The sequence below is a fragment of the Somniosus microcephalus genome, chromosome 4, assembly GCF_052327205.1.
Source record: "Somniosus microcephalus isolate GS21.2 chromosome 4, FLI_Smic_1.0, whole genome shotgun sequence".
NCBI lineage: Eukaryota > Metazoa > Chordata > Chondrichthyes > Squaliformes > Somniosidae > Somniosus > Somniosus microcephalus.
Window position 1 is genome coordinate 87638825 of NC_140990.1, and position 70435 is coordinate 87709259.

A 70435-nucleotide genomic window follows, 5' to 3' on the forward strand; every position below is an offset into this window, starting at 1 on the left:
TCGATGTTGAGTCTGGCAGGCTGTAAAGTGCCTAATCGAAAGATGAGGTGCTGTTCCTTGAGCTTCATTGGAACAATGTAATAGGCCGAGGACAGAGAGATCAGAGTGGGAGTGAAGCGGTGAATTAAAATGACAGGTGACCGGAAGCTCAGGGTCACCCTTACGGACTGAACGGAGGTGTTCCGCAAAGCGGTCGCCCAATCTGCATTTGGTCTCCCCAATGTAGAGGAGACCGCATCGTGAGCAGCGAATACAGTATACTAAATTGCAAGAAGTACAAGTAAATCGCTGTTTCACCTGGAAGGGGTGTTTGGGGCCCTGGACAGTGGGAAGGGAGGAGGTAAAAGGGCATGTGTTGCATCTCCTGCGCTTGCACGGGAACGTGCCAGGTGAAGGAGAGGGGCTGTTGGGGGTGATTGAGGAGTGGACCAGGGTGTCGCAGAGGGAGCGGTCCCTTTGGAATGCTGAAAGGGGAGGTGAGGGGAAGATGTGTTTGGTGGTGGGATCACGTTGGAGGTGGCGGAAATGGCGGAGGATGATCCGTTGAATGTGGAGGCTGGTGGGGTGAAAGGTGAGGACAAGGGGAACCCTATCGTGGTTCTGGGAGGGAGGGGAAGAGGTGAGAGCAGAAGTGTGGGAAATAGAACAGACACGGTCGAGGGCCGTGTCAACCACGGTAGAGGGGAATCCTTGGTTGAGGAAAAAGGAAGACATGTCGGAAGCACTGGTGTGGAAGGTGGCATCGTCAGAACAGACACGGTGGAGACGGAGAAACTGGGAGAATGGAATAGAGTCCTTACAGGAAGCGGGGTGGGAGGAAGTGTAGTCCAGGTAGCTGTGGGAGTCAGTGGGCTTGTAGTGGATGTTTGTCGAAAGCCGATCGCCAGAAATGGAGACGGAGAAGTCAAGGAAGGGAAGGGAAGAGTCGGAGATGGACCATGTGAAGGTGAGGGAAGGGTGGAAATTGGAAGTAAAGTGAATGAACTTATCTAGTTCAGGGCGAGAGCAGGAAACGGCACCAATACAGTCATCGATGTACCGGAAAAAGAGGTGAGGGAGGGGACCTGAGTAGGACTGGAACAAAGAATGTTCCACATATCCCATGAACAGGCAGGCATAGCTAGGGCCCATGCGGGTTCCCATAGCAACACCTTTAATTTGGAGGAAGTGAGTGGAGTCAAAGGAGAAGTTGTTCAATGTGAGAACAAGTTCAGCCAGGCGGAGGAGGGTGGTGGTGGATGGGGACTGGTTGGGCCTCTGTTCAAGGAAGAAACGGAGCGCCCGAAGACCATCCTGGTGGGGGATGGAGGTGTGGGTAAAGAAATTTATCCTGAATTCACTACTGGATTTATTAGTGACCATCTTATATTTATGGCCCCATAAAAATGATGAGATTCTGTTAAGCTGATCAGTACGCTGTTGTACATTGTCTTTTTCTGATGAATGAAACATTGCTGAGCCCCTGTACCCCTGTTATGGGATGAAGTGCCAGACAAGTAAAGGCACAATGTCTGGGTGTTAATCTAATAATAAGCTCACGGACCATATAGGTGTGATAACCAGACGTGTTTGTGGTTATAGTCTGGTCACAGATGAACTAAATTCCCCCAATTAGCAGGGGTTCAGGAGGTGGTCAACAGACAGCTCCAAACAATCCCATTTCCGGAGCGGTAACCAAGCTTGTGTATAAGAACAGGCCACTTGAGCCATTGTAGAAACATAGAAACATAGAAGATAGGAGCAGGAGTAGGCCATTCGGCCCCTCGAGCCTGCTCCGCCATTCAATGAGATCATGGCTGATCATCCAAATTCAGTACCCGGTCCCTGCCTTCTCCCCATATCCCTTGTCAGTTGGAACAGACTCGAGAAGATTGCGCGTGAATCCACTCTACTTCTATTCTCCAGACTGAGGGAATTATCACCCGATCTGTGTTATGCAGCGCTCTTAATAAAGCCTGCAGAGACAATTTGTGAGCTTGATTATCTGGTATCTGAAACCCTGTGACTCCCGATCATTGGAGTAAGCCTCAGTGTGTGGAAAGGGATTCCCTGGTGTATCCCACACGCTGACACACCAGAATGTCCACATTCTGACTGTGGTGGTTCGATTTGACTGATTCCGATGCCTTTAATCACATCCAGGACTGAACCATGTTAATTCAGGCAACTGAGGCTTGTTAATGTTAGGAGCCTCCAATAACTGGGCTGGATTGTAATATTCTTCGCTGTTCTCTCAGTACTAGTGAGCAGAGAGAAGCTGATGTTGCGGAATCATAGAGCACAGTAGGATGCCTTTCGGCCCATCGTGCTGGTGCCGGCTCTCTGAAAGAGCGATGCGATTAGTCCCACTGCCCTGCTCTTTCCCCACAGCCCTGCAAAATTCTGCTTTCAAGTATCTATCCAATTCCCTTTTGAAAGTCACTATTGAATCTGCTTCTACTACCCATTCAGGCAGAGCAATCCAGATCATAACAACTCGCTGCGTAAAAAAATGTCTCCTCATTCCCCCCCTGGATTCTTTTGCCAATTATGTGAAATCTGTGTCCTCTCGTTTCCGACCCTTCTGCCAGCGACAACAGTTTCTCCTTCTTTGCTCTTAAAAAACCCTCGTAATTTTAACATCCTTATCACATCTCCACTTAACCATCTCTGCTCCAAGTTATATTGCCATTGTTTTGTGAATTTTTGCTGTCATTGAGGTGCTGGATGTCCGTGCCCGAGGAATGGGACATTCTATCCTTGTGAGCACTGTTAGGATAAAATTTGGTTTAAGGGATGTAAAGGGGTCCTCAATATTCGACTGGTATAAAACTATCTGAAAGGTACCATTTAGTCTTGTTAGCTGGAAAACAAACGCAAAGCACCATGGGATACTTGGCTATATTACCCCTTTTAGACTAACATAAATAGAAATTAGCTGACCAAAGGCATCCTGAAATGTTGCTTGTAATTACAACCTGGTAACTGTTTAGAAAGAGCCTGTTCTTGGAAGAGATAAGAGTACAAAGGCACGATGAAGAAGCAGCAGCAAATAAGGTCTTGAAGAAGTAGTCAGCCGGCTGCATAATTCAATGTGGTTTTGTATCCAGCTAGCCATGTCTCTGCTGGAAAATACTTTCCCATACCGATATCAAGAGTAAGAGATAGCTCATGAATATGAAGCCTCCTACAGTCGACAAGCTTTTTACTGACGTATTCAGGGGGTACTCGAGTTCGAAGGACAGGCTTAGTAGTTGATTGATTAACCATGTAAACCAATGAAGTATCAATATTCCCATGTATACACCCCATTAGTAAGAAGTGGGTGTTGTCTAATAAACTTTATAAACTAAGCTGTATTGTCACTTTTCCTCTGAGAACGGTGCCTCCAGCTGGCTGAGGTGGTTCTCCCGTGTGCACTCGTAATAAACTATTGATCTGGGATTAACACCTGAGTCTGTTAGTTCTGTTTTACCATCCAGATTTTCCTCATTTACAGTTTGGTGTCAGACGTGGGATACCACCGGACTGCTGATCGATCCTCCACAACAACCTACACGGAGGGGGTGAGTAGCAATATTCACCCTTAACGTGGAAGTCCGCGAGGCGGATCGGGGTAGCGGTGGTACAAAGAACAGCGAGTGAAGGAGCAACAGGCTCCAGGTGTGGATCAATAGGACGCGTTTTAGGGTACAAACAGACCCGAGAAGTTTAGAAACTCTCGGGAGGGACAGGCGCCAGGTGGGAAAGCGCAGGGTTTAGAAACCCAAACCGGGCGGGGAAGCGCAGGGTTTAGAAACCCAAACCGGGCGGGGAAGCGCAGGGTTTAGAAATCCAAGGGGAGTGTGATGAAATATTCCATTCATCACTGCCTGTGACTGTGGTTGGTTTCAGGTTTCTCCTCACCATTGTATTGTATATCATCACTGCCTGTGACTGTGGTTGGTTTCAGGTTTCTCCTCACCATTGTATTGTATATTGGAATGTATGGAATGTGTTGTGTGTAGGGCTCCGCCCATACCTGGCCTCTATGTAAGCCAGCTCAGTCTGGCCTCATATCCAGTACTGCAGAGCTCCAGATGGAAGATACCTCTCTCCACTGCGTGTTATCTTCTAAGTTAATAAAAGCCTTGTTTTGTTCCGCTAACATCGAGTCTCGGGATTATTGAGGCACATCAATTTTATTAACTTATTTTTCAACACAATGGATCAACTCCTGAAACCCGAACGTTTGGATTTGGATCAGCATGCTCTGGATGCATCAGCACGCTTCGGACACTGGTTTATGTGTATGGAATTCTTCCTGGACAATTCCGCAGCCGTCAAAGACGCTACGGACGCTGCGAGTATGAAACTCGGAATTCTGCGGAATTGGGTAAGCCACCGGGTTTATCCCCTCATCCAAGACGCCGACACGTACCTGGCCGCCTGCGACATCTTAAAGGTGCATTACCAGCAGCCTACGAATGAGGTGTATGCTAGGCATCTGCTCGCCACTCGCGCACAGCGACCTGGGGAATCGGTGGAGGAGTTCCTAGGCACCCTGAAAATGCTTGGCAAAGACTGCAAGTGCCGAGATGTAAAAGCCGCAGTGTACACCGACGAGCTTGTCCGCGATGCCTTTATCACAGGCCTCAGCTCCATTTACATCCGGCAAAGACTGCTGGAAAAAACGGGATTGGACCTGAAACAGGCTGCGGACACCGCGCGATCCCTGGATGTGGCCCAGAGAAACTCGGACGCCTACTCTTCAGCCCGCGCCGTCCACGCCGCCACATGTGCACCAAGAATGCCGCCATCTTGGAAGGCATCTTCCCCGCCTGGCAGCCCGACACCGTCGGGGCCCCGCTCTCCCCCCAGAAGCCCTACGACAGCCGCGACGCGTCGGGGACCCAACTGCTACTTCTGCGGGCAGCCAAAGCACACCAGAAACCTGTGCCCGGCTAAAGGCACCACCTGCTTTAAGTGCGGTAAGAAGGGGCACTTCGGGAAGGTGTGCAGAGGGAACCCCGCCGGAAAACCAAAACCCGCCACCGCCGCGTGTGCGCCGTGGGAGCGGCCATCTTGGACGCCATCTTGCCCGACCTCGTGGGGTCCGCCATCTTGTGAGCAGACAGCGTGGACGCCATCTCGTCTCGATCAGGGCCCTACAGTGGCATCGGTCACAGTGGACCAGACCAGGCCCCACCCGCTATCCAAATCAATGGTGGACATCGAGGTAAACGGGTGCGGGGTTAAATGTTTAATTGACAGTGGAAGCACGGAGAGTTTTATCCACCCTGAACTGGCACAACAACTCTCCCTAAAGGTGGTCCCTACTCGGGGTACCATCTCTATGGCTGATAAAACCCAGACATCGACCATTCTGGGTTACTGCACGGTACAATTGTCCGTTAACGGGACTGTATACGATAATTTTAAAGTATTAATCATGAAGAATCTATGCGCGAGCGTGACCTTGGGCCTGGATTTCCAGTGCAACCACCAAAGCATCACGCTCAAGTACGGTGGGTCCCAGCCGCCCCTCACAGTGTGCGGCCTGGCTACCCTGAAGGTAAAGCTGCCTTCGCTATTCGCGAACCTTACCCCTAACTGCCGGCCAATAGCGACCAAAAGCAGGAGGTACAGCTGGGAGGACAGGCGGTTTATCGCGACCGAGGTAGACAGGCTCCTGAAAGAGCGCATTATTGAATGCAGCAATAGCCCGTGGCACGCCCAAGTGGTGGTGGTAAGGGGTAGCGAGAAGAAACGGATGGTGATCGACTATAGCCAAACGATCAACAGGTACACCCAACTAGACGCCTACCCGCTACCCCGCATATCAGAAATGGTGAACCAAATCGCCCAATACCGGGTGTTCTCCACCATCGACCTCAAGTCAGCGTACCACCAGCTCCCTATCAGACCAGAGGACCGCCCGTACACCGCCTTCGAGGCGAACGGACGCCTCTACCAATTCCTCAGAGTCCCCTTTGGGGTGACGAATGGGGTCTCGGTCTTCCAGAGGGAGATGGATCGCATGGTCGATGACCACCACTTGCAGGCAACCTTCCCCTACCTCGACAACGTCACCATCTGCGGTCACAACCAGCAGGATCACGACTCGAACCTCGAGAGGTTCCTGAAAACCGCACAAAAACTCAACCTCACCTACAACGAGGACAAGTGCGTTTTCAACACCACGCGCCTCTGCATACTAGGCAGCGTGGTGGAGAATGGGGAAATCGGACCAGACCCCGACCGATTGCGCCCCCTACGGGAGCTGCCCCTGCCCAACACTCCCAAAGCCCTGAAAAGGTGCCTGGGGTTATTTTCTTATTATTCCCAATGGGTCCCCAACTACTCCGACAAAGCCCGCCCCCTCTTGAAAGCATCCTCTTTTCCGCTCTCTGCTGAGGCCCACGCCGCCTTCAAAAGCATTAAGCAGGATATTGAGCGGGCCACGCTACAGGCATTGGACGAGAACACTCCATTTCAAGTGGAAAGTGATGCGTCTGACTTTGCCTTGGCGGCCACCCTCAACCAGGCGGGGCGGCCCGTAGCTTTCTTCTCGAGGACCCTCCTGTGGTAAACCACTTTTATCGTTACACTATAGTTATCACTGTTGTATTGTTATCACCGTTATCACTGTTGTATCACGATACGAGGTCGCCTCTTGTCGCGCTGTTATACCTGGGCTGACCACCTCCGACTCCGCCCATGGCTCCACCTACCTGCCCAGGTATAAAGGTAGTCGACTGGCTGGTATTCCTCCTTGTTGGACCCGATCACCCACGAGGGTGGGCTCTGTTATTTAGTCAATAAAAACCTTTAGTTACGTTCCTAACTCGTCGCCTTTTATTGGACGAATTGATAGGTATATCAATTTTATTGACTAAATTTTAAAGATGTCTACTACTGGCCAGCCAGAAGCCCTCCCAGAAGCACAGCCACAGCAGCTTTCAGACACCGGGCTACGCCAGCCACACCAGCCGGCTTGGCTGCAAGCCCTCAAACCACCGTACCTGGATCTAAACCCACAGGCAGCAAACTCAGCCCTCAACTTCAAACACTGGCTGGACTGCTTCGAATCCTACCTGGAAGAATCCGGCGTCCCGCAGAGATCCAAACTAAGACTTCTGAACGCCCAAGCGAGCCCGAGAGTATACGCACTCATCCAGGACACGACTACATACGAGGCCGCTATCAACCTACTGAAACAGCAGTACCGCAGCCCGGTAAATTACATGTACACCAGGCACCTCCTAAGATCCCGCCCGCAACAGCCAGGAGAGTCTGTAGCTGAATTTTTACGGGCGCTAAGAGCACTCGGCAGGAACTGTGACTTTAAAGCGGTGACGGCTGTTGAAAATACGGAAGATAATATCCGCGATGCCTTTGTGAAAGGCCTACGGTCCGACTACTCATGGCAAAGACTGCTTGAAGCTAAAGACCTCGACCTGGACAAAGCTGAAGCCCTTGCTCTCTCCCTGGAGGTGGCCCATCAGGACCAGGAGGCGTTTTCCAGGTACTGCTCGCGACCCTGGGACTCGGGCCCGACCCCTACCGCAATACCCTTCGCAGCGCCGCCCCCGGGACCTACCTCAGCGTCGGCGTCCCGGACCCGACCGGGCCCGCCACCCCCGGTACCGGCTCCGACATCGGGCACCTGCGATCGGGCCACCGGCTGCTTCTTTTGCGGCCAGGAGAAGCACCCGAGGTCGCGCTGCCCAGCCAGGAACTCTACCTGCGCAACCTGCAGGAAGAAAGGCCACTTCTCTAAGGCCTGCAGGAGCAGATCTTCAGAGGCCAGCAGTGCCTCATGCGAACTGTGGGGGCGGCCATCTTCTTTCACGGCAACTGAGGCCAGCATCCCCACACGTGAGTCATGGGGGTGGCCATCTTTGATCAAGGCAACCGACCCCAATAGTGCCTCATGTGAGTTATGGGGGCAGCCATCTTCTCCGCCATTTTGTCCTACCTCGTGGGAGACGCCATTTTACCCACCACGCCCGACTGCCACCGGGCCCCCGGACCCGACGACCGCCTCGCCCGCAGACGACAACGACTCGCTTACCTACACACTAGCCTCCGTCACTCTGGATCAAGCCCGCCCACACCACCTGTCCAAGTCGATGATGGACATCAAAGTAAACGGCCACGCAACGACCTGCCTGTTCGACAGCGGAAGCACGGAGAGCTTCATCCACCCAGACACGGTGAGCCACTACTCCCTCCCTGTCCTGCCAATGCGCAACCGAATCTCGATGGCATCGAGGTCCCACGCCACGGACATTAGCGGCTACTGTGCTGTGACCTTGTCGGTTAAGGGTACAGAGTATAAAAAATTTAAACTCCTCGTCCTCCCCCAGCTCTGCGCTGCCGTCCTACTAGGGCTGGACTTCCAATCCCACCTCCAAAGTGTAACCCTAGCATACGGTGGACCCCTCCCCCCACTCACAGTCGACAACCAGCGAAGGTTAAACCGCCCACCACGTAACACCTGCAGCCTATCCACCCTCAAGGTGCCGCCACCTTCCCTGTTCGCTAACCTCACCCCCGACTGCAAACCCGTCGCTACCAAGAGCAGGCGGTACAGCGCTGGGGACAGAGCTTTCATTAGCTCTGAGGTGCAGCGTCTCCTGAAGGAGGGCATCATCGAGGGGAGCAACAGCCCCTGGCGTGCCCAGGTCGTGGTCGTTAAGACCGGCGATAAAAATCGCCTGGTCATCGACTACAGCCAGACCATAAACAGATACACCCAGCTGGACGCATACCCCCTTCCCCGCATATCTGACATGGTCAATCAGATTGCACAATACCGCGTATTCTCGACCATTGACCTTAAGTCGGCCTACCACCAACTCCCTATCCACCCCGAGGACCGCCAGTACACCGCCTTCGAGGCGAATGGGCGCCTATACCACTTCCTTAGGGTCCCGTTCGGTGTCACCAACGGGGTCTCGGTCTTCCAAAGGGAGATGGACCGGATGGTTGACCAGAACGGACTGCAGGCCACATTCCCCTACCTAGATAACGTCACCATCTGCGGCCGCGACCGGCAGGACCACGACGTGAATCTGGAGAAATTCCTCCGTACAGCCCAACGGCTGAACCTCACCTACAATAAGGAGAAATGTGTGTTTAACACCTCGCGCCTTGCCATCCTTGGCTGTGTAGTAGAGAACGGACTCATCGGCCCCGACCCCGAAAGAATGCGCCCCCTCATGGAGCTAACCCTCCCCCACCCCCACTGCCCTAAGGCACTTAAGAGAACCCTGGGGCTCTTCGCCTACTATGCCCAATGGGTGCCCAATTATGCGGACAAAGCCAGACCCCTCATGAAGTCCACATCCTTCCCCCTTACGGAGGAAGCGTGCGCAGCCTTCTCCCTCATTAAGGGAGACATTGCCAAGGCCACTATGCACGCAGTGGATGAGTCCATCCCCTTCCAAGTCGAGAGCGATGCATCCGACTTCGCCCTAGCCGCCACCCTTAACCAGGAGGGGAGACCGGTGGCCTTCTTCTCAAGGACCCTACAGGGCCCTGAGATCCGACACTCGTCGGTCGAGAAGGAGGCCCAGGCGATTGTGGAGGCGGTACGACGCTGGAGGCACTACCTGGCAGGCAAACGATTTACCCTCCTTACCGACCAACGTTCGGTCGCTTTTATGTTTAATAACAAGCTGAGGGGCAAAATCAAGAATGACAAGATCTTGAGGTGGAGAATCGAGCTCTCCACCTACGATTATGATATCTTGTACCGGCCAGGTAAGCTGAACGAACCCCCCGATGCTCTGTCACGAATTACATGCGCCAGCGCGCAAAGTGATAGACTTCAGACCCTCCACAACGACCTCTGCCACCCCGGGGTCACCAGACTTTACCACTTCATTAAGGCCCGCAACCTGCCCTACTCCATCGAGGAGGTCAGGACCATAACCAGGAACTGCCAGACCTGTGCCGAGTGCAAACCGCACTTCTTTAGGCCAGACAGAGCAAGCCTGATCAAGGCCACCCGCCCCTTCGAGCGCCTGAGCATCGACTTTAAGGGGCCCCTCCCGTCCTCTGACCGTAATGTGTACTTCCTCAACATTGTTGATGAGTACTCCCGTTTCCCCTTTGCCTTCCCCTGCCCAGACATGACCAGTACCACGGTCATTAAATGCCTGAACGACCTCTTCGCCTTGTTCGGGTTCCCAAACTATATACATAGTGACCGGGGCTCCTCTTTCATGAGCGAGGAACTCCGTCAGTTCCTACTAGCGAGAGGTATTGCAGCAAGTAGGACCACCAGCTACAACCCCCGAGGGAACGGCCAGGTGGAAAGAGAGAACGCGACGGTATGGAAGGCCGTCCTCTTAGCCTTAAAGTCTAAGGGCCTCCCAACCTCCCGCTGGCAGGAAGTCCTCCCGACAGCACTGCACTCCATCCGGTCACTACTTTGCACTGCCGTTAACGCCACCCCCCATGAACGAATGTTTGTTTTCCCCAGGAAGTCGACTACGGGAACCACTCTACCAACCTGGCTAACCTCTCCGGGGCCCGTCTTGCTGCGAAAGCACGTGAGGGCCCATAAAACAGACCCCCTGGTCGAGAGGGTGAACCTCCTGCACGCCAACCCCCAGTATGCCTACGTGGCTTACCCAGACGGGCGGGAGGACACTGTCTCCTTACGAGACCTCGCACCCTCGGGCACTCCGGAGACACCACCTTTACCCCCCCCCCACCACCCCCCCAATTCCAGCCCAGGTAGACGGCATGCCGGAACCCCACGAGCCTTCGCCGACCACGCAGACACCAGCACTAACACCGGATAATGCAGCACCGCCGCTGCGACGATCGGAGAGGCTTACGAGGCCTCCGGACAGACTGACATACCAGAACTGGTAGTACACTTCACCCCGCCGGACTCAAATCTAAACAAGGGGTGAATGTGGTAAACCACTTTTATCGTTACACTATAGTTATCACTGTTGTATTGTTATCACCGTTATCACTGTTGTATCACGATACGAGGTCGCCTCTTGTCGCGCTGTTACACCTGGGCTGACCACCTCCGACTCCGCCCATGGCTCCACCTACCTGCCCAGGTATAAAGGTAGTCGACTGGCTGGTATTCCTCCTTGTTGGACCCGATCACCCACGAGGGTGGGCTCTGTTATTTAGTCAATAAAAACCTTTAGTTACGTTCCTAACTCATCGCCTTTTATTGGACGAATTGATAGGTATATCACCTCCAAGGGCCCGAGATCAGACACTCCTCCGTGGAAAAGGAGGCCCAAGCCATCGTGGAGGCAGTGCGCCACTGGCGCTACTACCTAGCCGGCAAATGCTTCACTCTACTTACCGACCAGCGGTCGGTAGCGTTTATGTTCAATAATAAACAGAGGGGGAAGATCAAAAATGATAAGATTCTTAGGTGGCGGATCGAGCTCTCCACCTTCGAGTATGACATCATCTACCGGCCAGGGGCCCTTAACGAATCCCCAGATGCCCTCTCACGAGGGATGTGTGCCAGCGCCACCGGGGATCGGCTACAGACCCTCCACAACGACCTCTGCCACCCAGGGGTCACGCGGCTGTTCCACTTCATAAAGTCCCGCAACTTACCCTACTCGATTGAGGAAGTTCGGTCCCTGACCAGGAACTGCCGCACTTGCGCTGAGTGCAAGCCTCGGTTCTACCACCCTGATAGAGCCCACTTAATCAAAGCTACACGGCCCTTTGAGCGGCTCAGCTTAGATTTCAAGGGCCCCCTCCCGTCCGTCGACCGCAATGTTTACTTCCTGAACATTGTGGACGAATACTCCCGGTTCCCATTCGCCTTCCCCTGCCCAGACATGACCAGCGCCACGGTCATTAAATGCCTCAACAGCCTGTTCTGCCTGTTCGGTATGCCGAGCTACATCCACACGGATAGGGGGGGCGTCCTTCATGAGTGAAGAGCTATGCCAGTACGTGCTGTCCAGGGGCATCGCCACGAGCCGTACCACCAGCTACAACCCCCGGGGTAACGGTCAAGTGGAGCGAGAGAACGGGACAGTATGGAAAGCAGTCACTCTAGCTCTAAGGACCAAGGGCCTCCCTATCTCCCGCTGGCAGGAAGTCCTCTCAGATGTGCTCCATTCGATACGGTCGCTATTGTGTACTGCCACTAATGCCACGCCTCATGAACGAATGTTTAGCTTTCCCCGGAAATCCACCTCAGGCGTATCCATGCCGTCATGGCTCTCCACCCCAGGTCCGGTATTCGTGCGAAGGCATGTGAGGGGCCATAAGACGGACCCTCTCGTGGAGCCAGTGCACCTACTCCACGCCAACCCCCAATACGCGTATGTCCGGCACGCCGACGGAAGGGAGGACACCGTGTCAATAAAAGACGTCGCCCCAGCCGGTAACGACAACAACCACGGCAATAGCAGCAACAACGACCACAGCAACTCTTACCCACCCACTACTCTTTCATCACCCCCGGAAGAACCTCGACCAACGGCACCCCCACCAACTACCCCTTCAACAACCCTGGCGGCACCCCCGGCAGAGACCCAGGAGGCCACCGGGGACACCCAGCCGACACCCGCGACACCACAACAGCCACGTCTGTCGCAGAGGACTACCAAACCCCCGAACAGACTAAATCTATAGAAGGGGTGAATGTGATGAAATATTCCATTCATCACTGCCTGTGACTGTGGTTGGTTTCAGGTTTTTCCTCACCATTGTATTGTATATTGGAATGTATGGAATGTGTTGTGTGTAGGGCTCCGCCCATACCTGGCCTCTATGTAAGCCAGCTCAGTCTGGCCTCATATCCAGTACTGCAGAGCTCCAGATGGAAGATACCTCTCTCCACTGCGTGTTATCTTCTAAGTTAATAAAAGCCTTGTTTTGTTCCGCTAACATCGAGTCTCGGGATTATTGAGGCACATCAGGGAGAGTGCTAAAATGGTTCAGAACCTCTCTGGAAAGGCGCTAGAGGATTTTGAGACCCTCAAGAGAATGGGTTAAGTGTCGCCGACAGTCAGGGGAAGGCCGGGGGAGAAGAGCTTAAAGGGTGTCTCTCTGGGGATAGGGGATCCCCGTGATACAAAACACCGGGTGACGATCCAGAGGGATTAAAGGGCAGTTAGAGTATAAGTGTTTGTCTGTCTAGAGCATAAGTGGTTGTCTGCTTAGAGCATGAGTGTTTGTCTGTCTAGAGCATGAGTGTTTGTCTGTCTAGAGCATAAGTGTTTGTCTGCTTAGAGCATAAGTGTTTGTCTGTTTAGAGTATAAGTTTTGTGTCGTCGTTCCGATAAAACATAAGATTGGATCCTTGAGAGTCACGGGGTGATTGACACGGACAAGGGTGGTGTACTATCTCAAACACCTAGCCTGAGCCTGAATTAAGAGGACGTAGTCCGACGTAACGGCCAGGATCATGTAGGTGTAGGGAACTAAACACCACAGGATCGTGATCCCGTGACGAGTGAGTGTGCGCAAAATAAGTGTGTGTGGGTGAATGATAGGGTAACATAAGAACTATTGAGAAGTAAGTCATAAGTTATATAGAATGCCTAAAAAGGATGCAGAGATAAAGAAGGAAAAAGATCTAATTTGCAGGCTAACCAATTTGAAAACTCAGCAAAGGAAGGGGAAAAAAACAGGGATTTGGAAAGCCAGGAAAAGCTGCTGAGTCACCGATTAAAAAAAAAACTTGAAGCTTTACTAACATGGAAGTTATTAACATCTGTGCTGAGGCAAATAAAATACAAGATTTGCTGAGTGAAAGGAACCTTGAGGATATGCTGGAATTTCAGTTTGTGTGAAAGTGTGTTAAAGTGTGAATATTTTCCTGACTGTGAATGTTTAAGAAGTTACAATATTCCTTTGTCTGAAAGTCTGTCCTTAAAAAAAAAAAAAATGTCTGTTATGTGTTTTAGCTCCACCCACTTCTCTGTGTTAAAAAAGCATTTATCCCTTTTGTCTTGTTTGGGATTTTGGAAGTTTTAAGAGTGTGCGAATAAGATTGTGCCCCCAGAATTGAAAAAACTTTGAACTAATTTAAGTTAAGCTGGTGTGTAAAAAAAAAACCGAGAAGAACAAAAACAATTTGTTTAACAAAAGATTAAGTTTCAGCCTAAGATTTAACCTTGGAGTTGCGGTTACTGTGGTGAAGTCTTCCAAAGCAGTTTGATTTGATTTGTTTAAATGTTGAAAAACTAATTTTTCTCCAGTTATATGCACTGTTTTTATAATATTTTGGAAAGACATCTGAAGAAAGGACAATAAGAAATATGACATAATTTACTGTTTTCTGCAAGAATGTGCTATTTTGTTTTGTTTTGTCGGTTCATTGTTGATGCAGAGAATGGGCTTCGGCCTTGACGTTACAGTTGCCGGTGTGCCTGGAAGAAAATGAATTTGAATGTGAATGTTTGCAGGGCATGAGTGGTTGTTTCTTTGTTGAAATGGCTTCCTTCTTTCTTTTCCAAGTGATACTGGTTGGTTGAAAGGGGGATTGGTTTGGATTGAATTAGGTTGATTGGCCATGATAAAAATTGGCCCTTAGTGTTAGGGGGGATTAAATACATGGGGTTATGGGGTTACAGGGATAGGGCTTGGGTGGGATGGCTGTCGGTGTAGGGACCGGGTGCTAGGGTTTGGATGATCAGCCATGATCTCGTTGAATGGCGGAGCAGGCTCGAAGGGCCGAATGGCCTACTCCTGCTCCTATCTTCTATGTTTCTATGTTTCTATGAATTGGAGTTGTGAGGTGGGTTAGCCTATTGAAGCCAGACTTTCATTGTGGCCATGGGGTGTGGATTGGTGTAGTCCGAATTGAATAAGATAACTCCGCTCCGTGAGAACAACCGATAGTGACAGGTCCCTCTATAATATTTGATTGACTATGGTACTGGGAGCCCTACAGAATGCGGGACTAAAGTTAAACCCTAGAAAGGTACAGGTAGGGAAGGACGAAGAAATCTACCTAGGATACATAATAACACAAGGGAAGAGACAAGTGCCCGAAGACAGATGGGAGGAGCACTAGGACCAAGAGGAGCAGCACGCAACCACTGGCTGCATGCTTTGATTTATCACAGTTCCGTACTTACAAGCAGCTAGAGATGGTAGCAGGAAGGGACCACTTTATCCCAGAATATGCAGAAATGGCCCAGCCTATACAGGATTTGATCAAAGGGGGGTACCCTTACAAATAGATTCTGACCAAGGAATGCACTTCACGGGCAAAATGCTGAAGGATATATGTAAACTAATGGGAATTAAACAAAAGTTCCACATACCCTATCGTCCGCAAAGTTCGGGCATAGTGGAACGCATGAACCGTACATTAAAGTAATCCAAGAAACAGGGCAATGCATGGGCAGACAAGGCAGCTAAGCGGGCAGCTGAGAAAGGGAATCTGGCCAATGAAGCCCAATGTTCGTGTTTAGTTAAAGTGTGAAAACACAACTGTCTTTTTCGATCGGGAATGTTTTTTTTTTATTTACGTGAAGTGACACAATTGTGTAAGGCTGATAATGTTTTCCTCCACCTTCAAAAGCCTGCAGAGGAGTTAACCCTTTCCACTGACAGCTGTTTAAGTTCACCAAGCAACAACTTTAGTATGAAATTTAAAGATATTGGACATTATTAAATTTAAGTTTCTTAATGTTAAGTTAATATTTCCCCACAGTGATAGAAGGAAAATTATGATTTGATAAATGGAAGTTATCTTGTAAACTAATTGCATGATAATGTGCAACATGAACTTGTACCGGTAGTGCTAGATTTGACAGATATGGCCTTACCTACGTGGTGTTCTAACAAAACTCAACAATTATATTAACACCTTCTAACTCAAGTATTAAAACAAGGTGCGACATGGAATGGAGGTGGGCACTGTAAAAAACACAAACAGATATGGAGACGTAAAAGGTCTGTGATAAATGACGCAGCAACTGCCGTTAATATGAGTACCTCAGTTGTTAACACTATTGATTTGGCGACACTAGATCAAAAGGTTAGAGACCTAGGGTCTCACATTAAAGATATATTAAATGAAAATACAGATAAAGAATTATCTGAGGATCAAACGCTGACCATACATTTGCAAAAGATAGTTAAAGTGCTAGAAACACACACCCAAACCATTAATAAGTTAATAAAAGAAGAGTACAATGCATCTCAGCAGGCGGCTGCTAATGACATATGTAGCACATATGGTAACTGGACTGTGGAACAAACCCGAGAAAACCTGGCCCAGATACAGGCAGGGGAAGTACCCTTATGGATAACGAATCAACAATTAAGGGCGAACCTGACCGGTGGGCACAAGGGGGAACGGTACCTCTAAACGGGCAGTAGCAGGCAGGAGCTTGACGGATTGCCAGTTGAGAGCAATGGTTCGGGTGCACCCCACACAAGCCGAGTGTAAACCTGACGGGGGAGGGCTCCTAGGGTTGGTATTGGTAATACCGGTAATGGCACCCGAGGCCCAAGGACAGAGGTGTACCGAATCCAGAATATTGGGGTAGTGAAGGACGGAATGCACATATCCCATCACAATATGTTACCATATGCTGTAAAGATTAAAGGGAATTTGGCTGGAACAAAATTGGAGGGATGTGTTACTAGGCACGCTATCACTGTATGTCCACATAGTATTGGACACAGTCCAGAGGCACAGTGTGGGTTTAACAATACTGGTACCAATCAGGATATTAACTGTACCATGGAGGCCCTAGAGGCGGATTTAAAACCCACTCAAGTGGCATATGCTGGAAAGGGTGAATATTGTGTTACAACTAATTTGAAAATGTTTAAATATGCCAATCTAACTTGTGATATTCCAAGTCCAGAGTTCTGCTTCATTCCTGAAATCCCGGTACGGATTGGACACGAGGAATTGGTGGAGATACACCAGCATAACCTCACCATCTTACAAGTTTCTGAAGATATCAAGAAAGACTTAAAAGACTATCAGAACACATTTGGGTATCCGATACCCCCGTTGCCTGAACACTTGAAAGTATTGCGAATGGAGATACGCCTCTCCCAGAAGGTTTATTATAACCTACAACAGAACAATAAAAACATTAAACATGACATTGACCAAATTAAAGTCACCACTTGGTGGGATCACCTCTGGAGTTGGGGACTGAATATACAGATCCATCCTTGGATTAGATTAATTTCACATGTATTAGTAGTAGTACAGTTTGTTGTAATGTGCTTCTTGATTTTCATGGCCTGTAATAAATGTCGTAGGCATAGGATGAAAAGGTTGGCCAAGGCAGTAAAGCAGAGCCTGGGTGAGAATGTCCCCAGTGCCTCTTTGATCTCAACAAAGGACACGTCTGAGTGATACCGGGAGGATTATCTACCGGGGTAAGGTGCATATAAAAGGGGAGACAATCATAGTTTGATAGGACTATCAGATGTTCTGCCTCTCTTCCACCCGGACTGGTGGCCACCATGAAGGGAACCTGGTTAGATGAGGTACAGCATCCTGCATATGTAAGTATCCAGGGGATGCCTGGGTGCTTGCAAAAGGGCAACACTAAGCGGGGCAAACCTATGGGCAACCATGGGTGATGGATAAGGGTTGGCTACCTTGGGCTTAGCCAAGGGCCAAAAGGGGGGGATTGTTAGGATAAAATTTGGTTTAAGGGATATAAAGGGGTCCTCAATATTCGACCGGTATAAAACTATCTGAAAGGTACCATTTAGCCTTGTTAGCTGGAAAACAAATGCAAAGCACCATGGGATACTTGGCTATATTAACACTTTTAGACTAACATAAATAGAAATTAGCTGACCAAAGGCATTCTGAAATGTTGCTTGTAATTACAACCTGGTAACTGTTTAGAAAGAGCCTGTTCTTGGAAGAGATAAGAGTACAAAGACACGATTAAGAAGTAGCAGCAAATAAGGTCTTGAAGAAGTAGTCAGCCGGCTGCATAATTCAATGTGGTTTTGTATCCAGCTAGCCATGTCTCTGCTGGAAAATACTTTCCCACACCGATAACAAGAGTAAGAGATAGCTCATGAATATGAAGCCTCCTACAGTCGACAAGCTTTTTACTGACGTATTCAGGGGGTACTCGAGTTCGAAGGACAGGCTTAGTAGTTGATTGATGAACCATGTAAACCAATGATGTATCAATATTCCCATGTATACACCCCAGTAGTAAGAAGTGGATGTTGTCTAATAAACTATAAACTAAGCTGTATTGTTACTTTTCCTCTGAGAACGGTGCCTCGAGCTGGGGTTGGCTGAGGTGGTTCTCCCGTGTGCACTCGTAATAAACTATTGATCTGGGTAACACCTGAGTCTGTTAGTTCTGTTTTACCATCCAGATTTTCCTCGCTTACAATGTCACTGAGCGGCTGCAGGACACTCTGAGGGGGGAGCATGAACAGCCAGAGATCGTTGTCCATATTGGAACCAACGACATAGGCAGAAAGAGGGATGAGGTCCTGCAGCCAGACTATAGGGAGCTAGGAAAGAGATTAAAAAGCAGAACCTCAAAGGTAGTAATCTCTGGATTACTCCCGGTGCCACGTGCTAGTGAGTACAGGAATAGGAGGATTGAACAGATGAATGTGTGGCTGGAGAGATGGTTCAGGAGTAAGGGCTTTAGATTCCTGAGACATTGGGACTCTTTCTGGGGAAGGTGGGACCTGTACAAGCCAGACGGGTTACACCTCAACAGAGCCGGGACCAATATTCTCACAGGGAGGTTTGCTCGTGCTTGGCAGGGGGATGGGTACCAGCATATAGAGTAGAAAAGAGGAATAAGGTGCATAAAAGAGCGAGTGTGTTGGATAGTACTCGAGAAGAAAGTAGTACTAGAGGCGGAAGTAGTACTATATTAGATCGGAGCAGACTAGGAAAGACTATGAAAAATTCAAAAATGGGTTTAAAATGCAGGTACGTAAACGCACAAAGTGTGGTGAATATGGTTGGTGAGCTATAAACACAATTAGCCGTGTGGCAATATGATGTTGTGGCAATAACAGAAATGTGGCTTAAAAACAGTGAGGACAGGGCACTTCATATTCAAGGGTACAAGATGTTCAGAAAACATAGGGAAGGAAAAAAGGGAGATAGGGTGGCAGTGCTGATTAAGGAAGACGTAATGTTGGAAAGGGAGGATGTTCTTGAGGAGACAAGGACAGAATCCATTTGGTTAGAGTTGAGGAGCAAAAAGGGTATGATCACACTATTGGGGGTATTCTACAGGCCTCCAAATAGTGAGAGGGAGGTAGAGGAGCAAATCTGCAGGGAAATCAGAGAGATATGCAAGAGCTATACAGTGGTGATATTGGGGGACTTTAATTACCCAAATATCGATTGGGATAATGCTAGGTTAAAAGGGAAAGGAGGGGAGCCATTTCTGAAATGTGTTCAGGAGAATTTCCTTGACCAGTATGTTCTTGGCCCAACTAGGAGGCATTGCTGGATCTGGTGCTGGGGCATGAGGTGGGTCAGGTCGACCAAGTGTCTGTGGGAGAACACTTGGGTACAAGTGATCATCGTATCATAAGATTTAGATTAGCAATGGAGAGGAGCAAGGAACAATCTGGAGTGGAACTTCTAAACTGGACTGGGGCTAACTTCAATGGGATGCGAAAGGATCTAGCCAGGGTAAAATGGAACCAAAGACTGACAGGAAAAACTGTAATGGAACAATGGATGTCGCCTGTCAAGCGGTCAAACACTGACATTCTGTGTAGTTTGATGAGTCCTTGTGTTCAGGGATCATCAAACCTTTCAACTTTGCAGAAATCACCTGGCTGTTGGTTCGGAGGATCCAACAGCCAGTCTGTGATATCTACAATGGAGATGTTGGGACTCTGGCTCCTCTGGCTCCACAGTGGCTGAAGGCTGTAGGCAGAAACAAAGGTAAGTGAACATTTTCTAACACTTTACACTCACCTTACATACTTACCACTCCACATCTGCACCCATTACTCACCTCTACATCGCACTTTCAGGCCCCTCTGACCCCTGCAGACCTCCTACTCGTCTCCTACACCCTGATAGAGTTCTCTGAGGTCAGGAAGCCTGCTCTTCAGAAAGAAAATGGGGATAATCCTATTTTCTGCCTGTTAACAGGCACTGAATAGGCTTTAATTCCTTTCCCGCCTCGAGGAGACGGGACCCAGGGCAGGACGGCTTCCCGCCTCCTGGCAAGAGGGCACGGAGGCGGGTTGAGGGGCGGGTTTGCCACCCGCCCCCAAATTCTGCAACTTTACCGGCAATCCTGCCTCCATACCCACCTCCTCGGGGCTGACATAATCTAACCCTCAATGTTTTCAAGGGGAGACTGGATAGGCACTTGAGGGAAATAAACTTGCAGGGCTACAGGGATAGAGCGGGGGAATGGGACTGACTGGATTGCTCTACAGAGAGCTGGCACGGACTCGATGGACCGAATGGCCTCCTTCTGTGCTGTATGAATCTATGACTCTAATCTCTTTTTATCATAGAGAAATCAAATATTCGACACACTGTATGTTTGAAACAAAGCTAATTTATTCAATTTTAATACAGAATATTAATCTCCATCCGAGTTATAGGGGTTATTAAGATCAGCAGAAACAAACTCTAACTGCCAGAATGAACATAATTCAGTGCTCAATGCAATCCCGGTAAATCCTGTTCTATTCACATATGTGGCCTTTAAATGGCAGGGTTTCTACCCAGCATTCCCCGCGGGGGAGACTGTGCCACACCCACACTACAGGAGCTCAGTGCGCAGGCGCGGAACCCGCCTGGCTTTGTAGCATGCGCGGTGCGTGAAATGTTTTAATAGTGAGGAAAGAGACTAGCTCCGGATTCTCGCAAAGAAGCAGGCGGACGGAGCGCAGTAATGGACCGGCGGGTGGGCGGGCAGGCTTCATAAACAACTGGTGCACGCCGCAAACCCCGAATCAAAACCTGAAGGTCCCACGTTTGCAGCTTCGGGGCTTCTCCCGGTCACAGGCCCAGGAAAACGGCCGCCATCTTGATTCAGTGAGTAGCAAGGCGCATGCGCAACCATTTTGGTCAGGAACAAAGAGTGGGCGGGGCTTCAGTGTCTGTTCCCAAACACAGAAACATAGATAGAAGATAGGAGCAGGAGTAGGCCATTCGGTCCCTCGAGCCTGCTCCGTCATTCAATCAGATCATGGCTGATCCAATCCAAATTCAGTACCCTGTCCTTGCCTTCTCCCCATATCCCTTGATCCCTTGATCCTTTTAGCCTTAAGAAATATATCTAACTCCTTCTTGAATATATTTAATGAATTGGCCTCTACTGCCTTCTTTGGTAGAGAATTCCACAGGTTCACCGCTCTCTGGGTGAAGAAATTCCTCCTCATCTCTGTCGTAAATGGCTTACCCCTTATCTTTAGACTGTGACCCCTGGTTCTGGACTCCCCGGTCATCGGGAACATCCTTCCTGCATCTAGTCTGTCTAGTCCTGTTAGAATTTTATAAGTTTCAATGAGATCCCCTCTCATTCTTCTAAACTCCAGCGATTACAAGCCCAATTGACCCAATCTCTCCTCATACGTCATTCCTGCCATCCCAGGTATCAGCCTGGTGAATCTTCGCTGCACTCCTTCCATGGCAAGAACATCCTTCCTCTGATAAGGCGACCAAAACTGCACACCGGGTCCTAGTGCCCGGAAGAATAATACATTGACTCAGTTATTTGATTCAGACCCTCCACACTTCAGATTTCTCACCATCTCTCCTGAACGCGCTGGTAAAAGCAGAGCACACAGTTAACATCACACACAATTGTAACAAAGAACCCCAGAGCTGGGCTCCCCCTTCTACAGCCCCAGGGTTAGAATCCCCTTCTACAGTCCCAAGGTTAGAATCCCCTTCTACAGTCCCAGGGTTGGAATCCCCATGTACAGTCCCAGGGTTAGAATCCCCATGTACAGTCCCAGGGTTAGAATCCCCATGTACAGTCCCAGGGTTGGAATCCCCATGTACTGTCCCAAGGTTAGAATTCCCATGTACAGTCCCAGGGTTAGAATCCCCATGTACAGTCCCAGGGTTGCAATCCCCATGTACAGTCCCAGGGTTAGAATCCCCATGTACAGTCCCAGGGTTAGAATCCCCATGTACAGTCCCAGGGTTAGAATCCCCATGTACAGTCCCAGGGTTAGAATCCCCATGTACAGTCCCAGGGTTCGATTCCCCATGTACAGTCCCAGGGTTCGATTCCCCATGTACAGTCCCAGGGTTAGAATCCCCATGTACAGTCCCAGGGTTGGAATCCCCATGTACATTCCCAGGGTTAGAATCCCCATGTACAGTCCCAGGGTCAGAATCCCCATGTACAGTCCCAGGGTTGGAATCCCCATGTACAGTCCCAGGGTTGGAATACCCATGTACAGACCGAGGGTTAGAATCCCCATGTACAGTCCCGGCGTTAGAATCCCCATGTACAGTCCCAGGGTTGGAATCCCCATGTACATTCCCAGGGTTAGAATCCCCATGTACAGTCCCAGGGTTGGAATCCCCATGTCCAGTCCCAGGGTTAGAATCCCCATGTACAGTCCCAGGGTTGGAATCCCCATGTACAATCCCAGGGTTGGAATCCCCATGTACAGTCCCAGGGTTGGAATCCCCATGTCCAGTCCCAGGGTTAGAATCCCCATGTACAGTCCCAGGGTTGGAATCCCCATGTACAGTCCCAGGGTTGGAATCCCCATGTACAGTCCCAGGGTTGGAATCCCCATGTACAGTCCCAGGGTTAGAATCCCCATGTACAGTCCCAGGGTTAGAATCCCCATGTACAGTCCCAGGGTTAGAATCCCCATGTACAGTCCCAGGGTTCGATTCCCCATGTACAGTCCCAGGGTTCGATTCCCCATGTACAGTCCCAGGGTTAGAATCCCCATGTACAGTCCCAGGGTTAGAATCCCCATGTACAGTCCCAGGGTTAGAATCCCCATGTACAGTCCCAGGGTTAGAATCCCCATGTACAGTCCCAGGGTTCGATTCCCCATGTACAGTCCCAGGGTTCGATTCCCCATGTGCAGTCCCAGGGTTGGAATCCCCATGTACAGTCCCAGGGTCAGAATCCCCATGTACAGTCCCAGGGTTGGAATCCCCATGTACAGTCCCAGGGTTGGAATACCCATGTACAGTCCGAGGGTTAGAATCCCCATGTACAGTCCCGGCGTTAGAATCCCCATGTACAGTCCCAGGGTTGGAATCCCCATGTCCAGTCCCAGGGTTAGAATCCCCATGTACAGTCCCAGGGTTGGAATCCCCATGTACAATCCCAGGGTTGGAATCCCCATGTCCAGTCCCAGGGTTAGAATCCCCATGTGCACTCCCAGGGTTAGATTCCCCATGTGCACTCCCAGGGTTAGAATCCCCACGTACAATCCCAGGGTTAGAATCCCCATGTACAGTCCCAGGGTTGGAATCCCCATGTACAGTCCCAGGGTTGGAATCCCCATGTACAGTCCCAGGGTTGGAATCCCCATGTACAGTCCCAGGGTTAGAATCCCCATGTACAGTCACAGGGTTAGAATCCCCATCTACAGTCCCAGGGTTAGAATCCCCATGTCCAGTCCCAGGGTTAAAATCCCCATGTCCAGTCCCAGGGTTAGAATCCCCATGTACAGTCCCGGGGTTAGAATTCCCATGTGCAGTCCCAGGGATTGGAATCCATACGTTTGCCATTGGGCTTGGGCCCCAGCACATGTTTATTGTAAAACCCCGGTGAAGAGCAATCCCAGCGTGCCAACTCTGAACCCGGTTTGCTGCTCCCTCTGTGCCCAGCACTGCCTGCACCCCCGGCGCATGGAAGTGAAATTTCAGCCTCAGTGTTACAAATTTCCTTGGTTACAGGCTGGAGTTCGGCCCCAGTCACTGTCTGCCCTCCAGTACCTCACCAAGTGGTAATTCTGAGCTGTGAGCCTATACTGAAGGTGCTGTGTGATGGTGGGGTTCAGCCCCAGTTACTGTTTGCCCTCCAGTACCTTGCCAAGTGGTAATTCTGAGTTGTAAGCCTGTACAGTAGGCAAATCTCAGAGAAGTGTAGAAATGATAGGGTAATAATAGTAGGGGATTTCAACTTCCCCAATATTAACTGGGATAGTCGGAGTGTGAAAGGCTTAGAGAGTGCGGAATTCTTTAAGTGCATCCAGGAGAACTTTTTGAGCCAGCATGTTGAAAGTCCTACAAGAGAGTGGGCGGTACTGGACCTAATTCTAGGGAACATAAGAAGTAGGAGCAGGAGTAGGCCATACGGCCCCTCGGGCCTGCTCCGCCATTCAATAGGATCATGGTTGATCCGAATCTAGACTCACGTCCACTTCCCTGCCCTCTCCCCATAACCCCTAATTCCCTTATCTGCTCGGAAACTACCTCCATTTAAAATTTATTTAATGTTGCAGCTTCCACAGCTCTCTGGGGTAGCAAATTCCATAGATTTACTACCCTCTGAGTGAAGAAGTTTCTCCTCATCTCAGTTTTGAAAGGGCAGCCCCTTATTCTAAGATTATGCCCCCTAGTTCTAGTCTCACCCATCAGTGGAAACACCCTCACCGCATCCGCCCAATCAAGCCCCCTCACAATCTTATATGTTTCGATAAGATCGCCTCTCATTCTTCTGAACTCCAATGAGTAGAGTCCCAACCTACTCAACCTTTCCTCATACATCAACCCCCTCATCTCTGGAATCAACCGCCTCGAGAGCAAGTATATCTTTTCTTAAATATGGAAACCAAAACTGCACGCAGTATTCCAGGTGTAGCCGGGCAAGTGGTAGATGTGTCAGTCGGAGAGCATTTTGGTGACAGTGACCATAATTCGGTGAGATTTAAGGTAGTCATGGAAAAGGACAAAGATGGACCGGAAATAAAGGTTCTAAATTGGGGGAAGGCCGATTTTAATATGATAAGGCAGGATCTGGCTAAAGTGGACTGGGATCAGCTACTTGTAGGAAAATCCACATCAGAACAGTGGGAGTCGTTCAGAAAGGAAATAGAGAGAGTACAACGTCAACATGTTCCCATAAAGGTCAAGGGTGGGACCAACAAGCCCAGGGAACCCTGGATGTCTCAAGGGATATACAAGAATGGATTAGGGGAAAAAAGGGAGGCTTTTGGCATATACAAAGGACTAAAAACAGTGGAAGCCCTAGAGGAGTATAGAAAGTGCAGGGGGCTACTTAAAGAAATTAGGAGAGCGAAGAGGGGGCATGAAAAAACACTGGTGGGCAAAATAAAGGAAAATCCCAAGGTGTTTTATAAGTATATTAAGGGCAAGAAGATAACCAGGGAAAGAGTAGGGCCCATTCGGGACCAAAGTGGCAATCTTTGTGTAGAACCGGAAGATGTAGGTGAGTTTTTAAATGAATATTTTGCATCTGTGTTCACTATGCAGAAGGACGATGTAGGCATAGAAATCAGGCAGGGAGATTGTGATATACTTGAACAAATTAGTATTGAGAGGGAGAAGGTACGAGTGGTTTTAGCGGGCTTAAAAGTGGATAAATCCCCAGGCCCAGACGAGATGTATCCCAGGTTGCAGTGTGAGGCAAGGGAGGAGATTGCAGGGGCTCTGACACAAATTTTCAGAACCTCTTTGGCCACAGGGGAGGTGCCAGAGGACTGGAGAACAGCTAACGTAGTAGCATTATTCAAAAAGGGTAGTAGGGATAAGCCAGGGAATTACAGGCCAGTGAGCCGAACATCAGTGGTAGGGAAATTATTGGAAAAAATTCTGAGGGACAGATTTAGTCTCCATTTGGAGAGGCAAGGATAGTCAGCATGGCTTTGTCAGGGGGAGATCATGTCTAACCAATTTGATTGAATTTTTCGAGGGGGTGACTAGGTGTGTGGATGAGGGTAGTGCAGTTGATGTAGTCTACATGGACTTCAGTAAGGCTTTTGACAAAGTCCCGCATGGGAGACTGGTCAAGAAGGTAAGAGCCCATGGGATCCAGGGCAACTTGGCACATTGGATCCAAAATTGGCTTAGTGGCAGGAGGCAGAGGGTGATGGTCGAAGGTTATTTTTGTGACTGGACGCCTGTGTCCAGTGGTGTACCGCAGGGATCGGTGCTGGGTCCCTTGCCGTTTGTAGTGTACATTAATGATTTAGATATCAATGTAGGGGGTATGATCAGTAAGTTCACAGATAACATGAAAATTGGTGGAGTGGTAAATAGCGAGGAGGGAAGCCTCAGGCTACAGGATGTTATAGACGGGTTGGTCAGATGGGCAGAACAGTGGCAAATGGAATTTAACCCTGAAAAGTGTGAGGTGATGCATTTTGGGAGGACTAACCAGGCAAGGGAATTTACAATGAATGGTAGGACCCTAGGAAGGACAGAGGTTCAGAGGGACCTTGGTGTGCATGTACATAGATCCCTGAAGGCAGCAGGACAGGTAGATAAGGTGGTTAAAAAGGCATATGGGATACTTGCCTTCATTAGCCGAGGCATTATATAAGAGCAGGGAGGTTATGATGGAGCTGTACAAACTTCTAGTTAGGCCACAGCTGGAATACTGAGTGCAGTTCTGGTCGCCACACCATAGGAGGGATGTGACTGCATTGGAGAGGTTGCAGAGGAGATTCACCAGGATATTACCTGGGCTGGAGCACTTCAGCTATGAAGAGAGACTGGACAGGCTGGGGTTGTTTTCCTTAGAGCAGAGAAGGCTGAGGGGGGAACCTGATTGAGGTGTACAAAATTATGAGGGGCATAGATAGGGTAGATAGAAATTAACCTTTCCCCTTAGTAGAGGGGTCAATAACCAGGGGGCATAGTTTCAAGGTAAGGGGCAGGAGGTTTAGAGGGGGTTTGAGGAAAAACTTTTTTCACCCAGAGGGTGGTTGGAATCTGGAACTCACTGCCTGAAAGGGTGCTGGAGGCAGGAACCCTCACAACATTCAAGAAGCATTTGGATGAGCACTTGAAACACCACAGCATACAAGGCTACGGACCAAGTGCTGGAAAATGGGATTAGAATAGACAGGGCTTGATGGCCGGCGCGGACACGATGGGCCGAAGGGCCTCTTTCTGTGCTGTATAACTCTATGACTCTGTACCTTCAGTTATTCTCATGGACAAGTCCCAGCTCTCCAAACCTTCCAGAGTGCCTCTCCTAGCCTTGGTATCTAGGTAACACGCCCGGGATCACTAAACACAAAACCCAGTCTGTTAATCACTGTCAGCTACTGGACTCAGTGTGTGTCCCACAGCATCTCTCTCACCTTCGATGTGTGAATAGAGCATCGCGCCTTGGAACCTGGTTTTAAATTTATTCAGCAAATCTATTGAACAGAAGCTTGCAGGGTGATGAGGCAGTGTTGAGGTGCTGCTGTGTCAGCCTTGGCTCAGTGGGCAGCACTCTCGCCTCTGAGTCAGAAGGTTGTGGGTTCAAGTCCCACCCCAGAGACTAGAGCACAAGAACCTAGGCTGACACTCTGTGCACTACTGAGGGAGTGCGGCACTGTCGGAAGTGCCGTCTTTCAGATGAAACATTAAACCAAGGCCCCGTCTGCTCTCTCGGGTGGAAAAGATCCCATGGCACTATTGAGAAGAAGAGCAGGGGAGTGATGTCTGGTGTCCTGGCCAATATTTATCACTAAAATAAAACAGATTATCTGGTCATTATCACATTGCTGTTTGTGGGAGCTTGCTGTGCACAAATTAGCTGCCGTGTTTTCTACATTACAACAGTGACTACGATTCAAAAGTACTTCATTGGCTGTAAAGTGTTTTGGGACGTCCTGAGGTCATGAAAGAAGCTGTATAAATGCAAGTCTCATCTTTACTCTGCATTGTGCCTGTAATGAAAATAACTGAAGATTTGTCCCAGTGTAACCTTTGCTGTCATGAAATGAGTGTGTCTTTGAATGAGCCTCACGTCCTTGCTCACGTCGCCTGCAATTGTGTAGAAAGGGAATGTGTAAAGAGATGGTCTGTGTATGGAGATGTGAAAGAAGGAAACGGTGTGTGTGTGTGATAGTGACAGCCTTGTGGTCACAGTCAGAACAATGCACAGATATCCTTGTGGTTATGGTTTGAGCAGGGTCAGATCACAAATGTTGTAAATCAGTTAAATATAAATATCGCCAGTGTAGTCACAGCTTGTTAGAACAGACCTGGGGAGGTGGTCACCCCACAGCTTAAGAGTGTGCAGGCAGAGAGGGAATGGGTGACCGCCAGACAGAAGAGGAGGACCAGGCAGGTAGTGCAGGAGTCCCCTGACTACATCTCGCTCGCTAACCAGTATTCAGTTCTGAGTATTGGTGGGAGCGATGGTTCCTCTGGGGAGTGCAGCCAGAGCCAAGTCCACGGCACCATGGGTGGCTCAGCTGTACAGGTGGGGACAAAGAAGAGCGGAAGAGCAATAGTGGCAGGGGATTCGATAGTTAGGGGAATAGACAGGCGTTTCTGTGGCCGCAGACGTGACTCCAGGATGGTATGTTGCCTCCCTGGTGCCAGGGTCAAGGATGTCACTGAACAGCTGCAGGACATTCTGAGGGGGGAGGGTGAACAGCCAGACGTCGTGGTCCTCATCGGTACCAACGACATAGGCGGAAAGAGGGATGAGGTCCTGCAGGCAGATGTTAGGGAGCTAGGAAAGAGAGTAAAAAGCAGGACCTTTAAAGGTAGTAATCTCCGGATTAGTACCAGTGCCACGTGCTAGTGAGTACAGAAATAGGAGGACAGAGCAGATGAATGCGTGGCTGGAGAGATGGTGCAGGAGGGAGGGCTTTAGATTCCTCAGGCATTGGGACCATTTCTGGGGGAGGTGGGACCTGTACCAGGCTGGATGGGCCACACCTCAACAGGGCCGGGACGAATGTTCTCGCTGGGGGTTTGCTAGTACTGGTGGGGTGGGTTTAAACTAGCTTAGCAGGGGGATGGGAACCTGAGAGTGGATTCAGAAGGGAGAGAAGCAAAGCTGGAAATGGAAGGCAGAAAATGAGTCAGTGAGTTTGGAAGGCAGAGGAAAAAAAGGCGAGAAAATAGACAACAAAGGAGTTTGGTAATGCTTAATGGCATATACTTCAACGCAAGCAGTCTAGGGAATAAAGCAGATGAGCTGAGGGCACAGATAGACACGTGGGAGTATGATATTGTAGCTATTGCTGAGACAGGGCTGAAAGAAGGGCAGGAATGGCAGCTCAACATTCCTGGTTACAGGGTTTACAGACGAGATAGAGAGGGGGATAAAAAAGGAGGGGGGTCGCAATATTGATTAAAAAGAATCAATTACAGCTGTGAGGAGGGAGGCTGTAAGAACATAAGAAATAGGAGCAGGAGTCGGCCATTTGGCCCCTCGAGCCTGCTCCGCCATTCAATGAGATCATGGCTGATCTGATCTTGGGCTCAGCTCCACTTCCCTGCCCGCTCCCCATAACCCTTCACTCCCTTATTGTTCAAAAATCTGTCTCTCTCCACCTTAAATGTATTTAATGACCCAGCCTCCACAGCTCTCTGGGGCAGAGAATTCCACAGATTTACAGCCCTCTGAGAGAAGAAATTCCTCCTCATCTCAGTTTTAAAAGGGCGACCCTTTATTCTGAGACTGTGCCCCCGAGTTCTAGATTTCCCCACGAGGGGAAACATCCTCTCTGCATCGACCTTGTCGAGCCCCCTCAGTATCTTGTATGTTTCAATAAGATCACCTCTCATTCTTCTAAACTCCAATGAGTAAAGGCCCAACCTGCTCAACCTTTCTTCATAAGTCAACCCCTTCACCTCCGGAATCAACCTCGTGAACCTTCTCTGAACTGCCTCCAATGCAAGTATATCCTTCCTTAAATAAGGAGACCAAAACTGTACGCAGTACTCCAGGTGTGGTCTCACCAATACCCTGGCTCAGTACTGGGTCCCTTGCTTTTTGTGGTATATATCAACGATCTTGACTTGAATATAGCGGGTATCATTCAGAAGTTTGCAGATGATACTGAAATCGGCTGTCTGGCTGATACTGAAGAAGGAAGCTGTAGACTGCAGGAAGATATCAATATCAATAAATTGGTCAGGTGGGCAGAACAGTGGCAAATGGAATTCAATCCGGAGAAGTGTGAGGTAATGCATTTGGGGAGGGCTAACAAGGAAAGGGAATACACATTAAATGGTCAGACACTGAGTAGTGTAGAGGAACAAAGGGACCTTGGAGTGCATGTTCACAGATCCCTGAAGGTAGCAGGCCAGGTAGATAAGGTGGTTAAGAAAAGGCATTCGGAATGCTTGCCTTTATTAGCCGTGGCATAGAATACAAGAGCAGGGGGGTTAAGCTTCAACTGTATAAAACACTAGTTAGACCTCCGCTAGAGTACTGCGTGCAGTTCTGGTCACCACATTACAGGAAAGATGTGATTGCACTAGAGAGGGTACAGAGGAGATTTACAAGGATGTTGCTGGGAGTAGAGAATCTTCGCTATGAGGAAAGACTGGATAGGCTGGGTCTGTTTTCCTTGGAACAGAGGGGGCTGAGGGGAGACCTTATTGAGGTGTATGAAATTATGAGGGGCCTAGATAAAGTGGATAGAAAGGACCTATTTCCCTTAGCAGAGGGGTCAAAAACCAGGGGGCACAGATTTAAAGTAATTGGTGGAAGGTTTAGAGGGGATTTGAGGGGAAATTTCTTCACTGAGGGTTGTGGGGTCTGGAACTCACTGCCTGAAAGGGTGGTAGAGGCAGGAACCCGAACCACATTTAATAAGTACTTGGATGTGCACTTGGGATGCTGTAACCTGCAGGGCTACGGACCAAGAGCTGGGAAGTGGGATTAGGCTGGATAGCTCTTTGTTGGCCGGCGCGGACACGATGGGCCGAAATGGCCTCCTTCCATGCTGTAACTTTCTATGATTCTATGAACTTGGAGGCGATGGTGTCCCCATGCACCTGCTTCTCTTGCCCTTCTAGGTGGTGGAAGTCGCGTGTTTTGGAGGTTCAAATGTATAAATCCCCTCTTCTTCACCCCCTCCACCTCCCGCCTCTCACTCTCTTCCCTTTCCCCGTAACCCTGCAAATGTTTTTCTTTCAGGTACTTACCCAATTCCCTTTTGAAAGCCGTGATTGAATCTGCCTCCACCACCCTTTCAGGCCGTGCATTCCAGATCCTAACCACTCGCTGCGTAAAAAAGTTTTTCCTCATGTCGCCTTTGGTTCTTCTGCCAATCACCTTAAATCTGTGTCCGCTGGTTCTCGACCCTTCCGCCAGTGGGCTACAGAGGGAATATTTCCACTTGTGGGAAGAGCATAACCAGAGGCCATCAATATAAGATAGTCACCAAGAAATCCAATAGGGAATTCAGAAGAAACTTCTTCACACAGAGAGTGGTGAGAATGTGGAACTCGCTACCACAGGGAGTGGTTGAAGCGAATAATATCGATACATTTAAGGGGAGGCTGGACAAGCATATGAGGGAGAAGGGAATAGAGGGTTATGCTGATAGATTTAGATGAGGAAAGACTGGAGGAGGCTCGTGTGGAGCATGGACTGGTTGGACCGAATGGCCTGCTTCTGTGCCGTATATCCTGTGTAATCCTGTGTAATTCTAACAATCTCAGTTTTGCAATTTTCAATTCACTATTCCCTGTAAACCGATTGTTAAAACCTGAGCCAGTGTGTTGTGAGACAAAGAGCCTTGTGTCCAATAAGGGGAATAAATGCCCACAGCCTCCCCTGGGCCCTGAACAAGGGACTGGAGAAACTCGCTGTCCTGCGGATCAGACAATCAGCCGGCGCTAGTCCCGCCCCTCGGGCTCCCCGATTGGTTGGAGGCCCCGCCCCGCTCGCTCCCTATTGGTCGGAAGCTCCCGTCAATCAGGCCGTGAACCCAGGTCACATGTCCCCGAGGCGATCACGTGCTCCGTCCAACTCAGTCCGGGCCCTCGCGGACTCTCAGGTTTTTCTATTTCTCTTTATTCTCTCCTGATCCACCCCTCCCCCCCCACCCCGCGCGATTCTCCACCCAATCGGAGCGGAGAAAGCTCACTTTGCGTCACCGATCGCGACTCTGGAACCGACACCAAGGCCTTTCCCCGGAATGCTCCGTCCGACAGGATCCGAGTGCGCAGGCGCAGCTCCAAGTGGGGGAGGGGGTTGGTGTCCTCTGGGCATGCACGGTTGTTGCCCTTGGTGACCGGGAGGGGTCGCTGTGCCGGACTCGGCACAAACCGCCGCTCCGTGTGCGCCTGCGCGGACTCTCGGCTGTCAATCTACCATCAGCCAGAAGCGGTCGCTGGTGAGACCAGTGAAGAAAGAAAGCCTTGCATTTATATAGCGCCTTTCATGACCATCAGACGTCTTGATGTGCTTTACAGCCATGAAGTACTGTTTGAAGTGTAGTCACTGTTGTAATGTAGGAAATGTGGCAGTTAATTAGCGCACAGCAAGCTCCCACAAACAGCAATGTGATAATGACCAGATAATCTATCATTTTGTTAACTCTGTTTCTCTCTCTCTGCAGATGCTGCCTGGCCTGCTGAGTGTTTCCAGCATTTTCTGTTGTTATTTCAGATTTCCAGCATCTGCAGTATTTTGCTATTATCCTTTTCAAATCAAATCAAATCAAATCAAATCAACTTTTATTGTCATTGTTAGTGCACAAGTGCAGTACAACGAAATGTAGGCTTGCGGCCCCCGAGAGTGTACATTTGGATTAAGACATTTAAACATTCAACATTACATTTGGCTTGTAATACATTAACATAAACATAACCATAATAAAGTGCATTGGCAGATGTGCAGGCTTTAGAGTTTATTTGTGGAGTTCAGTAGGATGACAGCCCTGGGAAAGAAGCTGTTCCTAAATCTGGTCGTACGGGTGCGAATGCATCTGTAGCGTCTCCCAGATGGCAGGAGGGCGAACAGACTGTGGCTGGGGTGGGTAGGGTCTTTGATGATGGACTGTGACCTCCGTAGACAGCGTTTCTGGTATATGTGCTCTATGGTCGGTAGCCGGGTGCCGGTAATGCGTTGGGCAGTTTTGACTACCTGCTGCAGGGCTTTCCGGTCATAGTAGCTACAGCTGCCATACCATACTGTGATACAGTTTGTCAGGATGCTCTCTATAGTGCAGCGGTAAAAGTTAGAGAGGATCAGGGGTGACAGATTACATCCCTTCAGCCTCCTTAGGAAATATAGACGCTGCTGGGCCTTCTTCACCAGAGAGGAGGTGTTGAGGGACCAGGAGAGGTCTTCCGTGATGTGGACTCCGAGGAACTTAAAGCTTTCCACCACAGCCCCATTGATGTGGATGGGGGTGTGACTTCCGCCTTTGGACTTCCTGAAGTCCACAATGATTTCTTTTGTTTTCTTGGTGTTAAGGGCCAGGTTGTTATCGGCGCACCACTTCACGAGATGCTGGACCTCCTCCCTGTAGGCTGACTCATCGTTGTTGGTGATCTGGCCTACTACCGTGGTGTCATCCGCAAACTTGATGATGGTGTTGGAAGCCTTAACAGCCACACAGTTATGCCACACAGTTATGTTGATTGAGGGATAAACATTGGCTTGGACACCGGGGATAATTTCCCTGCTCTTTCGTACATTACAACAGTGACTACACCTCAAAAGTACTTCATTGGCTGGAAAGCACTTAAGACATTTGGTGGTCATGAAAGCACTATATAAATGCAAGTCTTTCTTTCTCGAAATAGTGTTATGGGATCTTTTACATCCACCCGAGAGAGCAGACAGGGCCTCAGTTTAATGTCTCATCTGAAAGACGGCACTTCTGACAGTGCCTCAGTACTGCACTGGAGTGTCAGCCTGGATTTTTGTGCTCAAGTCTCTGGAGTGGGACTTGAACTGACAACCTTATGCCTCAGAGGCGAGAGTGCTACCAACTGTCATCTTCCAAAATTCTATAGATTATGGAACAGTTCCTGCAGATTGGAGGGAGAGGGAAAACAGGGAACTACAGACCGGTTAGCCTAACCTCAGTAGTAGGGAAAATGCTAGAGTCTATTATGAAGGATGTGATAACAGGACACTTAGAAAATATCAACGGGATTAGACAAAGTCAACATGGATTTATGAAAGGGAAATTGTGTTCGACAAACCTGCTGGAGTTTTTTGAGGATGTAACTGGTAGAATAGATAAGGGAGAACCAGTGGATGTCGTGCATTTGGATTTTCAGAAGGCCTTTGATAAAGTCCCACATAAGAGGTTAGTGTGCAAAATTAAAGCACATGGGATTGGGGGTAATATACTGGCATGGATTGAAAATTGATTAACAGACAGGAAACCGAGAGTAGGAATAAATGGGTCTTTTTCGGGGTGGCAGGCGGTGACTAGTGGGATACCACAGGGATCAGTGCTTGGGCCCCAGCTATTCACAATATATATCAATGATTTGGATGAGGGAACCAAATGTAATACTTCCAAGTTTGCTGACGACACAAAACTAGGTGGGATTGTGAGTAGTGAGGAGGATGCAAAGAGGCTTCAAGACGATTTAGACAAGTTGAGTGAGTGGGAAAATACATGGCAGATGCAGTATAACGTGGACAAATGTGAAGTTATCCACTTTGGTACGAAAAACAGAAAGGCAGAGTATTATTTAAATGGTGATAGATTGGGAAATGTTGATGTACAAAGGGACCTGGGTGTCCTTGTACACCAGTCACTGAAAGCAAACATGCAGGTGCAGCAAGCAGTTAGGAAGGCAAATGGTATGTTGGCCTTCATTGCAAGAGGATTTGAGTACAGGAGCGAGGATGTCTTACTACAGTTATACAGGACCTTGGTGAGACCACACCTGGAGTACTGTGTGCAGGTTTGGTCTTTTTACCTATGAAAGGATATACTTGCCATAAAGGGAGTGCAGCGAAGGTTCACCAGACTGATTCCTGGGATGGCAGGACTGTCATATGAGGAGAGATTGGGTCGACTAGGCCTGTATTCACTAGAGTTTAGAAGAATGAGAGGGGATCTCGTGGAAACATATAAAATTCTGACAGGGCTAAACAGACTGGATGCAGGGAGGATGTTTCCCCTGGCTGGGGGCTCTAGAATGAGGGGTCACAGTCTCAGGATACGGGGTAGAACATTTAGGACTGAGATGAGAAATGTCTTCACTCAGAGGGTGGTGAACCTGTGGAATTCTCTACCACAGAAGGCTGTGGAGGCCAAGTCACTGAATATATTTAAGAAGGAGATAGATAGATTTCTAGACACAAAAGGCACCAACGGGTATGGGGAGAAAGTGGGAATATGGTATTGAGATAGAGGATCAGCCATGATCATATTGAATGGCGGAGCAGGCTCGAAGGGCCGAATGGCCAACTCCTCCTATTTTTCTCTGTTTCTATGTAACATCTTATTAACTCTAAATAAAACATTCTCATGAAGGCAGCATTTTAGATTAAACTCCCAATTGTTTCTAAACTTTTTAGCATTTTGTTTCAGAGAGGTTTCCAACCCCAATATTTTCCAGTACAACCAAAATGTTTAACAAGCAGGATCACCTCAAGTATCCCAAAATTCCAATTCGAATCATTAAACATTTAAGAAATTCAAAACTGCCAACGTGAAAGTCTCACATCCGGAACTAGAAAGCCTCACATAATTAAAAATAATAACCAGAATTTCACTGAAGCCGCAATGAAAGACAGGTTTTTCACAATTTAATAGTTAACCTCAATAATTCCAATTTAATTCAGACCAATATTTAAAAAAACCAAAACACGATACAGAACAGACAAAATAATCAAAATAACCCACGCTTACAAAAACCCCAGTAAATGATGTCATCTTTCTTTGTCTTCAGGCACTTTTCCAAATGACTAAAAATACAGAATCTAACTGGAAAAAATAGTTTCACATTGAAAGAAATCAAATCAAAGTGCTTTGGAAATTCCAATTAAGTACCAGGCACCATGGCAACTGCTACTCCAAGGTTAAATCTTAGACTGAAACTTATCTTTTGTTGAACAAACTTTTTTGTTTTTGCTGTTGTCATCCTTTTCACACCAGAGTTTTTAACTGAAATTGTAGTTCAAAGTTCTCTTTTCCCCAATTCTGGGTGCACAATCTTAAATTGAAATGAACATGCTCAACATTTTCACACATTTACGCAACTTAGAAATATTGATCCCTGTAATGGGTTATGAACTCCAAGAGTACCAAATGCTTCCAACATCCAAGACAAGATTACAAAAGGTTAAATGGCTTTTAGTTCTGTGCACAGAATAGTGGGTGGAGCTAAAAAAAAATGACAGACACTTTTTTAAAGACAGACTTTCAGACAAAATAAATACTGTAACTGCTTAAAGATTCACAGTCAGGAAAACTTCCTCACTTTAACACCCACTTTAACACAAACTGAAATCCCAGCTTCCTTTAAGGTTCCTTTCACTCAGTAACCTTGTTTTATTTTTCTCGGTACAGAAGCTGACAGCTTCAACGACGGTTTCAACTTTACCTTTCTTTTTTCACCCTTTAAACTGTCGTCTCAGCAGCTTGTCCTGGCTCTCCTGGTTTTTTCCCTTCATTTGCTGAGATCCCAGATTCCTGGTTTCCAGCTGCTGGCATTCATTTTCCCTCGATTATGTTCTGCATTTCCAAATGTTCCCCTTCTCTTATTCTCTGTTCTAAATGTTTCCCTTCTCTTATTCTGTGTTCTAAATGTTTCCCTTCTCTTATTCTGTGTTCTAAATGTTCCCCTTCTCTTATTCTGTGTTCTAAATGTTCACCTCTTATTCTGTGTTCTAAATGTTTCCCTTCTCTTATTCTCTGTTCTAAATGTTCCCCTTCTCTTATTCTCTGTTCTAAATGTTCCCCTTCTCTTATTCTGTGTTCTAAATGTCCCCCTTCTCTTATTCTGTGTTTCTAAATGTTTTCCTTCTCTTATTCTCTGTTCTAAATGTTCCCCTTCTCTTATTCTGTGTTTCTAAATGTTCCCCTTCTCTTATTCTCTGTTTCTAAATGTTTTCCTTCTCTTATTCTCTGTTCTAAATGTTCCCCTTCTCTTATTCTGTGTTTCTAAATGTTCCCCTTCTCTTATTCTGTGTTCTAAATGTTCCCCTTCTCTTATTCTGTGTTCTAAATGTTCCCCTTCTCTTATTCTGTGTTCTAAATGTTCCCCTTCTCTTATTCTCTGTTCTAAATGTTTCCCTTCTCTTATTCTGTGTTCTAAATGTTCCCCTTCTCTTATTCTCTGTTCTAAATGTTCCCCTTCTCTTATTCTGTGTTCTAAATGTTCCCCTTCTCTTATTCTCTGTTCTAAATGTTTCCCTTCTCTTATTCTCTGTTCTAAATGTCCCCCTTCTCTTATTCTCTGTTCTAAATGTTCCCCTTCTCTTATTCTCTGTTCTAAATGTCCCCCTTCTCTTATTCTCTGTTCTAAATGTTCCCCTTCTCTTCTCTGTTCTAAATGTTCCCCTTCTCTTATTCTGTGTTCTAAATGTTCCCCTTCTCTTATTCACTGTTCTAAATGTTTCCCTTCTCTTATTCTCTGTTCTAAATGTTCCCCTTCTCTTATTCTGTGTTCTAAATGTTCCCCTTCTCTTATTCTCTGTTCTAAATGTTCCCCTTCTCTTATTCTCTGTGTTTCTAAATGTTCCCCTTCTCTTATTCTGTGTTTCTAAATGTTCCCCTTCTCTTATTCTGTGTTCTAAATGTTTCCCTTCTCTTATTCTCTGTTCTAAATGTTCCCCTTCTCTTATTCTGTGTTCTAAATGTTCCCCTTCTCTTATTCTCTGTTCTAAATGTTTCCCTTCTCTTATTCTCTGTTCTAAATGTTCCCCTTCTCTTATTCTGTGTTCTAAATGTTCCCCTTCTCTTATTCTCTGTTCTAAATGTTCCCCTTCTCTTATTCTCTGTGTTTCTAAATGTTCCCCTTCTCTTATTCTGTGTTTCTAAATGTTCCCCTTCTCTTATTCTGTGTTCTAAATGTTTCCCTTCTCTTATTCTCTGTTCTAAATGTTTCCCTTCTCTTATTCTCTGTTCTAAATGTTCCCCTTCTCTTATTCTTTGTGGTTCTAAATGTTTCCCTTCTCTTATTCTGTGTTTCTAAATGTTCCCCTTCTCTTATTCTCTGTGTTCTAAATGTTCACCTCTTATTCTCTGTTCTAAATGTTCCCCTTCTCTTATTCTGTGTTTCTAAATGTTCCCCTTCTCTTATTCTCTGTGTTCTAAATGTTCACCTCTTATTCTCTGTTCTAAATGTTCCCCTTCTCTTATTCTGTGTTTCTAAATGTTCCCCTTCTCTTATTCTCTGTGTTCTAAATGTTCACCTCTTATTCTCTGTTCTAAATGTTCCCCTTCCCTTACTTCACCGCGCTGTGCACAGAAATGTGCTGCATAGCCTGACAAGTGTTTCCCTTTGTCTAATTCGACCTTTCCCAGACACACTTGGCTCTGGACCCTCTCTCTCCCCTTTTGATATGAGTCTGCTTCTGGACTCGTCAGAAACGATACTAAATCAGTTACACATAATTATCTGAACTCTTTATCTCTGACATGCTCAACTTCTGTGAAGCCCGCCATTTCTACTAACTGTTGCTATTACTGCTGGTAGGTCGCAGTGTCCCACACCCTCCCGAAGGCTTTCCTTAAATGACTTGGTCACACTAACTGCACCCGTCCTAGGATCTTACTTGTACCGAATAATTTATAAAAGAATTAACTGTCAATCAACCTCCTGGCTTGGCTCACCAGTTTTTAAGATCCCAGAGGGACCCTGGTTCCAAATGATTCGAGGTTGACCCGTATTGGGGACAGTGATTTAACTTTATTCAGCACAAGCTAGACTTAATATATTACAGTATTCGAGCAGCAGTTTACAGAGTATAATTGAGACTGATATTACCACTTATACTCTGGGTAGAAGCGCAATTGTGAGCAGGCTGCACCCTGTGTCTCTTGTCTCTCTTCATCTCCCGGGTGTCTCCTTGGTTATTCCTGAAATCCTCTGCTCCTGAAATCTTCTACAATTTGTGGCTGTTAAGACCCCCTTCCTACACTCTTACTCTTATTCAAAACCTATGGAGTCCTCTTGAACCAATCACTGGCTGACACCCAGACCCAAAATCCAATCATAAAGATGCCACATTTGCAGCACCCTGGTTTACACGGGCTTTAGTCTGCTGACACTTTTACATCATTTGCGTTTGACATCAAGACTCATATCTGGGGTAGTTATGGCAATACGAAAGGAACATGTCTCATTGGTTGTGATACGGCCCTTGAACTTGGCCTTTGTTTTTAATTCACTGCGGCTGTGATAACATTCCACACAGTGGTAACTGCAGCTCACCTTGGTTCCCAGGCTAACTGCAGTCTATTCGACCACGGCAATCTCTCTCTCACCCCAGGTTGTCTGGTTATAGCTTACTCACAGACTTTTAAGCATAAAGAAGGGTTACATGTTATACATAATTCAGGTTACCATTGCATACAGTTGATGATTACAGACTTTTATATTTAATTCCTACACACGGTTATAAATCCATTACTGATGATTATAAGATAGTAAGCAAGTATTCTAAAAACCAACTAATCCATGATAATCTTACACTATTGACAACACGGCCGACCTTCATCACCAGTGACATCACAATGACTATTGACAAAACGACCGACCTGCATCACTGATGACATCACAATGACTATTGACAACACGGCCAACCTGCATCACCGGTGACATCACAATGACTAATGGCACTGAACAATTTAAGGTTAGTGGTTGGGGTCTTGGGGTTCGGGGCAGGTGTTACACTTCGGGGTTACTGGTTGTGGTTATGGGTTAGTTGTTAGTGTCAGGAATAGGGGTTATTAGTTAGGATTAGAAGTTAGTGGTTATGTTGACGGGTTAGGATCTGGGATGGAAACAATTATTGATGATGCCAGTGTCACTGGATGTGTCCTTTTTCATTTGGTGTCAGTGTAAGTGGTCCCTGGATTTGGTTTCTCATTGTAAGTGGTCCCTGGATTTGGTGTCTCTGTGTAGGTGATCCCCCCCATAGAGCTGGTTCCCAAGGCCCCGCTCCACACACAGTGGGTTTCCTCATGTGGCCTGCTAGGTCAGGTTATAAAGAGACCATGCGCTGTTCCTCCTCCCACTGCCTGGGGGAATGGGGCAGATATTTAAATGGACCGTGACCCCTTTACTTTGTATATTTTATAGTTAAAGGGACAGTCTGGTTTATCTTGGAGTGTCGGAGCACTTCACTGACAGAGCTCCTGTTAACAGTCGCACCCTTCTGTACTCGTGCAGTGATTGTAAACCTGTCTATTTTAGTGACTTGAGCCTTTCTAAAATGTCTCACTACTTTTTGCTTGTTCAATTTTTGAAAGACTTCAGAATTTTGCAGTTTAATGAAGGTTTCCTTTAAAGGTGGAGTAACATTCCTTTCAAAATATTCTGTTCTAACCCTCCCCCAAATTTTAAAACACTCTGCACAACTGACTGGGAAGGTCCCAAGTTCAATCCTTGATCTGTGCTGTTGGTTGATCTCAGCCAAGACAGCTCAGGGTCTATAATTGGCCTCAGTACCACTGGGCTAAATAAGAGTAAAAATCCCCCGCACGGCAGAATGACCACAGGAGCCCAGTGCGCAGGCGCGGGACCGGGCGGTGCTCTGAGCAAGCGCAGTGCCAGTGTTGGCGATGGTCTGAAGCGGAAGAGACGGTTCTGGCAGGCGGTAGGTGATTGTGGGCTCGGGGAGGAATTGGAGCCGCGGGCAGGCCGGGAAGCTTCATAAACACCCGGTGTAGGCCCCCGGGCCTGAGTAAGAGCGCACGGGCCCTGTGTTTGCCCTGCGGTGACAGGCCCGACCGCCCGGGTCAGCGGGGTCACTGGCCGCCATCTTGGACAGAGCGGGATCACGGCGCATGCGCGGCCATCTTGGCCAGGAACACAGTGGGCGGGGCTTCAGGGTCACATAGAAACATAGAAAATAGGAGCAGGAGTAGGCCATTCAGCCCCTCGAGCCTGCTCCGCCATTTAATGAGATCATGGCTGATCATCCAAACTCAGTACCCTGTCCCTGCTTTCTCCCCATATCCTTTGATCCCTTTAGCGTTAAGAAATATATCTAACTCCTTCTTGAATATATTTAATGAATGGCCTCCACTGCCTTCTGTGGTAGAGAATTCCACAGGTTCACCACTCTCTGGGTGAAGAAATTCCTCCTCATCTCAGTCCTAACTGGCTTACCACTTATCCTTAGACTGTGACCCCTGGTTCCGGATTCCCCCGCCATCGGGAACATCCTTCCTGCATCTAGTCTATCTAGTCCTGTTAGAAATTTATAAGTTTCAATGAGATCCCCTCTCATTTTTCTAAACTTTAGCGAATATAAGCCTAATTGACCCAATCTCTCCTCATACGTCATTCCTGGCATCCCAGGTATCAGTCTGGTGAATCTTCGCTGCACTTTCTCCATGGCAAGAACATCCTTCCTCAGATAAGGCGACCAAAACCGCACACAATACTCAAGGTGTGGTCTCACCAAGGCCCTGTACAACTGCAGCAAGACATCCTTGCTCCTGCACTTGAATCCTCTCGCTATGAAGGCCAACATACCATTTGCCTTCTTAACCGCCTGCTGCACCTGCATGCTTACCTTCAGCGACTGGTACACAAGGACACTCGGGTCTCGTTGCACTTCCCCTTTTCCCAATCTATTGCCGTTCAGATAATCTGTCTTCCCGTTTTTGCCACCGAAGTGGATAACCTCGCATTCATCCACGTTATGCTGCATTTGCCATGTATCTGTCCAATCACCCAACCTGTCCAAATCATAGTGGAGTTTCTCTGCATCCTCCTCACACCCACCCAGCTTTGTGTCATCTGCAAACTTGGAGATATTACATCTAGTTCCCGCGTCTAGGTCATTTATATATATATTGTGAATAGCTGGGGTCCTAGCACCGATCCCTGCGGTACCCCACTAGTCACTGCCTGCCACTCAGAAAAAGACCCGTTTATTCCAACTCTTTGCTTCCTGTCTGCCAACCAGTTCTCTATCCAAGACAGTATCTTACCCCCAATCCCATGTGTTTTAACTTTACACGCTAATCTCTTATGCGGGACCTTATCAAAAGCCTTTTTTAAAGTCCAAATACACCACATCCACTGGTTCTCCCTTATCTATTCTACCAGTTACATCCTCAAAAAATTCCAGTAGATTAGTCGAGCATGATTTACCTTTTGTAAATCCATGTTGACTTTGTCTGATCCTGTCACTGTTTTCCAAGTGCTCTGTTATTACATCTTTTATAATGTACTCTAGCATTTTCCCCACTACCGATGTCAGGCATACCGGCATCCTGGGGATTTATCGACCTTCAATCCCGTCAATTTCCCGAACACCATTTCCCTACAAATACTGATTTCATTCAATTCCTCCCTCTCATTAAACCCTATGTTCCCCGACATCTCTGGGAGGTTATTTGTGTCCCCCTTTGTGAAGACAGAACCAAAGTATGTATTTAATTGGTCTGCCATTTCTTTGTTCCCCATTATAAATTCCCCTGATTCTGACTGCAAGGGACCTACGCTTTACTTCACCAATCTTTTTCTCTTCACATATCTATAGAAGCTTTTAGTCAGTTTTTATGTTCCCTACAAGCTTACTCTCCTACTCTATTTCCCCCCTCTTAATTAATCCCTTTGTCCTCCTTTGCTGAATCCTAAACTGCTCCCAATCCTCAGGTTTGCTGCTTTTTCTGGCCAATTTATATGCCCTCTCCTTGGATCTTATGCTATTCCTAATTTCCCTTGTTAGCCACGGTTGAGTCACCTTTTTTGTTTTTTTGCCAAACAGGGATGAACAAATTCTGTAGTTCATCCATGCGATCTTTAAATGTTTGCCATTGCCTTTCCACCGTCTATCCTTTAAGTAATGTTCCCCAATCCATCCTGGCCAACTTGCACCTCATACCATCGTAGTTTCCTTTATTTAAATTCAGGACCCTAGTCTCTGAGTCAACTATTTCACTCTCCATCTTAATGAAGAATTCTATCATATTATGATCACTCCTCCCCAAGGGACCTCGCACAACAAGATTGCTAATTAATCCTTTCTCATTACATAATACCCAGTCTAAGATGGCCTGATCTCTGGTTGGTTCCTCGACATATTGGTCCAGGAAACCATCCCGTATACACTCTAGGAATTTCTCCTCCACAGTATTGTTACTAATTTGGTTAGCCCAATCTATATGAAGATATATGTAGTCTCTGTTCCCAATTGGGTCCCAGTGCCCGGGAGATGGAGCATCCTGGGCAACTGGTTTTTAGAACATAAGAAATAGGAGCAGGAGTAGGCCAACCGGCCCCTCGAGCCTGCGCCGCCATTTAATAAGATCATGGTTGATCTCACCCTAACCGCCAATCTACTATCACAGAACCATCTCCTGAATCTAACAGAATTAGACACACGAAATAGGAGCAGGATCAGGCTACACGGCCCCTGGGCCCGCTCTGCTACCCACAGGGCCATGTCCGATCCGAACCTAGACTCATGTCCAAATTCCTGCCTGCTCCCCGTAACCCTTAATTCCCTTTACTTCTAGGAAACTGTCTATTTCTGTTTTAAATTTATGTAATGATGTAGCTTCTACAGCTTTTTGGGGCAGCATATTCCATGGACCTACCACCCTCTGAGTGAAGTAGTTCCTCCTCATCTCAGTTTTGAAAGAGCAGCCCCTTATTCTAAGACTATGCCCCCTAGTTCTAGTTTCACCCATCATCGGGAACATCCTCCCCGCATCCACCCAATTCAACCCCTTCACAATCTTATATGTTTCAATAAGATCGCCTCTCATTCTTCTGAACTCCAATGAGTAGAGTCCCAATCTACTCAACCTCTCCTCATATGTCCATCCCCTCATCCCCGGGATTAACCGAGTGAACCTTCTTTGTACTGACTCGAGAGCAAGTATGTCTTTTTTTAAGTATGGACACCAAAACTGTATGCAGTATTCCAGGTGCGGTCTCACCAATACTTTGTACAACTGAAGCAATACCTCCCTATTTTTATATTCTATCCCCCTAGCAATGAAAGCCATCATTCCATTGGCCTTCTTAATCACTTGCTGCACCTGCATACTAACCTTTTGAGTTTCGTGCACCAGGACCCCCAGATCCCTTTGTACTTCAGTACTTTCCAGTTTCTTGCCATTAAGATAATAACTTGCTCTACGATTTTTCCTGCCAAAGTGCATAACCTCACACTTTCCAGTATTGTATTCCATCTGCCAAATCTCGGCCCACTTACTTAGCCTGTCTATGTCTCCTTGCAGGTTTTTTATGTCCTCACTCACTACTTTCCCTCCCATCTTAGTATCATCTGCAAACTTTGATATGTTACACTCGGTCCCCTCCTCCAAATCGTTAATATAGATTGTAAAGAGTTGGGGACCCAGCACTGACCCCTGCGGAATACCACTAGTTACTGATTGCCAGTCTGAGAATGAACCATTTATCCCAACTCTCTGCCTTCTGTTAGATAGCCAATCCTCTATCCATGCCAGAATATTACCCCCAATCCCGTGATTTTTTATCTTAAGCAATAATCTTTTGTGTGGCACCTTGTCAAATGCCTTTTGGAAGTCTAAATACACTACGTCCACTGGTTCCCCTTTATCCACCCTATATGTTACTTCCTCAAAGAACTCCAGCAAATTTGTCAAACATGACTTCCGCTTCATAAAACCATGCTGACTTTGTCCTATTAAATTATGATTATCCAAATGTCCTGTTACTGTCTCCTTAATAATGGACTCCAATATTTTACCTACCACAGATGTTAGGCTAACCGGTCTATAGTTTCCAGCCTTCTGTCTACTGCCCTTTTTAAATAAGGGTGTTACATTAGCAGTTTTCCAGTCTGCTGGGACCTTTGCTGAGTCCAGGGAGTTTTGGAAAATTATTACCAATGCATCCACAATCCCTACCGCCACTTCCCTCAAGACCCTAGGATGTAAGCCATCAGGTCCAGGTGATTTATCCGCCTTGAGTCCCATAATTTTACCGAGTACCACTTCCTTAGTGATTTTGATCGTGTCTAGCTCCTCCCCCTCTATAGCCCCCTGTTTGTCCAGTGTTGGGATATTCTTAGTGTCTTCTACTGTAAAGACTGATACAAAATATTTTTTGCTAATTTACTTTCATAATCTATCTTCCCTTTCTTAATCAATCTTTTTGTTATTTTTTGCTGTCTTTTAAAGTTTTCCCAATCCTCTATCCTCCCACTAGATTTGGCTACCTTATATGCCCTTGTTTTTAGTCGAATACTATCCTTAATTTCTTTACTTAGCCACAGATGGCTGTCTTTTCATTTACACCCTTTTCTTCTCAGTGGAATATATCTTTTTTGGAAGTTGTAAAATAACTACTTAAATGTACACCACTGATCATGTATCGTCTTACCCTTTAATCTATTTTCCCAATCCACTCTACTCAATTCCGCTCTCATACCTTCATAGTCTCCTTTATTCAAGCTTAGCACGCTTGTTTGAGATCCAACCTTCTCACCCTCTAATTGAATATGGAATTCAACCATGTTATGGTCACTCATTCCAATGGGATCCTTTACTAGGACATTTTAAATTAATCCTGTCTTGTTACACAGGACCAGATCTGACGTTGCTTGCCCCCTGGTCGGTTCAGTTACATACTGCTCAAGAAACCCATCCCTAATACACTCAATGAACTCATCCTCAAGGCAGCCCTGCCCAATTTGATTTGTCCAATTAATATGATAGTTAAAATCCCCCATAATTATAGATGTTCCCTTATTACAAGCCTCAACTATTTCCTGATTGATACTCCGTCCAACAGAGTTGCAACTGTTTGGAGGCCTATAGACTACGCCCACTAGTGTTTTTTTCCCCTTATTATTCCTTATCTCCACCCAAACTGTTTCATTATCCTGATCTTTTGACCCAATATCATTTCTCTGTATTACAGTGATTCCTTCCTTTATTAACATAGCCACCCCACCTCCCCTTCCTTCCTGCCTGTCCGTCCTGATCGTTAAATAACCTGGTATGTTTAATTCCCAGGCATTGTCACCCTGCAGCCATGTTTCTGTAATGGCCACAAGATCATACCCATATGTAGTTATTTGTGCCATTAACTCGTCTATTTTGTTACGAATGCTACGTGCATTCAGATAGAGAACTTTCAAATATGTTTTGTGACACTTAGTTCCTGCTTTTGCCCTTTTTATTACTTTACCTTTTACTCCATACCTTCTGCCCCTTCCTGACACGCTCTGGTTTTTAATTTCCCCACTGCTACCTAAGTCTATGACCTTCTCTGTTGTCATTTTTATTATTTGCTCTCTAGGAACCTCCCCCCCACTAGTTAGTTTAAAGCCCTCTCTACAGCCCTAGTTATATGATCCGCCAGGACTCTAGTCCCAGCACTGGCCAAGTGAAGCTCGTCCCAACGGAACAGCTCCCTCCTGCCCCAGTACTGGTGCCAGTGTCCCAGGAAGCAAAACCCACTTCTCCCACACCAGTCTTTGAGCCACGCATTTAACTCTCTAATTTTATTTGTCCTAGCCAAATTCGCTCGTGGCTCAGGTAATAATCCAGAGTTTATTGCCCTTGAGGTTCTGTTTTTTAATTTGACCCCTAGCTGCTCATACTCCTTTAACAGAACCGGCTTCCTAGTCCTATCTACGTCGTTTGTACCAACATGGACCACGACAACTGGATCCACCCCCTCCCACTGCAAGTTTCTTTCCAGCCCAGAGGAGATGTCCTTAACCCTGGCACCTTCACCCACTCCCAGGCCGCATGTGATGTTTGCGGCCTAGAGGAGTCCATGGGCCGTGTATATATTCAGTGTGAGAGGTTGCAGCCCCTGTATAGTTACCTGAAGGGGCTGCTCCTCAACTCTTGGTTACAGTTTAGCCCCACGCTGCTAATCTATGGCCGCCCGGTTTGGAGTGGGGTGGGTAAGTTGGCGGATCTTCTCCTGGACCTACTCTTGGGCCTGGCGAAAACAGCAATTTGTAGGTCCAGGATGGGCGGGGCCCATGGGGGGGTCACTCTGGCTGCTTGCCTCTCTTCCATGGTCTTGTCCCTGCCCGGGTGGCCCTGGAGAGGGAGCAGGCGGTGTCCACCGGTTCACTTGATACCTTCCCCGACCGGCGGGCCCCTCAGGGTACAGAGTGTCTCTCAGACACTGGGAACAACATTCTGGTTTAGTTGGGAAGGTTCCCTTTGCTTTTGTTATGACTTTGGAAGAAGCTAAAATAAGCATCAGTTTGATTGGACCACATGTTTGGGGAACGAGAGGAAAGAATGTTGCAAGGAATCTAGAATTGTCTTCTGAATTTCTATCCTGTACTTACACTGATGACTTTTGTAAACTCCTTTTAGAGGGTATTAGAAGGGGAGGATTTACAGACAGGAAACTCAAACCAAACATCACATCAAGATCTGAGAGAGTCACTCGATTCTTCAGGACCTGAATATCATTGGCCTTTGAATGTGGAAGGAGAAATGTTTGTCTGTTCTGTCTGTGGGAAAGGATTTCAAACATCATTGTGACTGGAAAAGCACCGAGACACACACACCCGAGTGAGAGTGTTCCAGTGCACTGACTGCGGAAAGAGCTTCAACCAGTTACACAGCCTGAAAAAACATTGCACCATTCACAGCGGAGAGAAACCGTACGAGTGTTTGTGTGGACGAGGCTTCAACTGATCGTCCAACCTGGAGAGACACAAGGACACCCGCACCATGGAGAAACCGTGGAAATGTGGAGACTGTGGGGAGGGATTCAGGTGCCCGTCCGAGCTGGAAACTCATCGACGCAGTCACACTGGGGAGAGGCCGTTCACCTGCTCCACGTGTGGGAAGGTATTTGCTCGCTTAGCCAACCTCACTATACACCAACTTGTTCACACTGAAAAGAGACCTTTCAAATGTTCTGAGTGTGAGAAGAGCTTTAAAAGCACAAGATATCTGCTGAAACACCAACAAACTCACACTGGGGAGAGGGCGTTCACCTGCTCAGTGTGTGGGAAGGGATTCATTGATTCATTCACCCTGCTGAGACACCGGCGAGTTCACACTGGGGAGGGGACTTTCACCTGCTCCACATGTGGGAAGGGATTCAGTCGATTAGCCAACCTCACTATACACCAACTTGTTCACACTGAAAAGAGACCTTTCAAATGTTCTGAGTGTGAGAAGAGCTTTAAAAGCACAAGATATCTGCTGAAACACCAACAAACTCACACTGGGGAGAGGCCGTTCACCTCCTCAGTGTATGGGAAGGGATTCCCTCAGTCATTCCACCTGCTGACACACCAGCGAGTTCACACTGGGGAGGGTCCGTTCACCTGCTCCACATGTGGGAAGGTATTTGCTCGATTAACCAACCTCACTATACACCAACTTGTTCACACAGATAAGAGACCTTTTAAATGTTCTGACTGTGAGAAGAGATTTAAAAGCAAAAAACATCTGCTGACACACCAGCGAGTTCACACTGGGGAGAGGCCGTTCACCTGCTCAGTGTGTGGGAAGGGATTCATTGATTCATCCCACCTGCTGACACACCAGCGAGTTCACACTGGGGAGAGGCCGTTCACTTGCTCAGTGTGTGGGAAGGGATTCCCTCAGTCATCCACCCTGCTGAGACACCAGCGAGTTCACACTGGGGAGAGACCGTTCACCTGCTCAGTGTGTGGGAAGGGATTCACTAACTCATCCCACCTGCTGACACATCAGCGAGTTCACACTGGGGAGAGGCCACACACCTGCTCTGTGTGTGGGAAGGGATTCATTGATTCATCCACCCTGCTGAGACACCAGCGAGTTCACACTGGGGAGAGGCCACACACCTGCTCTGTGTGTGGGAAGGGATTCATTCAGTCATTCCACCTGCTGACACACCAGCGAGTTCACACTGGGGAGAGGCCATTCACCTGCTCTGTGTGTGGGAAGGGATTCACCCAGTCGTCCAACCTGCTGACACACCAGCGAGTTCACAAGTGACTGCGGGGGTTGGATTCTGTTGTTATTGCTGCTGTTAATCACATCCAGGACTGATCCATGTTAATTCTGACAGGTGGGGTTTGTTTCTGCTTATGAGACTAACTCCTGTCACTGGGCTGGAGTTTAATATTCTGGATAAATGTCAAATACACAGTGTGTCGAGTATTTGTTTCCTCCAAGATAAGAGGAGACTAATTGATGTCCTGTTACAGACTGTTACATTTTTTGGCCTTTTCTCCTTTCTAACTCCAGATTATCTCAGTTCTAATACCTTCAGTTACTCTCAAGTCCCAGCTCCCCACACCTTCCAGAGAGCCTGTAATAGAGAATGACTGGAGATTTATCCCAGTGTAACTATTGCTGTTATCCATGGAAAAAGGCTGTATTTCTATCGCACCTTTCACAACCTCAGGATGTCCCAAAACACTTTACAGACAAGGAAGTACTTTTGAAGTGTAGTCACTGTTCTAATGTAGGAAATTTCTGCACAGCAAGCTCCCACAAACAGCAATGTGATATTGACTAGATAATCTATTTTTCAATGACGTTGATTGAGGATGGAAGGGGATGTGTAAAGAGATGGTCTGTGTATCGAGATGTGAAAGAAGGAAACGGTGTGTGTGCGTGATAGTGACACAGCCTTGTGGTCACAGTCAGACCAATGCACAGATATCCTTGTGGTTATGGTTTGGGCAGGGCCAGATCAATAATGTAGTAAACAAGTTAAATATAAATAATATAAATATCACCACTGTAGTTGCAGCTTGTTAGAACAGATCTGGGGAGAAGAGAGCTCTGAATCCACTGTATTATCCCTATTCTCCAGATCGGGTAACTATACTTTGTCTGTATATTTGCAGTGTTGTTAATAAAGTCAGTAAAAGACAATCTGTTGTTATGAGCTTGATTATCTGGTGTCTGAAACCACAAGACTCAATTTTTAGACTCAACAAGATGAACAAGTAAACACATCACTGCTCAATACTCCAGCTATATATTCACAGGAGAAAGTCTGTTATCACACTCCTCGAGTGGACAGAATAAAGAAAGATCCCAACTCAGAGCCTCTAGAATCATTTGTAAATATCTTTCAAATCCTGACTGACATCAAATGTCAGTGTACGTTCCATGGAAGACAAGAGAGGGACTGGACAGTAGGGTTGAAAGTGGAGTTGGGGTGAGGGAGCTGCAAAGTAGGGTTGAAAGAAGAGTTGGGGTGAGGGGGTGGTGGAGTTGGGGTGAGGGAGTTGGAAAGTAGGGGTGAAAGGAGTTGGGGTGAGGGGTTGGAGAGTAGGGGTGAAAGAGGTTGGAGAGTAGGGGTGAAAGGAGTTGGGGTGAGGGGGGTTAGTGAGTAGGGGTGAAAGGAGTTGGGATGAGGGGTTGGGGAGTAGGGGTGAAAGAGGAGTTGGGGAGAGGGGGGTTGGAGAGTAGGGGTGGAAGGAGATGGGGTGAGGGAGTTGGGGTGAAAGGATTTGGGGTGAAGGGTTGGAGGGTAGGGGTGAAAGGAGTTGGGGGTGAGGGGGTTGGGGTGTAGGGGTGAAAGAGGAGTTTTGGTGACAGGGTTGGAGAGTAGGGGCGAAAGAGGAGTTGGAGTGAGGGGGTTGGATAGTAGGGGTGAAAGAGGGGGTTGGGGTGAGGGGGGTTGGAGAGTAGGGGTGAGGGGGGGTTGGAGAGTAGGGGTGAGGGGGGGTTGGGGTGAGGGGGGGTTGGAGAGTAGGGGTTGGGGTGAGGGGGGGTTGGAGAGTAGGGGTTGGGGTGAGGGGGGTTGGAGAGTAGGGGTGAGGGGTTGGAGAGTAGGGGTGAGGGGGGGTTGGAGAGTAGGGGTTGGGGTGAGGGGGGTTGGAGAGTAGGGGTCAGGGGGGTTGGAGAGTAGGGGTGAGGGGTTTGGAGAGTAGGTGAGGGGGGTTGGAGAGTAGGGTGAGGGGTTGGAGATTAGGGGAGGGGGGTTGGAGAGTAGGGGTGAGGGGGTTGGAGAGTAGGGGTAAGGGGGTTGGAGAGTAGGGGTGAGGGTGGTTGGAGAGTAGCGGTGAGGGGGGTTGGAGAGTAGGGGAGGGGCGTTGGAGTGTCGGGTTGAAAGAGGAGTTGGTGTGGGGTGTTTGGAGAGTAGGGGTAAAGAGGAGATGGGGTGAAAGGAGTTGGGGTGAAAGAGGAGTTGGGGTGAGGGGGTTTGGAGAGCAGGGGTGGAAGAGGAGTTGGGGTGAGGGGTTGGTGAGCAGGGGTGAAAGAGGAGTTGGGGTGATGGGGTGTGACAAGTAGGGGTGAAAGAGCAGTTGGGGTGAGGGGTTGGACAGTAGGGGTGAAAGAGGAGTTGGGATGAGGGGGGTTGGATAGTAGGGGTGAAAGGAGTTGGGGTGTCAGGGTTGGAGAGCAGGGGTGAAAGAGGAGTTGGGGAGGGGGGTTGGAGAGTAGGGGTGAGCTGGGCTGGAGAGTAGGGGTGAGGGGGGTTGGAGAGCAGGAGTGAGGGGGGTTGGAGAGCAGGAGTGAGGGGGGTTGGAGAGCAGGAGTGAGGGCGGTTGCAGAGTTGGGGTGGGGGGGTTGGAGAGTTGGGGTAAAGAGGAGTAGGGTGAGGGGAGTTGGAGAGTAGGGGTGAAAAAGGAGATGGTGTGAGGGGTATTTGTGAGTAGGGGTGAAAAAGGAGATGGGGTGAGGGGTGGTAAACCACTGTTACCGTTTTCATTGTTCACTGTTCACTACTGTTATCGTTATTACACATTGTTACCTCTTGCTACTCACTGTGTACCAATGCATGCCTCAGCTGGCTCCACCCATGGCTCCGCCTACATGACCTGGTATAAAGGTGGCTGCTCGGCAACCCACTTCCTTCCTGGAACCAGTCATCCACGAGAGGCATGCTCTGTTCTTTAGTTAATAAAAACCTTTTCATTACCATCCTAATTCATCACTTTTTATGGATTAATTGATAAGCGTATCAATTTTATTAACTAAATTAAAATGTTGGGACCTGAGCAGCAGCAACAGCAGACGTTGCTGCGAGCCCTTAGACCAGCATGCCTGGACCTCGACCCTCAAGCGGCGGGTTCAGCTACCAATTTTGAACACTGGCTGAGCTGTTTTGAATCCTTCCTAGAAGCCTCCGCCGTGATATCGGAGGAGAACAAATTAAAAGTTCTGACCGCCCAGGTGAGCCCTCAAGTATATACACTCATCCGGGACGCTACTACGTACACGGCGGCTCTCGACCTGCTAAAAGGGCAATACATGCGCCCAGTGAATACGATTTACGCCAGACACCTCCAGGGATCCCGCAGGCAGCAACCGGGGGAATCGGTAGAGGCATTTTTACGGGCGTTACAGACACTCTGCAGGGACTGCGACTGTAAGGCAGTATCGGCTGCGGCGCACGCGGAGGGACTTATCTGTGATGCCTTCGTTAAGGGCCTCCAGTCCGACTACTCCTGGCAGAGACTGCTCGAAAGCAAGGAGCTCGACCTGAAGACGGCCGTAGCCCTCGCACTCTCATTAGATGCGGCCCACCGAAACCTCGAAGCATACTCACGTAACGGTGCCGCGCCATGGTCATCGCGACCTTGGGACATGGGACCGCCGCCCCCGGTACCAACTACTGCAGCGATGTCCCGAAATCAACTGGGACCGCCGCCCCCGGTACCAACTACTGCAGCGATGTCCCGTAACCAGGCCCAAAAATGCTATTTCTGTGGCCAGTTAAAACGCCCTAGAGCGCGCTGCCTGGCGAAGACTCCTACCTGCTCTGGCTGCGGGAAGAAAGGCCATTACGCCAACGCCTGCAGAGGGAAACCCGTGAACGCCAGCAGCGCCGCGTGTGAACTGTGGGGGCAGCCATCTTATCCGCCATTTTGTGCACCTCCGGCCGCGTGGGGATCGGAATCATGGCCGCCGCCATTTTGCCCGCCGCACTCAACTGCCATTTTGTCTCCGGACTCGACCACCGTCTCGTCTGACGACCACATCGGCTCACTCAGCCATACACTGGCCTCCGTTACGCTGGATCAAGCTCTCATCATCTGTCCAGGTCCATGATGGACATTACGGTAAACGGCCGCGCCACTACTTGCCTGTTTGACAGCGGGAGCACGGAGAGTTTTATTCACCCCGACATGGTGCGTAGCCACTCCCTCACGGTCCTGCCAACGCGCCATCGGATTTCTATGGCGTCCAAGTCCCATTCAACGGACGTCGGCAGCTACTGTGTGGTGACCCTTTCGGTTAGGGGCACGGAATATAAAAATTTTAAACTTCTTGTCCTGCCCCGTCTTTGCACTGCCGTTCTGCTAGGGTTGGATTTTCAGTGCCACCTTAAAAGTGTCACATTGGCATAGGGTGGACCCCTCCCCCCACTCACAGTCTGCAACTAACAGCTTTTAAATCGCCGCCGCGCACCATTTGCAGTCTTTCCACACTCAAAGTCTCCCCCCCTCCCTTGTTCGCTAACCTCACCCGCGACTGTAAACCCATCGCTACCAAGAGCAGGCGGTACAGCGCCGGGGACAGAGCTTTTATTAGCTCTGAGGTGGAGCGGCTCCTGAAGGAGGGCATTATCGAAGGGAGCACCAGCCCCTGGCGAGCCCAGGTTGTAGTCGTTAAGACCGGCAATAAAAACCGCCTGGTCATTGACTACAGCCAAACCATAAACCGGTACACTGAGCTGGACGCGTACCCCCTTCCCCGCATATCTGATATGGTCAATCAGATTGCGCAATACAGGGTATTCTCCACCATTGACCTTAAGTCAGCATACCACCAACTCCCTATCTGCCCTGAGGACCGCCAGTATACTGCCTTCGAGGCAAACGGCTGCCTCTACCACTTCCTTAGGGTTCCCTTTGGCGTCACCAACGGGGTTTCGGTCTTCCAAAGGGAGATGGACCGGATGGTTGACCAGAACGCGCTGCAGGCCACCTTCCCCTATCTGGATAACGTCACCATCTGCGGCCACGACCAGCAGGACCATGACGTTAATCTAGAGAAATTCCTCCGTACGGCCCAGCGGTTGAATTTAACATACAATAAGGAGAAATGTATGTTTCGCACCATGCGCCTTGCCATTCTCGGCTGCGTAGTGGAGAATGGAGTCATCGGCCCCGACCCCGAGAGAATGCGCCCCCTTATGGAGCTCCCCCTCCCCCACTGCCAAAAAGCACTGAAGAGATGCCTGGGGTTTTTCTCTTACTATGCTCAGTGGGTGCCCAACTATGCGGACAAAGCCAGACCCCTCATCAAGTCCACCTCCTTCCCCCTGACATCTGAGGTGTGTGCAGCCTTCACTCTTATTAAGAGTGATATTGCGAAGGCCACAATGCACGCAGTGGATGAGTCCATCCCTTTCCAAGTGGAGAGCGATGCATCCGACTTTGCCCTAGCTGCAACCCTTAACCAGGCGGGGAGACCCGTGGCCTTTTTCTCAAGGACCCTCCAGGGCCCCGAGATTCGACACTCCTCTGTCGAAAAGGAGGCCCAGGCTATTGTGGAAGCGGTGCGACACTGGAGGCATTACCTGGCCGGAAAACAATTTACCCTTCTCACTGACCAGCGTTCAGTTGCTTTTATGTTCAATAATAAGCAGAGGGGCAAAATCAAGAACGACAAGATCTTGAGGTGGAGAATTGAACTCTCCACCTACAAGTACGATATCTTGTACCGGCCCGGGAAATTCAATGAGCCCCCAGATGCTCTATAACGAGGTACATGCGCCAACGCGCAAGTTGATAGACTGCAGACCCTCCACAATGACCTCTGCCACCCCGGGGTCACCAGATTCTGCCATTTCATTAAGGCCCGCCACCTGCCCTACTCCATCGAGGAGGTCAGGACTATGACCAGGAACTGCCAAATCTGTGCCGAATGCAAACCGCATTTTTATAGGCCAGACAGAGCACGCCTGATCAAGGCCACTCGCCCCTTCGAGCGCTTGAGCATCGACTTTAAGGGGCCTCTCCCTTCCTCTGACCGCAACGTGTACTTCCTCAACATAGTTGATGAGTACTCCCGTTTCCCTTTTGCCATCCCTTGCCCAGACATGACCAGTACCACGGTCATCAAATGTCTGAATGACCTCTTCGCCTTGTTCGGGTTCCCTCGCTATATACATAGCGACCGGGGCTCATCTTTCATGAGCGACGAACTTCGTCAGTACCTGCTCGCGAGAGTTATTGCTACGAGCAGGACCACCAGCTACAACCCCCGGGGGAACGGCCAGGTGGAAAGAGAGAGCGCGACGGTTTGGAAGGCTGTCCTCTTAGCCTTAAAATCTAAGGGCCTTCCGACCTCTCGCTGGCAGGAGGTCCTCCCTGCGGCGCTCCACTCCATCCAGTCACTGCTTTGTACTGCCACTAGTGCCACCCCTCATGAGCAAATGTTCATTTTCCCCAGGAAGTCCACATCGGGAACCTCGCTACCGACATGGCTGACTTCTCCTGGGCCCGTCCTACTGCGGAGGCACGTGAGGACCCATAAAATGGACCCCCTGGTCGAGAGGGTGAACCTCCTACACGCCAACCCCCAGTATGCCTACATGGCATAACCAGACGGGCGGGAGGACACGGTCTCCATACGAGACCTCGCACCCTCGGGCGCCCCTGAATCACCACCGTTATTCTCCACCACTACTCCCAACCCAACCCCTGTAGATGGCATGCCGGAGCCCCAGGACCCTTCGTTGACCACTCAGAGACCAGATTCGATGTTGGATACTGCACCACCGCCGCCGCTGCTACGACGATCAGGACGGCACACAAGGCCTCCTGATAGACTTACCTACACGAACTTTTAGTACACTTCACCCCGCCGGACTCAATTTTAAACAAGGGGTGAATGTGGTAAACCACTGTTATCGTTTTCATTGTTGTTCACTGTTGTTCACTACTGTTATCGTTATTACACATTGTTACCTCTTGCTACTCACTGTGTACCAATGCATGCCTCAGCTGGCTCCACCCATGGCTCCGCCTACATGACCTGGTATAAAGGTGGCTGCTCGGCAACCCAGTTCCTTCCTGGAACCAGTCATCCACGAGAGGCATGCTCTGTTCTTTAGTTAATAAAAACCTTTTCATTACCATCCTAGTTCATCGCTGTTTATGGATTAATTGATAAGCGTATCAAGGGGTATTTGTGAGTAGGGGTGAAAGAGGAGATGGGGTGAATGAGGAGATCGGGTGAATGAGGAGATGGGGTGAGGGGTGTTGGTGAGTTGGGTTAGGGTTAGGGGTTGGGGTGAAAGACGAGTTGGGGTGAGGGGGTTGGATAGTAGGGGTGAAAGAGGAGTTGGGGTGAGGGGAGTTGGAGAGTAGGGGTGAAAAGGAGATGGGGTGAGGGGAGTTGGAGAGTAGGGGTGAAAAGGAGATGGGGTGAGGGGTGTTGGGGAGTAGGGGTGCAAGAGGAGTAGGGGTGGGAAAGGAGATGGGGTGAGGGGTGTTGGGGAGTAGGGGTGCAAGTGGAGTTGGGGTGGAAGAGGAGTTGGGGTGAGAGGATTGGAGAGCAGGGGTGGAAGAGGAGTTGGGATGAGGGGGGTTAGATCATAGGGGTGAAAGGAGTTGGAGTGAGGGTGTTTGGAGAGTAGGGGTGAAAGAGGAGTTGGGGTGAGGGAGCTTGGAGAGTAGGGGTGAAAGAGGAGTTGGGGTGAGGGGTTGGAGAGTAGGGGTTAAAGAGGAGTTGGGGTGAGGGGAGTGGGAGAGTAGGGGTGAAAGAGGAGTGAGGGTTGGAGAGTAGGGGTGAAGGAGGAGTGGGGGTGAGGGGTTTGGAGAGTAGGTGGAAGGGGTTGGGGAGTAGGGGTGAAAGGATTCGGAGTGAGGGGGTTGGAGAGTAGGGGGGAAAGAGGAGTTGGGGTGAGGGGTTGGAGAGCAGGGCTGAAAGAGGAGTTGGAGTGAGGGTTGGAGAGTATTGGTGAAGGAGGAGTTGGGGTGAGGGGGGTTGGAAAGTAGGGGTGAAAGGGGCTGAGGATTAGGAGTGAAAGAGGAGTCAGAGTGAGGGGGTTTGGAGAGTAGGGGTGAAAGAGAAGTTGAGGTGAGGGTTTGGAGAGTAAGGGTGAAAGAGAAGTTGGGGTGAGGTGGGTTGGATAGTCGGGGTGAAAGGATTTTGGGGTGAAGGGGGTTGGAGTGTAGGGGTGAAAGGAGTTGGGGTGAGGGGCTTTGGATAGTAAGGGTGAAAGGAGTTGGGTTGAAGGGGGTTGGAGAGTAGGGGTGAGGGGTGTTGGAGAGTAGGGGTGAGAGGGTTTGGAGAGTCGGGTTAAGAGTAGTTGGGGTGAGGGGAGTTGGAGAGTAGGGGTGAAAGAGGAGATGTGGTGAGGGGTGTTGGGGTGAAATAGGAGTTGTGAGGGGGTTGGAGAGCAGGGGTGAAAGGATTTGGGGTGAGGGGGGTTAGTGAGTAGGGGTGAAAGGAATTGGGATGAGGGGGTTTGGAGAGTAGCGGTGAAAGGAGTTGGGATGAGGGGTTGGGGAGTAGGGGTGAAAGAGGAGTTGGGATGAGGGGGGTTGGAGAGTAGGGGTGGAAGGAGATGGGGTGAGGGAGTTGGGGTGAGGAGTTGGAGAGCTGGGGTGAAAGGGGATTTGGGGTGAAGGGTTGGAGGGTAGGGGTGACAGGAGTTGGGGGTGAGGGGGTTGGGGTGTAGGGGTGAGTGGGTTGTGGTGTAGGGGTGAAAGAGGAGTTTTGGTGACAGGGTTGGAGAGAAGGCGAAAGAGGAGTTGGAGTGAGGGGGTTGGATAGTAGGGGTGAAAGAGGGGGTTGGGGTGAGGGGGGTTGGAGAGTAGGGGTGAGGGGGGTTGCAGAGTAGGGGTTGGGGTGAGGGGGGTTGGAGAGTAGGGATGAGGGGGGGTTGGAGAGTAGGGGTGAGGGGGTTGGAGAGTAGGGGTGAGGGGGGTTTGGAGAGTAGGTGAGGGGGGTCGGAGAGTAGGGGTGAGGGGGGTTGCAGAGTAGGGTGAGGAGGGTTGTAGAGTAGGGGAGGGGGGTTGGAGAGTAGGGGTGAGGGGGTTGGAGAGTAGGGGTGAGGGGGGTTGGAGAGTAGCGGTGAGGGGGGTTGGAGAGTAGGGGAGGGGGGTTGGAGTGTAGGGTTGAAAGAGGAGTTGGTGTGGGGGGTTTGGAGAGTAGGGGTAAAGAGGAGTTGGGGTGAGGGGAGTTGGAGAGTAGGGGTGAAAGAGGAGATGGGGTGAAAGAGGAGTTGGGGTGAGGGGGTTGGAGAGCTGGGGTGAAAGAGGAGTTGGGGTGAGGGGGTTTGGAGAGCAGGGGTGGAAGAGGAGTTGGGGTGAGGGGGGTTGGTGAGAAGGGGTGAAAGAGGAGTTGGGGTGATGGGGTGTGGAGAGTAGGGGTGAAAAGGAGTTGGGGTGAGGGGGTGTGGAGAGTAGGGGTGAAAGAGGAGGTGGGGTGAGGGAGTGTGGCGAGTAGGGGTGAAAGAGCAGTTGGGGTGAGGGGGGTTGGACAGTAGGGGTGAAAGAGGAGTTGGGGTGAGGGGGGTTGGATAGTAGGGGTGAAAGAGGAGTTGGGGTGAAGGGGGTTGGACTGTAGGGGTGAAAGAGGAGTTGGGGTGACAGGGTTGGAGAGTAGGGGTGAAAGAGGAGTTGGGGTGAGGGGGGTTGGAGAGTAGGGATGAAAGAGGAGTTGGGGTGAGGGAGTTTGGAGAGTAGGGGTGAAAGAGGAGTTGGGGGTGAGGGGTTTGTGGAGTAGTGGTGAAAGAGGAGTTGGGTGACAGGGTTGGAGAGTAGGGGTGAAAGAGGAGTTGGGGTGAAGGTGGTTGGAGTGTAGGGGTGAAAGAGGAGTTGGGGTGAGGGGGTGTGGATAGTAGGGGTGAAAGGGGGTTGGGGTGAAAGGGGGTTGGATAGTAGCGGTGAAAGGGGGTTGGGGTGAAAGGGGGTTGGGGTGAGGGGTTGGAGAGTAGTGGTGAGGGGGGCTGGAGAGTAGGGGTGAGGGGTTGGAGAGTAGGGGTGAGGGGGTTTGGAGAGTAGGGTTGAAAGAGGAGTTGGGGTGGGGGGGTGGAGGGTAGGGGTAAAGAGGAGTTGGGGTGAGGGGAGTTGGAGAGTAGGGGTGAAAGAGGAGATGCGGTGAATGTGGAGATGGGGTGAGGGGTGTTGGTCAGTTGGGGTGCAAGAGGAGTTGGGGTGCAAGAGGAGTTGGGGTGAGGGGGTTGGAGAGTAGGGGTGAAAGAGGAGTTGGGGTGAGGGGGGTTGGATAGTCGGGGTGAAAGAGGAGTTGGGGTGAGGGAGTTTGCAGAGTAGGGGTGAGGAAGTTTGGAGAGTAGAGATGAAGGGAGTTGGGGTGAGGGGGGTTGGAGAGCAGGGATGAAAGGAGTTGGGGTGAGGCGTTTGGAGAGTAGGGGTGAAAGAGGAATTGGGGTGAGGGAGTTTGGAGAGTAGGGGTGTAAGAGGAGTTGGGGTGAGGGGAGAGGGAGAGTAGGGGTGAAAGAGGAGATGGGGTGAGGGGTGTTTGTGAGTAGGGGTGAAAGAGGGGATGGGGTGAATGTGGAGATGGGGTGCAAGCGGAGTTGGGGTGAAAGAGGAGTTGGGGTGAGGGGGGTTGGATAGTAGGGGTGAAAGAGGAATTGGGGTGAGGGGGGTAGGATAGTAGGGGTGAGGGGGTTGGAGAGTAGGGGTGAAAGAGGAGTTGGGGTGAGGGGTGTTGGAGAGTAGGGGTGAAAGAGGAGTTGGGGTGAGGGGCATTGGAGAGTAGAGGAGAAAGAGGAGTTGCGGTGAGGGGGTTGGAGAGCAGGGGTGGAAGAGGAGTTGGGGTGGAAGAGGAGTTGGGGTGAGAGGGTTGGAGAGTAGGGGTGAAAGAGGAGTTGGGGTGAGGGGGTTGGAGAGAAGGGGTGAAAGAGGAGATGTGGTGAGGGGAGTTGGAGAGTAGGGGTGAAAGAGGAGTTCGGGTGAGGAGGTTGGAGAGCAGGGGTGGAAGAGGAGTTGGGGTGGAAGAGGAGTTGGGGTGAGAGGGTTGGAGAGTAGGGTTGAAAGGAGTTGGGGTGAGGGTGTTGGAGAGTAGGGGAGAAAGAGGAGTTGGGGTGAGGAGTTTGGAGAGTAGGGATGAAAGGAGTTGGTGTGAGGGGGTTGGTGAGTAATGGTGAAAGAGGAGTTGGGGTGAGGGGGGTTGGAGAGTAGGGGTGAAAGAGGAGTTGGGGTGAGAGGGTTGGAGAGCAGTGGTGGAAGAGGAGTTGGGGTGAGGGGCATTGGAGAGTAGGGGTGAAAGAGGAGTTGAGGTGAGGCGGGTTGGAGAGTAGGGGTGAAAGAGGAGTTGGGGTGAGAGGGTTGGAGAGCAGGGGTGAAAGAGGAGTTGGGATGAGAGGGTTGGAGAGCAGGGGTGAAAGAGGAGTTGGGGTGAGTGAGTTTGGAGAGTAGGGGTGAAAGAGGAGTTGGAGTGAGGGGGGTTGGAGTGTAGGGGTGAAAGAGGAGTTGGGGTGAGGGAGTTTGGAGAGTAGGGTTGAAAGAGGAGTTGTGGTGAGGGCGGTTGGAGAGTAGGGGTGAAAAAGGAGCTGGGATGAGAGAGTTTGGAGAGTAGGGGTGAAAGAGGAGTTGGGGTGAAGGGGGTTGGAGTGTAGGGGTGAAAGGAGTTGGGGTGAGGGGGTTGGGGTGTAGGGGTGAAAGAGGAGTTGGGGTGATAGGGTTGGAGAGTAGGGGTGAAAGAGGAGTTGGGGGAGGGGGGTTGGAGAGTAGGGGTGAAAGACGAGTTGGGGAGGGGGGTTGGAGAGTAGGGGTGAGCTGGGCTGGAGAGTAGGGGTGAGGGGGGTTGGAGAGCAGGAGTGAGGGCGGTTGCAGAGTTGGGGTGGGGGGTTTGGAGAGTTGGGGTAAAGAGGAGTTGGGGTGAGGGGAGTTGGAGAGTAGGGGTGGAAGAGGAGATGGGGTGAGGGGTATTTGTGAGTAGGGGTGAAAAAGGAGATGGAGTGAGGGGTATTTGTGAGTGGGGTGAAAGAGGAGATGGGGTGAATGAGGAGATCGGGCGAATGAGGAGATGGGGTGAGGGGTGTTGGTGAGTTGGGTTAGGGTAGGGGTTGGGGTGAAAGACGAGTTGGGGTGAGGGGGTTGGATAGTAGGGGTGAAAGAGGAGTTGGGGTGAGGGGGTTGGAGAGTGGGGGTGAAAGACGAGTTGTGGTGAGGGGGTTGGATAGTAGGGGTGAAAGAGGAGTTGGGGTGAGGGGAGTTGGAGAGTAGGGGTGAAAAGGAGATGGGGTAAGGGGTGTTGGGGAGTAGGGGTGCAAGAGGAGTTGGGTTGTAAAAGGAGATGGGGTGAGGGGTGTTGGGGAGTAGGGGTGCAAGAGGAGTTGGGGCAGAAGAGGAGTTGGGGTGGAAGAGGAGTTGGGGTGAGAGGATTGGAGAGCAGGGGTGGAAGAGGAGTTGGGATAAGGGGGGTTGGATCGTAGGGGTGAAAGAGGAGTTGGAGTGAGGGTGTTTGGAGAGTAGGGGTGAGGAAGTTTGGAGAGTAGAGGTGAAAGAGGAGTTGGGGTGAGGGAGTTTGGAGAGTAGGGGTGAAAGAGGAGTTGGGGTGAGGGGTTGGAGAGTAGGGATGAAAAAGGAGTTGGGGTGAGGGGTTGGAGAGCAGGGGTGAAGGAGGAGTTGGGGTGAGGGGTTTGGAGAGTAGGGGTGGAAGGGGTTGGGGAGTAGAAGTGAAAGGATTCGGAGTGAGGGGGTTGGAGAGTAGGGGTGAAAGAGGAGTTGGGGTGAGGGGTTGGAGAGCAGGGCTGAAAGAGGATTTGGGGTGAGGGTTTGGAGAGTAGGGGTGAAGGAGAAGTTGGGGTGAGGGGGGTTGGATAGTCGGGGTGAAAGGATTTGGGGTGAAGGGGGTTGGAGTGTAGGGGTGAAAGGAGTTGGGGTGAGGGGCTTTGGATAGTAAGGGTGAAAGGAGTTGGGTTGAAGGGGGTTGGAGAGTAGGGGTGAGGGGTGTTGGAGAGTAGGGGCGATGGTCTTTGGAGTGTCGGGTTAAGAGCAGTTGGGGTGAGGGGAGTTGGAGAGTAGGGGTGAAAGAGGAGATGTGTTGAGGGGTGTTGGTGTGTTTGGGTGAAAGAGGAGTTGGGGTGAAATAGCAGTTGTGAGGGGGTTGGAGAGTAGGGGTGAAAGGAGTTGGGGTGAGGGGGTTGGAGAGTAGGGGTGAAAGAGGAGTTGGGGTGAGGGGCGTTGGAGAGTAGGGGTGAAAGAGGAGTTGGGGTGGGGGGCGTTGGAGAGTAGGGGTGAAAGAGGAGTTGGGGTGAGGGGGGTTGGAGAGCAGTGGTGGAAGAGGAGTTGGGGTGAGGGGGTTGGATAGTAGGTGTGAAAGAGGAGTTGGGCTGAGGGAGTTTGGAGAGTAGGGTTGTAAGAGTAGTTGGGGTGAGGGGGTTGGCGAGTAGGGGTGAAAGAGGAATTGGGGTGAGGGGGTTGGAGAGTAGGGCTGAAAGAGGAGTTGGGGTGAGGGGGGTTGGAGTGTAGGGGTGAAAGAGGAGTTGGGGTGACAGGGTTGGAGAGTAGGGGTGAAAGAGGAGTTGGGGTGAAGGGTTGGAGTGTAGAGGTGAAAGGAGTTGGGGTGAAGGGGGTTGGAGTGTAGGGGTGAAAGAGGAGTTGGGGTGAGGGGGTGTGGATAGTAGGGGTGAAAGAGGGGGTTGGGGTGAAAGGGGTGTGGATAGTAGGGGTGAACGAGGGGGTTGGGGTGAAAGAGGGGGTTGGATAGTAGGGGTGAAAGAGGGGGTTGGGGTGAAAGGGGGTTGGGGTGAGGGGGGTTGGAGAGTAGTGGTGAGGGGGGTTGGAGAGTAGGGGTTAGGGGTTGGAGAGTAGGGGTGAGGGGGGTTGGAGAGTAGGGTTGAAAGAGGAGTTGGGGTGGGAGGTTGGAGGGTAGGGGTAAAGAGGAGTTGGGGTGAGGGGAGTTGGAGAGTAGCGGTTAAAGAGGAGATGCGGTGAATGTGGAGATGGGGTGAGGTGTGTTGGTCAGTTGGGGTGCAAGAGGAGTTGGGGTGCAAGAGGAGTTGGGGTGCAAGAGGAGTTGGGGTGAGGGGGTTGGAGAGTAGGGGTGAAAGAGGAGTTGGGGTGAGGGGGGTTGGATAGTTTGAGTGAAAGAGGAGTTGGGGTGAGGGGGTTGGAGAGTAGGGGTGAAAGAGGAGTTGGGGTGAGGGGTGTTGGATAGTAGGGGTGAAATAGGAGTTGGGGTGAGGGGGTTGGAGAGTAGGGGAGAGGAAGTTGGGAGAGTAGAGATGAAGGGAGTTGGGGTGAGGGAGGTTGGAGAGTAGGGGTGAAAGAGGAGTTGAGGGGAGGGGTGTTGGAGAGTAGGGGTGAAAGAGGAGTTGGGGTGAGCGGTGTTGGAGAGTAGGGGTGAAAGAGGAGTTGAGGTGAGGGGGTTTGGAGAGTACGGGTGAAAGAGGAGTTAGGGTGAGGGGCGTTGGAGAGTAGGGGTGAAAGAGGAGTTGGGGTGCAAGAGGAATGTGGATAGTAGGGGTGAAAGAGGGGTTTGGGGTGACAGAGGGGGTTGGATAGTAGGGGTGAAAGAGGGGCTTGGGGTGATAGAGGGGGTTGGGGTAAATGTGGAGATGGGGTGAGGGATGCTGGTGAGTTGGGATGCAAGAGGAGTTGGGGTGAAAGAGGAGTTGGGGTGAAAGAGGAGTTGGGGTGAGGGGGGTTGGATAGTAGGGGTGAAAAAGGAGTTGGGGTGAGGGGGTTGGAGGGTAGGGGTGAAAGAGGAGTTGGGGTGAGGGGTGTTGGAGAGTCGGGGTGAAGGAGGAGTTGGGGTGAGGGGCATTGGAGAGTAGTGGTGAAAGAGGAGATGGGGTGAGGGGGTTTGGAGAGTAGGGGTGAAAGAGGAGTTGGGGTGAGAGGGTTGGAGAGCAGGAGTGGAAGACGAGTTGGGGTGAGGGGCGTTGGAGAGTAGCGGTGAAAGAGGAGTTAGGGTGAGGGGGATTGGAGAGCAGGGCAGAAAGAGGAGTTGGGATGAGAGGGTTGGAGAGCAGGAGTGGAAGAGGAGTTGGGGTGGAAGAGGAGTTGGGGTGAGAGGGTTGGAGAGCAGGGGTGGTAGAGGAGTTGGGGTGAGGGGGGTTGGAGCGTAGGGGTGAGGAAGTTTGGAGAGTAGGGATGAAAGGGGAGTTGGGGTGAGGGGGGTTGGAGAGTATGGATGAAAGAGGAGTTGGGGTGAGGCGTCTGGAGAGTAGGGGTGAAAGAGGAGTTGGGGTGAGGGAGTTTGGAGAGTAGGGGTGAAAGAAGAGTTGGGGCGAGGGGGTTTGGAGAGTAGGGGTGAAAGATGAGTGTGGGTTTGGATAGTAGTGGTGAAAGAGAAGTTGGGGTGAGGGAGTTTGGAGAGCGGGGGGGAAAGAGGAGTTGGGGTGAGTGGTTTGGATAGTAGGGGTGAAAGAGGAGTTGGGGTGAGGGAGCTTGGAGAGTAGGGGTGAAAGAGGAGTTGGAGTGAGGGGGGTTCGAGTGTAGGGGTGAAAGAGGAGTTGGGGTGAGAGGGTTGGAGAGCAGGGGTGGAAGAGGAGTTGGGGTGAGGGGGGTTGGAGAGCAGGGGTGAAAGAGGAGTTGGGGTGAGGGGGTTTGGACAGTAGGGATGAAAGAGGAGTTGGGGTGAGGCGTTTGGAGAGTAGGGGTGAAAGAGGAGTTGGGGTGAGGGGGTTTGGAGATTAGGGGTGAAAGAGAAGTTGGGCTGAGGGGTTGGAGAGTAGGGCTGAAAGAGGAGTTGGGGTGAGTGGAGCGGGGGAGTGGATGAAAGAGGAGTTAGGGTGAGGGTTGGAGAGTAGGGGTGAAGGAGGAGTTGGGGTGAGGGGGGTTGGAGAGTAGGGGTGGAAGGTGTTGGGGAGTGGGGTGAATGGAGTCAGAGTGAGTGTGTTGGAGAGTCGGGGTGAAAGAGGAGTTGGGGTGAGGGGTTGGAGAGTACGGCTGAAAGAGGAGTTGGGGTGAGGGGAGTGGGAGAGTAGGGGTGAAAGTGGAGTTGGGGTGAGAGGGTTGGATAGTAGGGGTGAAAGAGGAGTTGTGGTGAAGGGGGTTGGAGAGTAGGGGTGAGGTTGGTTGGAGATTAGGGGTGAGAGGGTTTGGAGAGTAGGAGTGAAAGGAGTTGGGGTGAGCGGGTTGGAGAGTAGGTGTAAAAGAGGGGTTGGTGTGAGGGGGGTTGGACAGTAGGGTTGAAAGAGGAGTTGGGGTGGGGGGATGGAGGGTAGGGGTAAAGAGGAGTTGGGGTGAGGGGAGTTGGAGAGTAGGGGTGAAAGAGGAGATGCGGTGAATGTGGAGATGGGGTGAGGGGTGTTGGTCAGTTGGGGTGCAAGAGGAGTTGGGGTGCAAGAGGAGTTGGGGTGCAAGAGGATTGGGGTGCAAGAGGAGTTGGGGTGAGGGGGGTTGGATAGTAGGGGTGAAAAAGGAGTTGGGGTGAGGGAGTTTGGAGAGTAGGGGTGAGGAAGTTTGGAGAGTAGAGATGAAGGGAGTTGGGGTGAGGGGGGTTGGAGAGTAGGGATGAAAGAGGAGTTGGGGTGAGGCGTTTGGAGAGTAGGGGTGAAAGAGGAATTCGGGTGAGGGAGTTTGTAGAGTAGGGGTGTAAGAGGAGTTGGGGTGAGGGGAGAGGGAGAGTAGGGGTGAAAGAGGAGATGGGGTGAGGGGTGTTTGTGAGTAGGGGTGAAAGAGGGGATGGGGTGAATGTGGAGATGGGGTGAGGGGTGTTGGTGAGCTGCGGTGCAAGAGGAGTTGGGGTGCAAGCGGAGTTTGGGTGAAAGAGGAGTTGGGGTGAGGGGGGTTGGATAGTAGGGGTGAAAGAGGAATTGGGGTGAGGGGGGTTGGATAGTAGGGGTGAAAGAGGAGTTGTGGTCAGGGGGGTTGGATAGTAGGGGTGAGGGGGTTGGAGAGTAGGGGTGAAAGAGGAGTTGGGGTGAGGGGTGTTGGAGAGTAGGGGTGAAAGAGGAGTTGGGGTGAGGGGCGTTGGAGAGTGGAGGTGAAAGAGGAGTTGCGGTGAGGGGGTTGGAGAGCAGGGGTGGAAGAGGAGTTCGGGTGGAAGAGGAGTTGGGGTGAGAGGGTTGGAGAGTAGGGGTGAAAGAGGAGTTGGGATGAGGGGCATTGGAGAGTAGAGGTGAAAGAGGAGTTGCGGTGAGGGCGTTGGAGAGCAGGGGTGGAAGAGGAGTTGGGGTGGAAGAGGAGTTGGGGTGAGAGGGTTGGAGAGTAGGGGTGAAAGAGGAGTTGGGGTGAGGGGGTTGGAGAGTAGAGGTGAAAGAGGAGTTGGGGTGAGGAGGTTGGAGAGAAGGGGTGAAAGAGGAGATGTGGTGAGGGGGGTTGGAGAGTAGGGGTGAAAGAGGAGTTCGGGTGAGGGTGTTGGAGAGTAGGGATGAAAGAGGAGTTGGGGTGAGGAGGTTGGAGAGCAGGGGTGGAAGAGGAGTTGGGGTGAGAGGGTTGGAGAGCAGTGGTGGAAGAGGAGTTGGGGTGAGGGGCATTGGAGAGTAGGGGTGAAAGAGGAGTTGGGGTGAGGCGGATTGGAGAGTAGGGGTGAAAGAGGAGTTGGGGTGAGAGGGTTGGAGAGCAGGGGTGAAAGAGGAGTTGGGATGAGAGGGTTGGAGAGCAGGGGTGAAAGAGGAGTTGGGGTGAGTAAGTTTGGAGAGTAGGGGTGAAAGAGGAGTTGGAGTGAGGGGGGCTGGAGTGTAGGGGTGAAAGAGGAGTTGGGGTGAGGGAGTTTGGAGAGTAGGGGTGAAAGAGGAGTTGGGGTGAAGGGGGTTGGAGTGTAGGGGTGAAAGGAGTTGGGGTGAGGGGGTTGGGGTGTAGGGGTGAAAGAGGAGTTGGGGTGACAGGGTTGGAGAGTAGGGGTGAAAGAGGAGTTGGGGGAGGGGGGTTGGAGAGTAGGGGTGAAAGACGAGTTGGGGAGGGGGGTTGGAGAGTAGGGGTGAGCTGGGCTGGAGAGTAGGGGTGAGGGGGGTTGGAGAGCAGGAGTGAGGGCGGTTGCAGAGTTGGGGTGGGGGGTTTGGAGAGTTGGGGTAAAGAGGAGTTGGGGTGAGGGGAGTTGGAGAGTAGGAGTGGAAGAGGAGATGGGGTGAGGGGTATTTGTGAGTAGGGGTGAAAAAGGAGATGGAGTGAGGGTTATTTGTGAGTAAGGGTGAAAGAGGAGATGGGGTGAATGAGGAGATCGGGCGAATGAGGAGATGGGGTGAGGGGTGTTGGTGAGTTGGGTTAGGGTAGGGGTTGGGGTGAAAGACGAGTTGGGGTGAGGGGGTTGGAGAGTAGGGGTGAAAGACGGGTTGTGGTGAGGGGGTTGGATAGTAGGGGTGAAAGAGGAGTTGGGGTGAGGGGAGTTGGAGAGTAGGGATGAAAAGGAGATGGGGTAAGGGGTGTTGGGGAGTAGGGGTGCAAGAGGAGCTGGGGTGGGAAAGGAGATGGGGTGAGGGGTGTTGGGGAGTAGGGGTGCAAGAGGAGTTGGGGTGGAAGAGGAGTTGGGGTGAGAGGATTGGAGAGCAGGGGTGGAAGAGGAGTTGGGATGAGGGGGGTTGGATCGTAGGGGTGAAAGAGGAGTAGGAGTGAGGGAGTTTGGAGAGCAGGGGTGAAAGAGGAGTTGGGGTGAGGGGTTGGAGAGTAGGGATGAAAAAGGAGTTGGGGTGAGGGGTTGGAGAGCAGGGGTGAAGGAGGAGTTGGGGTGAGGGGTTTGGAGAGTAGGGGTGGAAGGGGTTGGGGAGTAGAGGTGAAAGGATCCGGAGTGAGGGGGTTGGAGAGTAGGGGTGAAAGAGGAGTTGGGGTGAGGGGTTGGAGAGCAGGGCTGAAAGAGGATTTGGGGTGAGGGTTTGGAGAGTAGGGGTGAAGGAGAAGTTGGGGTGAGGGGGTTTGGATAGTCGGGGTGAAAGGATTTGGGGTGAAGGGGGTTGGAGTGTAGGGGTGAAAGGAATTGGGTGAGGGGCTTTGGATAGTAAGGGTGAAAGGAGTTGGGTTGAAGGGGGTTGGAGAGTAGGGGTGAGGGGTGTTGGAGAGTAGGGGTGAGGGTCTTTGGAGAGTCGGGTTAAGAGCAGTTGGGGTGAGGGGAGTTGGAGAGTAGGGGTGAAAGAGGAGATGTGGTGAGGGGTGTTGGTGTCTTTGGGTGAAAGAGGAATTGGGGTGAAATAGCAGTTGTGAGGGGGTTGGAGAGTAGGGGTGAAAGGAGTTGGGGTGAGGGGGTTGGAGAGTAGGGGTGAAAGAGGAGTTGGGGTGAGGGGCGTTGGAGAGTAGGGGTGAAAGAGGAGTTGGGGTGGGGGGCGTTGGAGAGTAGGGGTGATAGAGGAGTTGGGGTGAGGGGGGTTGGAGAGTAGGGGTGAAAGAGGAGTTGGGGTGAGAGGGTTGGAGAGCAGTGGTGGAAGAGGAGTTGGGGTGAGGGGGTTGGATAGTAGGTGTGAAAGAGGAGTTGGGCTGAGGGAGTTTGGAGAGTAGGGGTGAGGAAGTTTGGAGAGTAGAGATGAAGGGAGTTGGGGTGAGGGGGTTGGAGTGTAGGGATGAAAGAGGAGTTGGGGTGAGGCGTTTGGAGAGTAGGGGTGAAAGAGGAATTGGGGTGAGGGAGTTTGGAGAGTAGGGGTGTAAGAGGAGTTGGGGTGAGGGGAGAGGGAGAGTAGGGGTGAAAGAGGAGATAGGGTGAGGGGTGTTGGTGAGCTGGGGTGCAAGAGGAGTTGGGGTGCAAGCGGAGTTGGGGTGAAAGAGGAGTAGGGGTGAGGGGGGTTGGATAGTAGGGGTGAAAGAGGAATTGGGGTGAGGGGGGTTGGATAGTAGGGGTGAAAGAGGAGTTGTGGTCAGGGGGGTTGGATAGTAGGGGTGAGGGGGTTGGAGAGTAGGGGTGAAAGAGGAGTTGGGGTGAGGGGTGTTGGAGAGTAGGGGTGAAAGAGGAGTTGGGGTGAGGGGCGTTGGAGAGTAGAGGTGAAAGAAGAGTTGGGGAGGGGGGTTGGAGAGTAGGGGTGAAAGAAGAGTTGGGGAGGGGGGTTGGAGAGTAGGGGTGAGCTGGGCTGGAGAGCAGGGGTGAGGGGGGTTGGAGAGCAGGAGTGAGGGCGGTTGCAGTGTTGGGGTGGGGGGTTTGGAGAGTTGGGGTAAAGAGGAGTTGGGGTGAGGGGAGTTGGAGAGTAAGGGTGGAAGAGGAGATGGGGTGAGGGGTATTTGTGAGTAGGGGTGAAAAAGGAGATAGAGTGAGGGGTATTTGTGAGTAGGGGTGAAAGAGGAGATGGGGTGAATGAGGAGATCGGGCGAATGAGGAGATGGGGTGAGGGGTGTTGCTGAGTTGGGTTAGGGTAGGGGTTGGGGTGAAAGAGGAGTTGGGGTGAGGGGGTTGGAGAGTAGGGGTGAAAGACGAGTTGTGGTGAGGGGGTTGGATAGTAGGGGTGAAAGAGGAGTTGGGATGAGGGGAGTTGGAGAGTAGGGGTGAAAAGAAGATGGGGTAAGGGGTGTTGGGGTGTAGGGGTGCAAGAGGAGTTGGGGTGGGAAAGGAGATGGGGTGAGGGGTGTTGGGGAGTAGGGGTGCAAGAGGAGTTGGGGTGGAAGAGGAGTTGGGGTGGAAGAGGAGTTGGGGTGAGAGGATTGGAGAGCAGGGGTGGAAGAGGAGTTGGGATGAGGGGGGTTGGATCGTAGGGGTGAAAGAGGAGTTGGAGTGAGGGTGTTTGGAGAGTAGGGGTGAGGAAGTTTGGAGAGTAGAGGTGAAAGAGGAGTTGGGGTGAGGGAGTTTGGAGAGTAGGGGTGAAAGAGGAGTTGGGGTGAGGGGTTGGAGAGTAGGGATGAAAAAGGAGTTGGGGTGAGGGGTTGGAGAGCAGGGGTGAAGGAGGAGTTGGGGTGAGGGGTTTGGAGAGTAGGGGTGGAAGGGTTTGGGGAGTAGAGGTGAAAGGATTCGGAGTGAGGGGGTTGGAGAGTAGGGGTGAAAGAGGAGTTGGGGTGAGGGGTTGGAGAGCAGGGCTGAAAGAGGATTTGGGGTGAGGGTTTGGAGAGTAGGGGTGAAGGAGAAGTTGGGGTGAGGGGGTTTGGATAGTCGGGGTGAAAGGATTTGGGGTGAAGGGGGTTGGAGTGTAGGGGTGAAAGGAGTTGGGGTGAGGGGCTTTGGAGAGTTAGGGTGAAAGGAGTTGGGTTGAAGGGGGTTGGAGAGTAGGGCTGAGGGGTGTTGGAGAGTAGGGGTGAGGGTCTTTGGAGAGTCGGGTTAAGAGCAGTTGGGGTGAGGGGGTTGGAGAGTAGGGGTGAAAGAGGAGTTGTGGTGAGGGGCGTTGGAGAGTAGGGGTGAAAGAGGAGTTGGGGTGGGGGGCGTTGGAGAGTAGGGGTGAAAGAGGAGTTGGGGTGAGGGGGGTTGGAGAGTAGGGGTGAAAGAGGAGTTGGGGTGAGAGGGTTGGAGAGCAGTGGTGGAAGAGGAGTTGGGGTGAGGGGGTTGGATAGTAGGTGTGAAAGAGGAGTTGGGCTGAGGGAGTTTGGAGAGTAGGGTTGAAAGAGTAGTTGGGGTGAGGGGGTTGGAGAGTAGGGGTGAAAGAGGAATTGGGGTGAGGGGGGTTGGAGAGTAGGGCTGAAAGAGGAGTTGGGGTGAGGGAGTTTGGAGAGTAGGGGTGAAAGAGGAGTTGGGGTGAGGGATTTGGGGAGTACGGGTGAAAGACGAGTTGGGGTGAGGGGGGTTGGAGTGTAGGGGTGAAAGAGGAGTTGGGGTGACAGGGTTGGAG

General features: G+C 50.2%; 2 protein-coding genes across 2 annotated transcripts; both read left to right on the plus strand.

The window, feature by feature from the left end:
- The first annotated feature begins 15971 nt into the window (after positions 1-15971).
- LOC147119459 (uncharacterized) lies at positions 15972-18199 on the plus strand. Its single transcript, XM_085985045.1, has one exon. The coding sequence runs from the start codon at positions 16493-16495 to the stop codon at positions 17309-17311; it is 819 nt and encodes a 272-aa protein (XP_085841171.1). The 5' UTR covers positions 15972-16492; the 3' UTR covers positions 17312-18199.
- A 2502-nt stretch (positions 18200-20701) lies between these two features.
- Positions 20702-49835, plus strand: LOC147119460 (uncharacterized). Its single transcript, XM_085985026.1, has 2 exons — positions 20702-20968; positions 47296-49835. The coding sequence occupies exon 2, from the start codon at positions 47659-47661 to the stop codon at positions 48919-48921; it is 1263 nt and encodes a 420-aa protein (XP_085841152.1). The 5' UTR covers positions 20702-20968; positions 47296-47658; the 3' UTR covers positions 48922-49835.
- The last annotated feature ends 20600 nt before the right edge of the window (positions 49836-70435 follow it).

Coding starts and splice junctions, on each gene's coding strand:
- LOC147119460 (XM_085985026.1), top strand. CDS start 47,659: ATGGAGAAACCGTGGAAATGTGGAGACTGTGGGGAGGGATTCAGGTGC.
- LOC147119459 (XM_085985045.1), top strand. CDS start 16,493: ATGCACATATCCCATCACAATATGTTACCATATGCTGTAAAGATTAAA.